The sequence below is a fragment of the Gallinula chloropus genome, assembly GCF_964237585.1.
Source record: "Gallinula chloropus genome assembly, chromosome: 5".
Lineage (NCBI taxonomy): Eukaryota > Metazoa > Chordata > Aves > Gruiformes > Rallidae > Gallinula > Gallinula chloropus.
The window spans coordinates 48,029,488-48,101,576 of NC_140090.1; positions in this window are offsets into that span (position 1 = coordinate 48,029,488).

Below are 72,089 nucleotides of genomic sequence, written 5' to 3' on the forward strand. Positions count from 1 at the left end.
CCATGCATATTGAGAAGGGATATGTGGTAGGGTGGCAGTCAGTCACAGATTGAGAGTTTCCACATTCAGGAGCCAGGAAGGGCAGGACACTGGTAGGCTGAGGGGTGAGAGGGAGAAGTCACCTTGTGTATCTTGGTCTTCAAACCAGAGGCCCAGTGGCACGTGCCTATGCAGGGCACCACGCAATTATCTCGGCCAAGAGGAGGCAGCTCCCTCTTGCCCAGAACTCAGGTATCTCGGTGCCTTCACAAATTGCCGACCCAGTTCTTGAACAAGTGTTTGTTGTTGCCCCTAAGCCCATTTTTGCTCCTTTGAACTCCTTCAGCTCTCAGTAACTGGCTGTGGGTGAGCTGTTGGTAGCTCTGGGGTCTCCTGTGTCATCCCACTTTTCAGGCCACACCTGTTATCTCATTCATTTATATCTACTCCGCATCCTTGGCCCCTGTTTTCACGGACTCAGCAATATCCTATGCCCTCATTTCTCTGCACTGCATCGTTAAGCTGGCACCATTAACAGATCATTCTGCACAGAATAACTACGTGCTGTTACTATCCATATCAAAATTATGGTTGCACCACATGATTATACAAAGCTAAGCAAAAAATAAAAACCACCTAGTCATTTAAAAGTTGCTGTTGCAGCTAAGCAAGCTAAAATAATGCTCCAGACAGACTAGGAAAAATCCAAGGAAAGCAACTCTGAGTCTCCAGTCTTTACAGAGTTGTCCTGTGGCTGGCACTACCACTGGCAGTTCCCTATTCATTGGGGTAAGGGGCTGCACACTCCTTCACTCCAGTACTCGGTTGCCTCTGGGCATCTCCATCAGGAACCACGCCCAAGGCTGTGTACCTATAAAAAAGAGGAAGAAGTTCAGAGCGGTGAGGAATGTGGGGTTTCTCAAGCTTTGCAACAGGAGAGCTTCCCAGGGTTTGTATTTCATATGCATCAGGGACTTTCAGAATGGTTTTGGTAACAAAAGATCTCATTTTTGTCCCTCCAGTAAAACCTCACAAACCAGGAGAAACTGTTACAAGGTACCTGCTACCTCTGGAGTGAACTGGAAAAATAAAATGTTACCTCCTTCAGCTCCTTCCCCCTATTTTTCTAACTCCATCCTTGCTATCCTTCCTCCCAGCACTAGGACTATGATGGACACTTCTCTTGCTAGGACAGGGCAGATGTCTGTTGCAGTAGTACTGGTGTGTACGCTTACACCGCACACCCACTAAAAGAAGAATTTGCAGCCTCTGTTTCTTTTAGAGGATAGTGCTGGTCCATGACACGGGCCTGTGAGGTTTTCTCAGGCGGAGGTATACTGGGCAGCTCAATGTCAGTGGAAAGCTGCCTCTAAGAAAGTTCCATGTCCTGCTCCTACCCTTAGGGCAGAACACAAGTATCTAATTACATTTATTTACTACATCCTACTAACCTCAACTAGATCAGAAACTAGCTCTTAAACAAGTTGCATAGCTGCAGAAAACATGAACCATGTGCAAACATTCTGTCAGTCCAGAATGAATCACAATTTATTTTCAAATTCTTTGTTTTGGAAAATATATTAATTTTACCTCAGCAGAAAAGGACTTCTTCATAAATGTGGTGCTTTGACACTCTCCATGGATGGAGAGAATATGATTCTCTCCTATGGATTTGTGTTGAAGATCTCCCTTGAAATTTAAGGTAGCTGGAGACAGCTTTGATTACAAATAGCTAGCAGCTGGGAAATTATGGATTGTGTTCCAGTGTAATAAAAGGGACAAAAATAAGGTTGCTTACTTTTTTCTAGAATGAAGAACAATGTTATGGTATTGGCTGGCTCTTTTTACATAGATAATGATATTAATTCTCACACTTACTTGTACCACAGAGGTTTTCTTGGTGTCGTGGTTTCGCCCTGGCTGGAGGCCAGATGTCCACCAAAGTCAGTCTATTACTCCCCTTAGTTGGACAGGGGAGAAAATCTATATATTAAGAGGCACAGGAGTCAAAATTTTGGTTTAATTTAAAACTCACTAGTCTCTAATACAGGGATTGAGAACTAAGATCACTGTATTTACATGAGCAATAAAGCTACTGAAAGACTTATGATTAAGGAGGGCTTTTTTTTGTTTGGTTTGTGTTTTTAACTGTGCAATGGTACTACAGAATTCAAGATATGCAGTACTTGACTTTAACCTGATTGTATTTCAGAAAGCTCCATAATGCAGCTATTCACATGAAATATGGGAACAGTATTAAATATTCCATTAGTGGGGTTTTGCTTTCAGGTCTACCAAGATTAGTGATTGAGGAACCTCTGTTCTCTCAAGAACTGCAGAGGCAAGAAGTGAAAAAAGCTGAATAAGGAAAAAAATCTGAACCAGTAACCTGTCTGCTTAACCTGGTGGTGGTACTATCAGTGTGTCACCTGTGGCTGTTATCCAGAGTTCATTGTAATATGGAAATTAGGAATTAAATGGGACACAAGTGCAATTAACACTCCTAATTACATCTAATTTGTAGGGTTTTATGACAGTCTTGAGAAATGTTAGAGATAGGAAATGCCACCTGGAGCTAGAAGGAATATACTGTCTGAAGACTGCCATGGAAATGTGAAATAAAGACGATGGAGCAGGGGAGAGGAAATTGGTTCTTGCCCAGGAAAGGTCAGGAGAGTGGTCTGGGAGGAGCCTTTTTCTTCATCTGCTTTCTTTCTAACTTGATTTAATTAAATCTATAACTATATATGTTATGGGAATAAATGTGGCTTAATCTTGTCAGGGAATGAAAGTGATCCCAGTGCGATTTAGGAAACGGTGGGCACTCTGGTTTTGAGGAGGCGTTGACTCGGTTAAAGCAGTGTGTAAAGGCGTAAAACTGCATTGTGCCGAGCCTGTGGTTTTCAGGGGTTAGGCTGGGATTGAAGCAAGAAACTTCAGATTTGCTCACCTGAATTTAACCCTTTCTTTCTTCTACAGACTATAGACCATGTTAAAAATGCTGTTATACAGGTGTCACTCTGTAGCCAGAGGCATAGGGATAAGTTATAGGATGCAGCTGTATCAGTATGGAGCTGCTTGATGCTTGTGGAGTTTATTTTGCTCACTAGATGTGAGAAGTTATCTCAAGACACTGAGTTTCTGTATATGTGAAGTCTGTACCAATGTGGTGGGCAGGAGGTGGGATTGCCTGTTGGGTTATATGCAAAGCAGTACAGCTTGGCATTTGTTGTGAAGGCACAGAGAGTGACTTTGTGTCTGCAGAATACTGTGCTTACTCTAAAAATACTCATCTAGGCTGCTTTAGAATCTGCATGTGTACACAAATAGCTTCATCTATTACTGCAACACTGTCTGGTACCCTCTGGGGTGAGATACAGAAGCAACTACTCACTGATTCATCGTTCAGCAGAAATCCATTGTGCTGTGACACCAATTGGGACACATCCCTACCAGCAGAGGCAGGACTTGCAGTTAACCTCTTCTCTGAGACCATGGCAGTGGCAAGGTCAGATGCTTAAATGCTCTGCTAACCTCAGTCTGATGTGCTTTCATCTCTAAACAGAGTTAACACAGAGCAAACAGTTGCACCTAAAGCATTTTTTCCAGAATTCTACATAAGGGGTTAAGAAATGCCTTCAAAAACCTTTTGAAGAGCTGTATGGTAATGGAAGTAGCCCCCTACATATAGAGAGAACTGTGGGAGTAGAAAGAATTGGAAACATTTATTTTCAAAATGGATCTATATTTTTAAAAAGCATAATAAGTTCTTTGTTTTAGGGAATCAAATATTTAGGTTGACTTGAAATATATGATAGTTATAAAAACATAAATATTCTGCTTTGATTGAACTTGAACTGATTTTTATTGTTCCTGTGACTACCCTCAAAACACCAGTTTTGCCCAGCACTGATTTTACATCTGTCCATCTGCTTGATTTCTTTAAGCTGTGAGCCAAATTGAGGCCAACACATGTATCATAAATAGCAATGCATTTAATTCTCCTAGTTATTTTCCTTTATTTTTATGGTTTGTAGCCCTCTGCAAGAACTCTGTTTTCTATATATTTCAGAGAAAATATTATAAATCTGTCATGGACCATTTGCAGAAAACAAATCTTTCTAAAGTAATAACACAAAAGGAGATATATCTAAAAGAGGCGATGTCGCAGCAATAATTAATGGCCAAAGCCTGCTAACAACTATGAGGAATATTTTTTCATTTAAATTGTGGATGAGAGTATAATCAAGTACATCAGATCTCAATAAACAAGCCGCCAGTTAAAAGCCTCATAAACAATGCATGAATGAGAAAAAGATTGTTGTGGAGCAAACAATTAACCAGAGACTTTGCTGAAAAGTAGTTCATGACACAGGCACAATAATCATGACTTCTAATGACAACAAAATCAGGAAGACAATGCTGTCTTCTCAGGAAAATAAGTCATACTGGCAGGAAAACATTTAGAATACGTATTTTATTACCTTAATGCAGAATTGTTGGCATAGAACTGTACCGAGTCTCTAACCTTGCAAGGATATTTACCTTCTGTTACGATAGCCAAGAAAACAATACCAAAAATCTCAAACCAAAATACTCATTTGCGAGAACTGTGAAGGCTGAGATACCTAGTGAGTACCTTTGTCCTGCCCCCTTTTCTGTTTATGACCAGTTGGGTTTCTTACATATCCCCTTAGTTTGTACTTTATAAAATGTGGCTTTTTTCCTTTTTCTTTTTTCCTTTTTATTTTTTTAAATGATTCCATTGTGTGGAGACAGCTTTAATATTTTTAAACAATTAACAAGTAACAGCTTCCAATGGTGTTCAAGCTTGGCATGCTGTATAGAAATTTCATGCATATTCTTCAAAAGGAGATGCTAAGCAATATTGAAATAAACCAACCCACACCAAAACAAAAAAAACATAAATTTCTTGTAGATTTTTCTGAAGGAAACCCCATAGTTGTCCTGGCACCTAGAGACATGCACCTGAGGCGTCTTGTGTCTCAGGTGTAGGGTTAGGATGCCAGTCACCCGAATGCATACTCAGGCTTACTGCCTGATGCTGAAAGGCTTCAATGTAGATTTTTCTGAAGGAAACCCCATAGTTGTCCTGGCACCTAGAGACATGCACCTGAGGCGTCTTGTGTCTCAGGTGTAGGGTTAGGATGCCAGTCACCCGAATGCATACTCAGGCTTACTGCCTGATGCTGAAAGGCTTCAATGTGGTCAGCGTGGGGCTTCTTCAACCCTGAGCTGAGACTGAGAAATGTTGGTGATGTTCCTTGGTGTGTGATCTGCAAGAGCAGAAGCCCCCAGGGCTGCTGTGGAGGCTGACACAGAGCAGAGCCTGAGCATCCATAGTTTACTTGGGCTCCATGTCCATTGAAAGGGTAATGGGAAACTTGGAAATTCACCTTAGGTTTTATCCATGGATGAAGGCTGCAGCTTGCTTATCTTCTGCTGTGCAACTGTGATTGGGAAACAGGGAGTAAAACCAATTTCCAGGGCTTTTTTGCAGCATCCTGATCCTTGGCATTTTCTTCTATGCTATTAAGCAACCTGATAGGAAACCTGATGAGTTGCTCATGGAAATATAGTAAGTCAGGATCCATCCTCACTGAGGTGTTTTGGGAGGGGAAAAAAAAAGCCCAGAAAAGCCCGGAAATTGCCACAAAATGTGGTAAAAGATCTTTCTGAAGAAATTGAGTTTATTAGAGGATGTTCTGCTTTTCTCCACCTTTGGTGTGAAAAATCTTCCTCTTTTTCGAAAAGGAGATCACTGGTTACTGCTGACTGTTAATACACAGCATCTGAAGGTGGGGGATTCTTCCACTTCAAGCTTGTCTAGGTCTTGCTTTCTGCTCTCCAAATGCAGCCCCTCGCCTGTTTGTCTTCAGGCTCCCTTTACAAGGCACAGAACAGAGGGCTCAAAATAAAGCTGTACTTTGAACTCTGTCCTTCTGGTTCTTGAGAAACTCTCTTTAATTCTAGATCTTTATTTAAAATAAATATCCTGAGAAGATTTCAGTTTAAGATCTCAGAAGAAATCATAATACCTACTAAACCCAGGGTCTGGTGATGGTGGAGACCCAGGGACAGGCTTTTTGACATGTAAAGAAAAATGTTCTGCAACTGCTCTCACTTGTTTTCATGTGTTCCAGAGGGTAAAGTTAATGTATCAACCCAGTAAAATGTTCAACGCTAGTATCAAACCCATAAGGATGATTAACACTATCAAGCTATATATGTAACGTGGTTTCATGTGTTTGTTCCCAGCCTCTGAGAAGAGAGCTGAAACAGATCTTTTTTTTCTTATTCCATGATTTGAAATGGTACTAAGGAGTTAGGGCTTTGTGCCAAAATTTGCTGACTTTGAAATGGGGCTTCCTTTGGCAATCTGTGTGGCCACGTGCCATGACATACAGAAGGGCTGGTTAATTTGTTCATAACTGTTAGATGACCTTTCGTTTTGATGTGCAGCTGCCTTTCTCAATCTTGCTTTTACAGATCAAGTTATAAATTCGTGTATGTATTAAAAAATGATACTTCTAAATACTTCCACAAATTGCCTAATACTGGGTGGTTCTCAGAGCTGAAACGTGGGATAGGGATGTGTGCCCATGAGGATGTTGACCAGCTTGTTCTCTAAGGTCTTTGTGTGCCATGCCACTTACAGACGTCCCAGAATTTAATTTAATTTTTTTTCCCTTAACTACTACTTTCTAAATGCCACCTGGGAGTTGAAGAGTTCCCAACAAGCAATCCTGCTAAACTTTGAACAAAATTCTGGCCTGAGTGTAACTCTTCTGCTTTCCCTTGATATGCAGGAACTTTGCCGGTTTCTTTTCAGCTGGCAATTGTAGTTTTTCACAGACATCTTCTCCCACGTTTGTGCTTGATCTCCAGGATGAAAAGTAAAATGTAGAAAGGTTTTATTATTATTATTATTTTTTCAAACTAAACTGTATGGATATAACACTGACTACAAGGAGGAAACTGATCAAATGATTGCACAGAGACCACTCCAGCTCAGAGAATATTGTTGCAAAATGTGGTAAATAATTACCTAAATAAAAAAGAGCACGTATTTAGGCCTTTTCTAGACCTTGTTGCTCTCAAGAACCTATGTATATTTAGAGTACAGGAAATGTTCTTGCTCTTCACTGTACTGTTTTCCCAGCCTCTTGCAATTTAAGGGCAGGGGTTCTCCAAATCTGTACCCCTCAGTGGATGAGCATCACGGAAAAAAATGGTCGTGTTGGGGCCATGCTCTTCCCTTTGGTGTGTGCACTTGTTTTTCTCAGCAGTGCTTTCTACAGCAATAGGATATCAACTGTCTGTATTGCCAGAGCCACCTTATTAAAGATGAAAACTAGAGTTGCTTACAAATTGTACTAGAGAAGTAAAAAAGCAATGTTGTTAGGTCTGCTAATCAAAAAAGTCTTATCTAATTAAACAAAGTCTGGGGCTTTTCAGACTTAAGCACTGATGAAAACAGTTTTAGGTGCCTGCCTATCTATTACTGAAAAATCTCCATTATAGTTCATGTCTTAAATGATCAGCATTTTTAACGTGAATAGGCTCACTGCTTCTCTCATTCCTTAAAAGCCCCAATCGTGTTCCATTCTGGCTAGTTAAGGGACTGTCGGGTGTGTTGAACACAGCAGCAGTCTGTTTCTTGTGCTTCCCTATTGATTGCTCAGCTAGTACAGCATGTCCTGGTCACAGGAGGTAGCGGTGCCAAGCAGATGACACTTGTTATCTCTTTCTCTTCTCCCTCCACCTTTCCTGGTGCCTTTGGTGATACGCATTTTGTAGCCCAGTACAATGTTCAAACACTTATCCATTTTTAAAACTTAGGGTTTTTTCTCCACAGAAGGATGACTAAAAAATCCCTGAATTCGTACTAAGTTTCTGTGGCTCCAGCAATCTGATCTATTTAAAAAACAATAACGCCCCACCACTGTTATTTCAGCCTTCCATTTAAGCAAAGCCACGTTCATCCCTCGGCAGTCCTTGCTAGAACAGGGAGCTGGCCCTCTGCAGTTCTCCGTGTGGGCAGGGGAGAAGGATTGAGTTTAAGGGGAGTGGATAGCAGGTTCATTGCACATGAGTTTGTCATAACTTTTTTGTGATTGCATCCGTCTTCTGACTTGAACGCTACATGGGTTCTGGTTTATTGTGTTTTCCCCCGTCCCGATATGGCTAGGAGGAGAAATGCTGCAAGGCAACTATTCGGATCACATTAGGGGATAAAGTCTTGTCAAGTTAGATACCATCAGGGCTAGCTCAGCCATCAAGATTGCCATTTCCTATTTTGGTTCACAGTGATTTTTACTGTCAGCAGAGGAGTGCTTAAACACTGGATCATTTCACTCTCTTTCTGTGTGTTTCTTGATTCTGTGACAGTGATCTCTACGCTGTGGTCACTGCAGACACCAAAGAGGTTAATCCTTTGCTTAGGCATCTTTAGATAGGTAAGTTCTATTTTCCAGAGTTGTAGCTCAGTTACTTAAGCGGTAAAGCCTTAATTTTTGGGGTTTTTTTAGAAGATGATTCATGTGATGAACTAAGTGTTCCATAAATCTCAGCACCCAACCTCGTTAAATCTAGCTTCTTTCTTGTTTGAAGATTTTTTGGATTGCAGCTTCTCAGCACTGTAGAAATATACTGAGAGCACTGGCAGCCTCTCGGTGATGTGGGAACTGAGCATGCCAGAAGATGCACTTTGTGTCTGCAGTACTACACACACTACAGAAAATCTACCGTTATGTTGCTGTTTTTAATATAAACAAGCCAGAAGGAGTCTTATAAGGGCTTGCCACACACATTTACCACTATCCTTTGTGTCACCTGACTAAGATGTAGATAGATGAGCAAGATCACTGCAGGGATCCAGATTCTGTAAGAAAGTACGAGTATGCGGCCCCATCCAGTCTCTGAAGAAAGCTTTCACAAATTGATGCTTTTGTACAAAGTGTTTTGTTCACCAATACTGTAAAGAATCAACAGAAATTGCAGAACATTTGCTCTTTGGGCAAGGAGACATGTTTATTTTGTTAATAATAGCTGCCTGGAGAGTCAGTAACTGCTCGCCTTGGATAGTGTGCCTCTAAGTGAGGTGGAATTGGTTTTCATGAGCCACTGCGACTTCCAGTAACCATTTCCAGATATGTCTGTGATCTAATTTAGGACAGTGTGCATAGGACATGAAATAATGGAGATAACCCATACTAGGGCTGGCACTATGCTGCCATTAGTTTTCCTGTATTATGGGCATGCAGTATGTTAGACTGGGCTGTCTCCCTGTGGCATGGCACAGTTTAAAGCAACTCTACCAGGAGGTTGTGGTTGGGGGCTAAGAGGTACAAAGGTCAGTGCTGCCAAAACCTCTGCACTCTCCTTCCCTGTGGTTCGTGAGGAAGAACACTAGGGCTGTGTGGTGGGTGTGATGCTGGTGCTTCCTCGTGTCTGAGTGTGCCCAGTGAGAGGAGCCCCATTTTACTCCAGAAACGAGTCACCCCTGTGGAAAGTGTCTGAGAGGTCTTGCTGCGTGCCACACAGTGGCGGCTGAGCAGGGAATATTGTATGGGAATGTTCTGCAGCTCTTTTGCAAACTAATGGTGAGATGTACAAAGAAGGAGAAAACAAGTCTGTGACCTTGGTGCCCAGGTGAGAGAATATCATTAAGCAATGCTGCTAATGTGTTGTGTTTCACAGCTACCAGGTCAGCACGCAGAGTGATAAAGGCTAAAGAATTTCAGCAGTCTCCCAAGATAGTGTGAGATTGGAGATAGATCCAGTTCGAAACTAACGTTGAGCTTCTGCACGTTCTTCATGAATGACAGTAAATACTGGAAATAGAGAAACACCATGGAGGAACTCTTCTACTTCTAGTAGAGGGATTTTCTTTATTTTGATTCATCTGGAGGTAGAAATGATAATGAAAACACTTCCACATTATGATGAATAGATGCTAATGTGTCAGTGAGATGTCTATTAACCAAAGCATGGAAGAATAGCAGTGGAAGGGGCTTGGGGTGTCCAGCAATAGCTTCCAGCTAAGCGATCCCCATTGTATATTTGGCAGGTCAGTGTTTAGGGGCTCGTTCCCTGTTATTTTCTTCTGCTTGCACAATTTCGGTCATTGTTTGCAAAAGTAGAAAGCTTGGTCATTGGTGTGTTCTGTGGTAGCTATATCAGGAAACTGTTCTGGGTGGTCCTGCATATAGGAACTTATTTTCTGGAACAGAAGCACATTATTGTAGTTAGTCTAATGTTAAACTAACTAGTTCTTCTCAGTTCATGGTCTTCTACCTTTTTTGCCACAGATCTAGCCCTTTCCTAGACAGGGAATCTCATGCTGCTTCAGGCTTGCCTGGCTAAGCAGCATTCCCTGCCCAATAGCTTGGACATTTCGCATTTTAAAGATGTATAAACTGTTGCAGTTTTGCGAGGCTGTGCTGCTGAGATGGGTTTTGTAAGCAGCAGTTACAGTTTTCTGCCAGCCTCAAAGTGTAACCTTCAGGCAATTCAAGGCCACAGTTGTGGCTGAGAGATATAGCACCTCTGTGAATCACATATAGGATAAAAAAAAACCCCGAAGCAGCTGCATTTTTCCACCGGAGAAGGGAGTGAGAAGGTGGAATGAGTTGTGCAGACACCAAGGCTGGGAGGGGTGGGGGAAGGAGGTGCCCCAGGTCCCGGAGAGAAAGATGTCCCTGCAGCCCGTGGAGAAACCCGTGGTAGAGCGGGTGTCTCCCTGCAGCCCATGGAAAAGGCTGAGACCCCACCTGTAGCCTCAGGAGAGGCTCCATTCTGGAAGGAGCAGGTGGAGACATAGAGAAGACACTGTGACCCTATGTCGGAACATGCCCCTGACAGCACTTGCAGCCATGAGGAGAATCAGAGACACAGAGATGAGAGAGAGAGAGAGAGTTGTGCCGGAACAGGTTTGCTGGGGGGAGGCTTGGAATCCTGTGGAGGACTGGGACTGAGAGACACTGTGATTTATTACTGCCCGCCGTAGCAGTGATCCACGGTGGAGCAGTTGATGAAGAGATAAAGCTCTGTGGGAAAGGACTCATGTTGGAGAAGTTCATGGAGGACTGTCTCCTGTGGGTGAGACCCTACGGTGCAGCAGGGGGAGGGTGTGGAATGAATGCCCCCCCTCACCTTCCTCCCCCACCGGCCAAGAAGGAAACCAACTTGCAAGGGACTGACCGAAGCCCCCATCTCCCAGTCCCTGCCCCCCTGTGCTGTGATCAGGGAGAAGAAGGGAGTGAAATTATGACTAGAGAGAAGTCTGCTAAGAAGAGGTTGGGGGGGGGGGGGGGGTAGGTAGAGGTGTTTTAAGATCTGGAAAAGGAAAACAGCTCATGAAGAAGTAACCAAGAACCCAGTCCCTGCCCCCCTGTACTGCGAGTGGGGGGAAGAAGGGAGCAAGAACATGGCTAAAGGGAAGTCTGCTTAGAATGGAGGGGTGGGGGGAAGGTGCTACTGAGAACCCCATTTTCCTCAGTCCCTGCCCCACCTGTGTTGTGAATGTGGGGGGGAGGAAGGGAACAAAATTCTGACTAAAGTCTGAGAATCATTCTAGTAACATAAACCTCAGTTATGATTCAACCCTTTTCTTTCCAAGGTGCGTTGCTGTAGCTAATGACTCCCTTTCCTGCCCCTTAAATGTTTCTAGTAGTCGTTTGATCCTTTTGAAGTCTCATATTTTTAATTCAGTCCTTCTGAAGCTTGTTACAAGCAGCTAGCAATCCTGGCCAAGACCTTTTAAATAAACGAGTTAGAAAACCATTTACTGTGCTCCTAGCAATGTTGAATTACTGTTTAAATAGAGCAAATTAGATCCAAGACTTAATCTCTCATCAGTATCCTCTCATGTGACATTTTCAGCTCAGGATTGGTTTAGTCATTGCAATTTTAATAACACTTGTGTTCATCGAGTAGAGCTCCTGTTTCTTTTAGAGAAGATTTCAGAGTCTTGGGTTGCATTCATCAATTGTTCTGTTTATATAGGAACTTGGTGTTCTTGGGTAGCTCTGAGCCCTGAGGAAGGTTGGTTTGGCCACAAGATCAGCTCTGCTGAGAGATGAAATGCTTTGTTGACACAACAAAATAAATGAGCCTCTAAATAAAAGTGTGTTGAGTTTTTCTTACCTGAAGAAGTAGGAAGCGTAAAACAAAGCATGAGAATAATTTAGAAGTGTTTTTCCATCAAATCCACTTCAGATTTCTTCCAACCTTTAAATAGTCACTTTCCACCTTATGCTCACTGGCTTTATTTCTGAAATAGAAGACAGACATGACTGTTGTGCCTTTGATTAAATCTTTGTCATACTCTTTCCCTCCTTGCTGGAGCCAAGGGATCCAAGAGAGAAGGCAAGTCATATGACCATCCTGTTATTTTTTTGGAAATGCTCCTATGTTCTAGGAGCGCTGCAGATCAGGGAAGGCTGGAAAACATAGAGGTAAAAAAACTGTTGGGTGTTCACCCTGATGCATCCTGTGTTATGAGTGTTACCAGATCTTTCCCTGCATTTTGGTGAGAATTTCAGGCAATGCTTCAAATGCCAGAAATAATCTCCACATAGGGGAGATGAGAGTACTCCACCTTAAAGGAAGCTTGAATGAAAAGCGTCGATTTCAGTAAATCAAGGAGATAGTGAAGCTCTAGGCAGAACTGAAGGCAGCTCCTTAGCTCCTTTCTTCCATCACAGTACTTCGAACAACTGTGCAGGAGAAATGGAATTCCAGCAGGATGGACAGACACTTCATCTTAAACACATCTGCTGTTATGAAACACCCCTCAAAGTCCTGCATAAAATCTGCTGTGCAAGAAGGAAAGACATATTTGGCTATTTGTGCCCTGCATGGGAAGCCAAAGAGGAAATGACTGATGTCATTGCACAAGCAGGGTGCACACAAGAGGCACAATTCCTGGTTGGTTCCCAGTGAACTGTGCGACAGACACAAATAAAATCCCTTCGTTGGGTCTGCCAGTTGTTAATTCTGTGTCCCAGAGAACAAATACATTTTTGGGATCATATACAAGGTAAACTAACCAAACACCTGAGGACTTTGCATACATTGGGGAGCACGTGTCGCTCAGCCACTCTCCTGGGGAGAAAAGAATCAAACAGCCCCAAACAGCCATAGCAATCAAATTACATAGCAGGAAGGATGGTAGAAAGTGGGGGGGCAGATGTGCAGGGGAAATAATGGGAATGTTTCTTGCCTATATTTAGCTAAGAACCTTTATCCTACTGATAGGAAAATGCATTTGGCTTGATCAAAATGGTTTCCTGTGGTTTCTGCCCCTCTTCTACTCCACTTCTAGTTGTGAGTTTGTGCCAGTTTTGTGTTGTGTTTTTATGTCGCCCTGACAGCTACTAGCTGTCACAGAAATAATCTGCTTCTGAAATAGATTCCAGTCTCTGAAAGGGGCAAAATTATCCAGGCAGCAGATTTACTTGAACCAAGTAAGCTGTCACTGAAAGACTAAGCAGAAGCTAGTGAGAACTGGCAGGAAGGGCAAACATCTCTTAAGCAGTAGCAAAAAGGAGTGTTCCTATCTTTTCCTTTGGTGTCTAGATTTCCTGTTTCTCCTTCTTCGCGGTCCCCTTCTGCTGTCTGTATGGTGCAGCATGGTCCTTCACTGGGACTGCAGCAAGTGCACATGAAGTTTGTTTGCTGTACTCTGTCCTGCTGGGCAGCTGCCAGGAGGAGTAACTGTCTTCCTTTGCTGATCCCCAAAAAAAGGAGTGATGCTTTCTGCTTGGGCAAGCAGCGCAGTGTGATACTCTAGCTATGGTATCAGACTACAATCCAGTCCTCTTTAAGTACTAATTATTCCCTGCAAAGCTGTTTGTTTTTATTTTCTCCTTTCAGTAGGAACAAAAGAGCTGAGATCCACAGACACAGGATCCAGAAATTGTGTGTTAAGGTAATGGCATAAACTGCAGCTTGCTGGTGTCTTGCTAGATGATCTCATGGAGAGCTAGTGGATGTTCAACCAAGGATTCAGCTGGGCCTTTTGGTGGTCCCACATAGGCGAGATCAGTCATTTCCCCTGGGAACAGGTTGATCCTTTAAGTTACTAACCACCATGGTATGAATTTTACCTGTCTGAAACCAGGTGTTTGCAAATTACCGTGTTGGACTCAGGATGGAAAAAAAATAATGGGGTCGGAGAACTTCACAGTCACCTTACAAACAATTTGTTAACCAAAAAACCCTCTCAAGGTGAAATTTACTTGCTAATTATTCACAGATCTCTGGCGTAATGATTCCTCTGTGGAAAAAGTGTGGCTAAATGAATTTCTCATGTGAGGCTTTTTTGTCTTGATGTATCTTCTAATGGGTTTGCCCCCAAGTTCTTGCACTCAAGGACTGATGAAAAGCAATAATGCTGGGCACTGAAATTTATAAACCAATTTACACTGTGGAAGGAATAGCAGATTTTCATTGAGATAATCTTCAATTATCTGAGATCTTTTGTTTGTTATTTCTTGTAACTGAGCTGGTTTGTCACTTCTCTTAAGTAATTGGACAAAAGAAAAAAATCGAGCACACTGTTGCTCAAATTAGCGTCAGTTGTGAGATTAGCAAGTGATTTATTGCCCCCACAAATGCACACTGCCTCTGCTTTGCTATCACATATGCCAGTACAGGCTCTAAATCTGAACCCTTTCCAGTGTTGAGGAAAGAGGGGAGAACAGTGTTTTCAGGCTTGGTACACTTAGAAATGCCCGACTGTCTCTACATAGGTAGAAACTCGATCCCCTTAGCACAACGACCCTAAATATGCCAGCACTGGGAAACATCTTAGCAGTCATTACACTTGACTTTAAAGGAACTTATTTTGGGATCGCCGTGGCTGCCAGCCTGAGCTGTGATGTGGAGGTTGCTAAGGTTACGGGGAGGCCTTCACTGATGTGCAGTGACATTCAGATAGGAGGAAGCAACAAATTGAGTAAAGAAAACAATTTTTGAAATTGGATTTTCAAATATATTTGGATGATTATTTGCTCACCTTTCTTCCCTGACACATAAGAGCTCCACATCAGCAATTTAGTAAATTATTTCCAAGGACAGAGTAGATAGACTCCGTACAGGTCTTTATCCATTCCTTCCTTGCCTTCTCTCTCCCCTTTCCCCCCTCGCCTCATTGTTTATGAAGGATATTTTACTGGGCAAAACATGGTAGAGTGCAGGTAATGCATTGCTGTATTTTAATCCATTTTAGAGGAAACATAGTTTGTATAATGATTTTTTTTTTTACCTTCTGCTCCTTGAGTCACGAGGATGCAGAGCATGAGGTGCAGATGGAGGAACGTGTCCCCACCTCCCCTCTCCACTTTACCCAGCCCCAGCACGTTCCTTCTTTTCCTCCCAAGTCCTGCTGGGACAGTGGGGAGCTATGGCTCACCTCCACTCCCCTCTCATGTGGGCTAGGAAGCAGCCTGCCAGAGTTCAGCAAATTCCCTATTTTCACTTCTCTCTGGAAAGGAGGGACAGCTGAGCTTGCTTGAGGGGACTGAAGTGTTTTGTACAGCTGGGATGAAAAGTCTCAGCGCTTCTTTGCATTGAAGAAAATAGCAACACTGCTATTCCCAGATCCTTATTCCCAGAACTCCCTAATTCCTGCTAATTTTGAAGGAGGCAGACACTTGCAACGTCCTTTTACACACCCTGCTCAGTGTGCCTAGCCTGGCTCACAAATGCTAACGGTAAGATCTTTTTTAGTTGTGGAAATATCAAAGACAACAGGTAGCAGACAAAATGAAAAATCAACTGGCAAAGGCCTCTGTATAAACAATGTCTTGGGGTGTTGGGAAACATTTTCACTTGTTGGCCTCATTTTCACTTCATGTCATCAACTTTCTGTTTCTGTACTGCTTATAGTAAACACTTGACTTTTCTTTCTTTTAAAATATGATTGTTATGAAAAATAATAGGGTGTATCGGTGCTTGTGGTCTAATGCATGGGAGCCTAAAATGTAAGTGCAGAGACTGTTCTCAGTAAATAAATAAAACTGTGGTGTGAATAGTATAGCTGTAGTCAGGCTTTGTATCCACCGCTCAGAGAAATGATGAAAAGTATGAAAACTTGAAATGTTAAATAAAACATGTGAATACACAGGAGTGTTTAAGAAAGAAAAAGGTAAAGCATGAAAGGAGAATACCTGTGAATCAAATAACTTTTCTGAATGAGTATTCTGAAAAGCATACATTGCTGCTGTATTTAGAGATTGTCTTAAAAATCATCTTTAAAAGCACTGTTCCAACTCAGAATTGGGTCTGGTTTAGGTCTCTGAATAAACCTCACTGCTAGGATTCTGGATTATTCTCCTAGATACATAATTTATTAGGATATTTCACATTTGAAAAGAAACCTCAGAATAAGCTTTCTCTTGCCCTTCAGGTATTGCTAATGCTACTCATCAAGAAGCCGTGGCTTTAAAATCATGCAGATGATGTAATATTTCTCTCTCTTGGGTTTTTGGGTTTTTTTTTTCTTTCCTTTTCTTTCCTTTTCAATCAGTGCTTCAGCTTTATGCTCTGGTGCTCCCGGGAACAACTGACAGCCCGTGCTGCCTCCATGTCCCAGGGCAGGCTGTGGGCTTCGGCCTTGCCTGCTCCCCCTCTCTGCTACTGGGTAATGTGTTCTCCAGTGCCAGACCAAGGCAGCCCCTGCAGTGAAGTGTTCCAGGTGTGTCTTAGCTCTGGCACCTTTTCCGTCTCGTCCCCACAGCTGGTCTCTGGTCCCTCAGCCAGCAGAGGATGGGTGGCAGACTGAGGCACGAGGCTTTGCTGGGTGTGCTGCAGGTATTCTGCTCCATCTTTGTTCCTCTGGCTTTAAATATACAATGTTATAAATAAATATATGCGTTTTTATTCTTTGACCCTCACAGCTAACTCTGTTCAATTTGTTGCCTTCATGTTTGCTCCTCTCTTTCCTGGTTTTGGTTTCAGGGCTTTTTCAGGAGGGTTTGCAGTGATTTCAGGGCACACAGCACAGCATGGAAAGCGGTTGCCTTGATCTCTGGGGAAGAATGTAAGAGTATTGTGAGCCTGTCGGTCAAAAATGCTCTTTTATCCTCCAGCAGCTAGTGTTCCTTGGGCTTGCTGAGGCTGAGGTGGTTTCTTGTGATTTCATATTACTTGTGGATTTATTTTCTATGAACTTGTCCAGGTGTGGGGAGCTTTTTCCCTCAGTGGTTAATGCTGGTTTGCTACCCTGGGTTCAAGATTCCTTGTCTACTTCATTCCTTGTGAGCGCCAAGAGAGAGGAAATGTCAAGACTAAATATTGTGATCCTCCTGATTATCCAACTGGAGCCGAAAGCTGAACTGGGATGGGTGATGGGGCCTAAAAATGAAGCCAGGGGTACCTCCTGGTTTGGAGGTACATTGGAATTGGAAGCGAGGAATTGTTAGTCCCTTTGCTGAACTGTGTGTGGGGTTAGGTAGGGATCTCCGATGAGCATGTAGCAAAGTTATTTAGCCAAAGGGAGACATTTTACCTTTTAGTTGCTTATATATTGCATTGCCAGTATAAATTTTGAGGTGTTCCTATTCCCGGTAACATGTTGTTTGCAGTCTCAGGGAGAGGGTAGCCAGAGAAGCTCAGCTTTCTGAGGCAGCCAGGTTGATGGGCAGACACATTTCTGGGAATGGGTTTCAGCTGGCCCTGTTTTGGTCAGGTGTATTGCCTACCCTTTTTGCTGCAGCAGGAGCTCAGCAGGGCGAATAAGCTTAGTAACTTTAAAAAATGGCACTGTGCAGTTAGAAGCAGTTCTTTTCCTCCATTAAATATTCTGAAATGTTATGTTTACCTTTAAAATATCTATATCAGAAGAGATCCACCAGGATTTTTGTTTGTGTGGTATGTTTGTTGCCGTGAGATGCTGTGGAAAGCTTTGCACGCCTGCAGGTAAGCAAGCTGTGGTTTGAGTTTTTCTTCCGAGCTCTCTGTGCTTGGGGGAATGGTTTTCATCTCTCTCACTGTACCAGTTTCACACAATTGTAATTTCTCTGACTTCAGTAGATTTCCTTGTGATGGGCTCGTGTCAAGTCAGATTTGGGTCTCATAGGTTTTGCAAAACCAAGGTGAAATATAAAGCAAGGAAAAAAAAGGTTTTCCAACAACATTTATAGTTTCTCATTTCCAGCTTAGGAGTTAATACGCCATGAAACCTTGTATTTTTCAGGTTTTTTTAGTAAGTACTCTGACTCTTCTGTTTCTGCAGAGGAAAACAAGGTGAAAATTACACAGAAATGAAGAATAACAAGAAAATATATAGTTTCCACACTCCTTTTGGGAGCTTTAGGGAGATGTCACTTTTTCAGCAGTTCATGATGTGTGACTGTGTCCAGGTCCTGGTCTCAGCTGTGCTACTGCAGTTGGCTTCAACACCTGAAGTGAGTTATAGAAGTGTAAAACATTATTATTAAGTTGGTGACAAGTCGCATTCACAAGGAATCTTACATACTGGAAGCATTCTCAAGCTTGCACATGCTTTTTGACATGAAGGTCTTTATAACAGCAGTGCCGGGTAACATCAGTCCGGGATTTCAGATATGCTGATAATATCAGTATTTCTATAAACAATTCTGACAACAAAAGTAATATTTTGGATGGTAACTGCTTTTAGGCATAGACTAGCTTTTCGGAATGCCTTAGGGCTTGGTAGATGCTGCTGAAAGCCAGGCTAGCACTGAAGTAATCGGGGATTTGCTGTTTTTCTCTCAGGGATGTGCATAGCAGCTCTGTTCAGATTACAAATAAAAGCTTTTTTTTCATCACACCATTATTCCAACACACGATTTGTTCCCCCAGAACTGAACTGTGCTCTTTCTGCTGCCTCTGATATTAGCATTGACGCAGACTGCAATAAAATCAATGGCAAGTTTAGCTCAGCTGAAATTATTTGATGTCTTATGACAACTGGCTGTTGCCACAGCGTCTATCCAGTGTACATCCTAGAGACAGCTGTGCCTGGTTGGCATTCCTGTGGCTTTTCCCCTTTCTACCAGAGCATGGAGCAAGGGTCCTCTATTCTGCAGACCCAAACCTGGGGCTGCTTGTTGTGTAAAGCTGTAAGGAGAGGTGGCATTGCATGCAGAAGGGTCACCCATTTCTAAGGTGATTTATGTAGAGCCTGCAAACAGACAACAGTATGAGAGCAGGCTGGTCTGAAACCAGTAAAGTGTCTAATGTAACTCTGAGAGGTGCCATCTCTGCATTCATTCCTGTTCTTCTCATCTTCCAAAATGTTCCCGCTCCTGCTGTGAAGGAGTGCTCCTCCCTGAGACAATTTCTGCTTTTAACAATTGTCATGCCATTAGCCAGTTGGGTCTTGGCTGTGATCTTTGGCACAGTGTTTGTCAGGAGCAAAATCAATGCCCTGCCTGCCTTTTCAGGGCACCCATCATCAAAAGTTTAATTGTTTGTCTCTCCAGCTCTCAGCTTGAGCTGTCAGGATTGGCAGTCAGAAAAATCATCCTCTTTTAGGTAATTGGAGGAAATGCTATGAGAAGGTCAGTAACGTGAGCAAAGAGGAATCTCTGATGTCATTTTAAACTTACTTCCTGATAATGAAAATCCAGATATCACAGTTCTGAGCCAGAGAACCTCCTGCCTCCAGGGTAATGGGAATCCCTTTGAAACAGAAATTGAACACTGGCATATTTATATTGCCTCTAACATGCTGCACCTTTCAGTAGCAGTCCTTATAATATGGTATTTCCTGATAAGTTACAAGGATTTGCCTCTCTCTGACAGATAGAATATGTTGGTTTGAGGCTGCAGTAATGCAGTGGAGCTTCTGGTTGTGTTAGAATATGGATCTGGGAGCTAAAGTCTGCCTGCAACAGCTAATGTTAGTATATATGCCACAGTGCAGATGTTCTACCAGGGAGATATTTCACTCTTGTTAGGACACTTGTGGGTGGCAATGTGTAATATCTTGAATTAAAATCATAGCATTAACATATGAAGGGTAATAGTAATTGAATTATTATTAATATCATAATGTTCATATACTAAGAATCATAGTTGGTTTTATTATTAGGCTTGAAATCCTGATAGGAATATATTTAAGTGTATTGGTACTGTCACTGCCTCCAAATGTTTCCAGTCTAAGTCAGCAAGCAATGTGCAGAGGACCAGAGAAGGAGCTGTGCCAGTGGGTGAAGGGGATACAGTGAAGTCCTCAGCTGCATGAGAGGGGAGGGTGAGAGCTGGGAAGTGTCTGTGGACACTGTGTCTCTGGAGAGGAGATTGGAGATAGGCAGGGAAGCAGAAAGCAGAGCACTGCAGGATTTCAAAGAGGATGCTGAAACAGCAAGGAGAGGGGTGAGTTAAACTGTGCAGTCTCTAGGCCAGAGAGGCTTTGCTGGTTTGTTACGAATAGCATGCATAGAGCTTTATTGGCCATTATACTGCTCTCATAGCACCCTTCAGACCTTTGAGTTATGTGACATAAATTCCATGACTCAAAAAGGCAACTACATGTTTCCTAGGACCTGCTACTTAGCTTTGTCAGTTGAGTTGTGATCCCTGCTGACAAAGCTCCACTGGCTTCTTCCCCCCGGCTGCCAGAGAGGCCCAAAACATTGTATGCAGAAGTTGGTCTGTTTCTTGAGCAGGTAGACCTCTGCAGAGATAACACTTAAATGTTTAGTTTGAAGAGCAAAATCAAAGATTAACCTCTGGGGTTAATACTGAACTTGGAAAAAAGAGATTGTGTTTTCTATCAACAGGAAGGCTTTATACAGTGCAAACTGTTCTTTAGCAAAGCATCTTCTGTGATGGTCTAAATTATGCACTGTGAGTGACGATCATCTTGCACTCAACATACAGATCATTCAACCATGAGATTGGAATCATGTTAGTCATAATTAAAAGTATGTACCGGCTTTTGTGCATGAATATACTCTTCTGGCCTGTGATTAAACTTTGCAGTACTAGGACATGAATTTTGAGTCATTCCAGCAATCATTTATAAGTAAAATCTCGCCTCTAGAAGGTGTATACCCAGTTACTCATTACCTTGTGTAATGAACCAAGTCCATAACCTTCTTGGTGGTGTATCAAAATAATAAAATGTGATTGAAGGTTCTTATTTTTGCTATCGTTCATTTTCTGTGACTGGGTGAAATTTGCAGAAGCATTGAGACAGCCATCCTTCTACCTTCAGTCCTCTTTGAAATTTTAAGAAAGGAACTTTTCTGCCTACTGTGAGATATTTACAGGGTGGGAAGAATTAGTCTCAAACCAGTGTTACAATGAGGGTGGTCAAGCATTGGAACAGGCCCCCGGAGATGCTGAGGAGTCTTCATCATTGGACAGTCTTGATACAGCTTTCAAGCGAGAGGTTGGACTAGATGACCTATGTTTTCCTGTGATATTTTGGTTTGTTTGGTTTGTTTTGGTGACTTCACAATAACTTAAAGAAAAGACAAGCCTGACCAGAATGGAAGTCAGAAATTGGTAAGATTGAAAGAACAATAGCAAGATGACTAGGGTCATTCAGTACTTTGCAGCATTTCTGAATTTTACAGGGCATGAGAAATATACGGAGTTAAGAAACTCTATAATAAAGGGTGCAATCTGCAGAGTGACCTGGCAAAACCCAAAAGGCTTAGTTAGTTTTCTCCTCATCACGTCTACCTGTGATCCTCTAATGGCCTTCAAGGGATTGAAAATGTGTGATACTACAGTATTTAAATAGAAATGAAAAAAATTCCAAAGAAATAATGTCACAGAGTATCTTAGAAATGACTTACAGAAGATGGAATATGGCTCAGTGAATTGTGATTTGCTGTATGTTAGAAGCTCTAGCTGGTCCACAGACCCGGTCTGTGACCTTAAGAGTTTCTGCATCATTCAGTACCAGAAAATAAAGAAATGGGCTTCCACCCTCATTCCATGCCTTGCTTTTGGGTTTTTTGGGTTTGGGGGTTTTGGGGGTTTTGTTGTTGTTGTTGTTTTGTTGGCAGTGAAAGCATTCTATGAGCAGCCTTTGCTCCAACTCTCACCATCACAGTAGCACAGTCTAAGGAAAGCTGAGCCAGAGGGCAAAGTAATCACTTTCAGGAAAGCACTAAGTAAAATGTTACATTTCAGGACATACACCCTGCATTATTTACATCCATCTCTCCAAAAATGATACAATGCGTGGCACAACTAAAAATCTTTCTAAAAATCAGAATGTAATTGCCACTTTAAATTGATACTAGATCATATTAGTGAGGAACTGGCGACATACACAGATGTATCAAATGTATATCATCTTGCAAACATATATAACATCCCAGATGTTTTTCAGCCCTTCTCAGAAAAATACAGTGCTGTACTGGGTTTTGGTTTACGATCATTTCTCTTGAGTCCCTGCTGTATGTGAAATGCTTCTCCTGAGACAGTACCAAATAGAGTTTTGTTTATAATAAATTCCAACAGAAATCTTGGGGCTGTGTAGGATCTCACAAGGAACGATCCTGGACACAGAGAAATTTTTCCCTCTCTGGGCATGGTGAAGAGATGCTGGCACAGAGCCCGCTGGCTGCTGCCTAGGTTTTGTTGCATTCTTTTGCCACGTATCTGCATCTTCTCTTTGACTGGTGCTTGGGCTGAAAATCTGGCCTCATTGTTGAAATCTGGAAGTGGGGACGTCCTAACAAACAGTGCCTGGCTAAGTGTCTATAAACCATTGTGCTCAGTATCCTTTTTACCTTGCTTAATCCCATCTAGGTTATATTAAAAAAAAAATCACCCACAGTTTTGTGGCTGCTAGTAATCCATCTGCTCCATATTTCACTGGCCTCTTCTCTCTGCTCCCAAGCAGCTGATTCCCTGCTGCTACTAACTCTGCCTGGCTCAGTCACTACCAGCTAGCTGGCTGCCATATTTTAGCACAGTTCTTTGATAAAGGTTCAGTTGCATCTGTGCACTCACCTACAGAGGTGAGGCAGGAGCCTGGGAGGAATGCAAAGAGACTGAGCAGCTGGGGTCAGGTTAGGAAATCCGGCCAGGGATGTCAAGGAAGAAAAGCTTCTATAGGTACATCAGTGATAGAAGGAGGTTAGGGGAAACGTGGGACCTCTCCAGAAGGAAATGGGAGACCCTGTCCCAGGCTGCATTCCAAGTGGCATGACCAGCAGGTTGAGGGAGGGCATTCTGCCACTCTGCCCTGCCATGTGAGACCCCCTCCTACAGTAATGCATCCAGATCTGGGGTTTCCAACATAAGAAGGACATGGAGCTGTTGGACTAAGTCCAGAGGAGGCCATGGTGATGGTCTGAGAGCTGAGCACCTCTGAGCTGGAGACAAGCTGGGAGAGTTGGCTGTTTCAGATTGGAGAAGAGAAGGGTATGGGGAGACCTCCAAGCCCCTTCTAGTCCCTTGAGGAGAAACTAGGAAAGCTGGAGAGGGGCTGGTGATAAAGACAGGGAGGGACAGGCTGAGGGGGAATGGCCTTGAGCTGTAGGAGGGCAGCTATATTAGAGCTGGGAGGCAGAAATCCTTCCTGAGGAGGGTGGGGAGGCCCAGAGAAGCTGTGCCTGCCTCTGGATCCCTAGCAGGGGTCAAGGTCAGGCTGGATGGGGCTGAGGGGTGGTGTGTCCCTGTCCATGGCAGGGGTGACACTGAGGTGGGGTTTTGAGGGCCGTTCTAACCCAAACCAGTTTGGTGTTTTATGATGACTATAAATCTCATTTATAAGACCTTTTTATTTTCAATTCAGTGTATTTTTGTGCAGTGTATGCTGCATTGTTCTGGGTGTGCAGTCTGACACTTCCTCTCTACCTCATCTCTCAATGCTGTTGTATTGCTGCGTTTGGAGCACAGCAATTGGAGGTGAACCTGTGCGCATAGCATCCTGTTACAAGGGCCACCAGTTTGATAAAAGTTACAGATGGTCAATAGTGCACAGGCCTTCATCAATTATCTTTTAAAAGAAGCTATAATTAACTTCCCTGAAGAAAAGCTTATCTCCACTAGCAATCTGGCAGCCTAAATACCAGCTTCATAGCAAAGTTTCATCTCTTAAAAACCTAGGAAGGAATGGAAAGGTTACTTGTAAACTTACAGGGATGGCACTTTAATGTTTGGGCAGCAATTTTTATTGCTTTTGTTTGGTGTTTTTCCAAGTCATTTATAATTCCTAAATTTCTTGATGGTTACAAAAATACAGTAAAAGTTACTTAAAGATTCAACCCGTTTGCTTTTTAGACTTGTAAAAATTCCAGGCTTTATTATGCTGCTGGTATTTTGTTGGCTGGGGTTTTTTTTTTTTGTAAGATGAGAACTCTTTGCTGATTATGTTTGATTTGAAAGTCAATGATATAGTAACACACAGAATTCCAAAATCCCCAGAGAAGACACGTTTGGTTGTTCTTGCACAACAATAGATTTTTCTATATGGTTTTATACAATACCAGATAAACCATGGAGAAGAGGGGAGGGTGTGAGCAGGGGAGAAGGCTAAATGTTTTTTGTTTATAGATAGTTACTATTTTTGCTGGTTTTATGCAATTACAGTAGCTCCCCTCATCCAGAGAGAGATGTTCACCAGCAGAGCAAAACCAGAAATACTCAGTAAAGCATCGAACTAATCATGAGGCTAAAAGAGAAGTCAAAATATATGCTGGGCTATTGTTGGTGCTAGTTTGTGGAGTGAAATCTTTGCCATATGACCTCAGCTTTTAACAAGTGTAACCTCTGATACTGTTGGGATTGCACTCCTTAGTCACCCAAGGTTGGACTCCTTTGTGCTTTATGTGCAGACCTGTTTATATCTGTACTTGTTGAGTGTCAAGTTGCCGGATCACCACCCATTCAGGCAGGTTTGGGGTTGATTTTTTTCAAGTGTCTTTTATACTGATAAATACTAAAATGTAAACAACTAGCATATCACATCATAAATTCCACCTTAGATTCCAACACAATTAGTTCATTGGAATTACTAATGCCTACACTCTGAATTACATGATAAAGCAGAATTAATTTGTCATTACACTATAGCATCCTGGTCAGAATTGCCTCTTTTACAGAGAAATTCAAGATAACTATCTCTGTAATTAAACATGCTCCTGCTTGCTTAGTAACTATAAAAACCACTGCTTTCCCGGTGTAATTGCTTAGCAGTATTTAAGAATCCTCTATGCTGTCACCTGGTGTGGATCTTTGGGAGAGTTATAGTAGGAAGAAAGAGAAACGGAAAAGCAAGTTGCTGTTTAAGCATTATAAATCCAAGTCTATAATACTAAAGTACATGGCTTTCATTCTTAAAACTAGTTCCTAGAAAATGTGAATGCCTGACATGCGGTGCTCCAAGGAAGACCTAACAGTAGGAAGAGTTGCTTTAATGGGCTTTCTTCTCTCATTTTTCTCCTTCCTGTGATCACCAAATCTTGTTCTGCATTTTCTCTTTGTGCAGAGTGTTCTACAGTAACCTTTCATCAGCGCGGCAGGGAGGAGGTAATTTGGTTGTGGCAAAAGTTTCTTTTGCAATAAAAGGTATTGCTACAAATTGAAACACTAAAAAGCTGTATTTGTAAATCTTTGCAGGTCTGTCAGAAATTTGTGTTCTTCCTTTTGCTCAGGCCTCCCCAGTAAGACCAGGTGTTCAGCGATAGTTACAGGCACACACAGAGACACCAGTTTATGTTTCACAACAGTGTAGACCATGATATGATTATCTTGGAAGCCAGATTGATTACCTTTTGATTGATGTACCAACCTGTGCAACAGTAAACAAAGAGGTGGATATTTTATCTGTGGCTGTACCTCCTCATCCACCAAATCCAGCATTATCTGCCAGGACTCATGCTCCAGTCTTGTGGAGGAGCTGGAGAGACACTGAAATGCCCTAGAAATGGAAATGGAGAATGACCGGGTTGTGGCATTTGCTTTGCTACCTCAGTGAGGAGGGCACATGATTACCTTAGACATTTCTTGTGTCATGTAAAATGCAGGGTCTGTTACTGCAATATGTCCTTGTGCGGGCACACAACTGGCCTTTGCCACTGTGCAAGTGTGTAGTTGTCAGAGCCTGGGTCTGGGGTGGAGAAAAGATGGTCCCTCTGATCTGTGTCAGGAATCCAGCTTTTGGGTGTCACATCAAATGTGAATTTCTTCTTTGCAAGTGCCAGGAGAGGTCACTGCTATCAATACGTATTGTTTCATTTTGTAGAGGTGTAGAAAATCACGTTTCTTTCCAGGATGGTTATGATAGTTTGCTAATGTGACCTTTTTTGTGTTCAGTTTTCAAGTACAGATTTTATTGCATCATCTGGTCTTGATTCCTCAGTGGAAGCAAAGATGCTGCTGTTTGTCGCATGTGGGTTGTCATATTGAAGATTGCTTTGTGCTACAATATGTTTAATTGTACACTACACTGAAGTGTTTATCTGTCTTTACATAGTCATTTTAGGCAGTAAATACTCCTTTAGATCTGATAAATACTGCTACTTCTGCGTAATTTATGTCTCCCTGCAGGATTCTCCATCTCTGCCTTCAGTGACTGAATAGTGAAGCTTTGCTGATAATTTCTTTTGTCATTTTTGCTCTGGTTCATTCAATTTTGAGTCACAATAGTCTCTATTAATATACTTGTAGATCATTTTCTCAGCAAGCTGATTCCTTTTTTGTTCCTTTTCTGATGTAAAATATCTTATGTTTCCCCATAAATAAGACTCTTATCCCTTGATATTTTGTTAACCACTTTGAGGTAGGCTTTCAAAGTTTTTTTTGTTTGTTTTTTAATATTTTCTTGTATTGAAGGTCTAATCCAACTCCCGGTGATGCTTTAACATGTTTTTTCTTTGACTGTAATGGTTGTATAAACCCTGTCTTCAGCAATCATACCGCTAGAATGCGTGATATTTTCATAGAGTCCTAAAAGAAGAGGGTTGTTCATTTGCTATAGATGTTTAAGGCATAAAAACAAGGGGAAGAATGAAAAACTTATGAAGGGACAAAAACCAAATGCCATGCATTTCTCAAAAACAAGAGAAAGAGGAAATCTGCCAGGGACAGTGGAGAGTTAGGAGATGATTGCCATCTAAAAAGGAGTCTGAGGACAGTTTCTGTTCCAGAACCTCTCCTTATGGAGAAGTCCTCAGGGAAAACAACATAGAAATAAATATTGAGCCCTCTCAGGGAGAGGTCACCAGGAGATGGAGTACCCAGTGGCCTCTGGTGGGACACATGCTGTTAAACTTGTCCCCATGAGATCCACAGAGGAGCAGGGAGGTGGCGGGTTTCACTGGTTGGTGATACTGAGTTTTTCAGCAAAGGTGAGGGCTGGCTGTGAAATGCTGCATAAAAAAAAAAATAAATCCAGTGCTGAGCTCCCAAGTGACAAAAAAGACAGGTGAAATATCAGTACATATAGATATATAGAAATAGAGCTACACACAGAATACAGATAGATAAATGCAACATGAGGTACGTGGGAGGTGTGTGTGGGGGAAATCCTAAACTCCTGTTCTGGCATGAGCATTGTAACTTGAGAGCAAGGTTTGGGGCTAAGAAAGATCAGCTGAGTTCTCCCTGCTCCTCAAGGAAACAACTCGCCCTGCTAGGGTTTAGAAAGAGGAAGGAAAATAAACCAGAAAACATCTTTATGGTACTGTATGATGGTGCTTCTGCGTCTTGAATATTGCATGTAGCTCTGGTCCCATCTTCATAAAGGTATAATAGAATTGGAAAAGGCTCATAAAGAAGCAGCATGGATGATCAAATGTACTGAATAGACTCCATAAAAGGAACAAATGGGACTCTCTTACCCAAAGAGGGAAAAAAAAAAAAAAAAAGTGCCTGAAGAGATCAAGGAAACTGGGAGGTGAGTATATCTTCCTGGACAGAATCTAGCAGGAATCAAATCAAACTCAGGGGTTCTGGGTCAAAAGAGAGAGGAGGTGGTTCTCTGCTAAGGTAGTAGTAAAACTGAGTAATACAAGAGGTTGTAGAATCCAGAAGTTTCCAAATGTAAAAAAACCCCTACCTGGATATATTAAGGGAAGCAATTCCCTCAAACACGAAATGGGCTGTGTCTGGTTTGAAGTCCCTTCAGTCCCACTGGAGGCTGGAGGAGTGCCTCAGGGAAGTGCTGATTGATGAGCCTGTGGTTGTCCTATTTCTACATTCTTATGTAGGCAGCTGCTATCAGACCTTGTAGTGACAGGCTGTTGGGATGGAGTGACTTTGATCTATCCTAGTGTAGGATAAAAACTGGCCTGGAGGGATGTGTGTGTGTGTGCGCGCGCGTGCCTTCGCTGTTGGGGCAGGGAGCATGCACCAGAGTCCTTGTGTCACTCTTAAACCTGAACTCCAACGTACCTTTACAGGTACCAAACTGTCTTTCACCTTTCTGATGCTGATCATGTCTTTGTTGCTGCTTTAGAAGGGCTACTGAAGTACAAATGGGCAGCAGATGTTGTCCCTGGTGAAAAGTGCACTGGAAATGCAACTTGGAAACACCGAAGAAGATTGTGGCTTAGATCTTAATGATTACTGGAATACCTGTCTCAAGAGTGGATGCAATTGTTGCTCTGTGGCAATTAGGATGGTTCCACGTGCATCCATTTTTCTGTATATAATAGAGGAAGTAACTTCATATTTGTACAAATGTTTTTTTTCTTTGGATGCACTCTTACCTTACTGTCTATGGATGAGGTTCCTGATGGGCTGGAGTGTTTGCTGATGGCTGCAGAACAGTTATGTCCCACATAGTTCAGTTCTGCTGAATCCAAAATGGTACAGTGTAGTTCTGCCTGAATGGAACGGCATTAAGAAAAGTTTTGCTCTTTCTGAAGTATCAGTAATTTATATCTGGAGATACTGAAAGCCTTGATTTCACTTCTTTTGGTGGAGGACTTTGTGATGATAGACTCGACTATCACCTGGTGAAAATAAATCTTACACCACTAAAATCTTTGGAGCTGCATTGATGAACACCAGCAGAGGATCTAAGTCAACATTTACAATCTAGGTGTTGGTGAAGTGTATTGATACTTCAGCTGAGCTCAGCTGTGAGGGGAAAACTGGAGAGTATGTAACTCAGTCATTTTTTTTCATATATTCTCTGGTGGCTTTCCATCAGCTCACTTGAAGGTTAAATGAAGAGTTAATTGAAATGGTAGCATCTGCCTTCATAAAACAATCTGATGTCCGGACAGCCAGCTCCGCTCTCCTGTGAGCTCAGAGGCTTTTCCTATTGATAGCAGATCTTAGCTGCTGGGAGGTGGGTTGGCTTCTTGGAGGAGCCCAAAGGACAGAAATGAAGGATCCATGATCTACCCATTAAGTGATGAAAGTGATGAAAGTTCCTGGAACCTAGTTCCTGCACCTAGTTTGGTGCACAGATTATTACACTATGAATTTCAGAATGAGATTTCAGACAGACTGTGTGTTTTATTCTTGAAGTGTCACATGGTGCTACCAAAGGCTGGAGATTATTGAGTCATAGAATGGTTTGGGTTGGAAGGGATCTTTAAAGGTCATCTAGTCCAACCTCCTGCCATGGGAAGGGACATTTTCAGTTTAGCTGTGCACAGCTTCACTGGGAGGCTCTGAAAGCCGGACCTGCAATATCTTCTGGGGAAGAACTCTGTCTCTCCTTGGCTCAGTGGCCCCATCACAGACACCTGATCGACCCTAAAGTGAGGAGTTGGCCTCTTAAAGGAAAAGTCAGGCAATCAGCTGTGAATTACAGCTTGGAAGATGCTCTTTGTAAAACAATTTGGCATTTATAAATCATCTGGATTGCAGAAGGTAGAGTTCTTCAGCAAGGATATGATTTTAGCAAAGTCCTTCTCAATCGAGCAGCTTGCCAAGTAAATAGATTTTGTTTTTCACTATGGGGCCTCTGTTAGGCTCTGTCCCAGCAAGTTTATGGATTATCTGTTGGAATTCTCATGCGGTCCCTGAAAAAGGGGCTGTACAGCTTGCTCCACAGGGGATCCTTGAGAAAAGTGACAAGAGCTTCTTCTGCTGTATGCAGAATGTGTCTATCTTTTTGAGGTGCAGGGACCACCTTCAGCATCTGATGGCCGCTGATGCACTACCCAAGCAGATATGCAAATGAACATAAAGATTAACCCTTTCTTTTGTCTTAAAATTGTATCAGGAGGCAGGGAACCTGAGTCACATGCTGAGATGATTGCTCTGCAATCTCCAAGTTTTCCAGGGGCATTGTTAATATCCTGATGGCTTTACTGTGACAGTCCCAACACTTGTTAGCATTTATGCATTGAAAATCATAACTGCACTGCTGTAGCACAAGCTTGCCCTTAATTTAGTTTTCTGTGCATTAATTTAATTTATAATTTATTTTATAATGAGAACGAGTACATAGATTTTTATTCTCCAGGTTGTAAGCAATTACATTTCAGAGTATGTCTAAGCAATAGTTTGCTTAAGGAACAACTAAGCGAGATGCAAAGATACCACCCCTTCTCTCCCTCAGACTCTCTTCTTTTCTGCTACAGAATTTCAGCAGCGGCTGTATTTCACCAGCACGTGTCAAAGCCTAAGTTTTCAATACGAATATATTAGGTGCAAGCCTGTGCAACCCCTCGTTCTCAGCTTGGAGAAGAGATGACTTCAGTGTACAACACTTATCACTAGCATCACGAGACAGTGGCTGTCACAGTGTTGGAAGCACCAGAGTTTCTATGAAGTCAACCCTTGGGGGCATACTTTGTCAGGGTTTTTTTATAACTGTTCTATGGGGAAAGCTGGAGTTCTCCCAGAAAGAAAGAAATAAAGCAAAGAAGTAATAGGGTGCGGGGAGAGAGCTAATTATTATTTCTGTTAAATTTGGTCTTTAGATTTTCATAAAAAAGCCTCACATCCCAAACCTCTTGTATGCAGTTTTCTCATTGCAGCAATTTATAATAATTTGGTGAAAGGAGGAACGTATCAGAATCTCAAGCCATGATAAAGATTTTTCAAACAAGTTAAAAAAAAAACTTTTTTGGAACGATGTCTGTTTCCAAATAGTAAACTGTCATCTTCGTTAGGTCCTTAGCATGGGCAGCGTGTGAAGCAGGGAGTCACCCAGGCTGTCACTGGGCTCTCAGTGCATTAGCCAGGGACTCTGCTTCTTGTCCCTACCCAAACAGACTCAACATACCCACATTTGTTCACTGTGGGTATTTATTCTGATCTGTGCAGGAAAAACAGGTGTTTGTATCTGCAGACTCTGAAGCTTGGGCAGATGTGGCAACACATGACAACATCTACTTGTCTTTTCTTTCCTGAGGTTTTTTTGTTGTTTCAGGGCTTTCAGAAAACCCAAACCACCTTACCTGAAGCCTCAGGGCTTGTGGCTCTTTCCCTCCCCGAGTGCCAAAGGAGAGGGTAAATGCAGTTGCCTCCATTTACCCGCATGGTTTTGGCAAAGCTTTTATGTCTTTGTTATATGCTCATGCACACACAAACTACAGCCTCCCCTTATCTTCTCTGGAGAGCTTCCTCAGTCACTCTAGTGTCTGTGCAATGTGCTGTGCATCAAATAGGAGCTTCAGCACTGAAGAAGAAGAAGGTATCATGGTTTTGTCACAAACTCTATCAGCTCTGTCAGCTAACGGAAACCTGGGTATCCTACCTGTTAATGTCATCCCCGTGCTTCAGTGTCTTTTTAGTCTGTTCAGAATTGGTTTTAATATAAAATATTTATCCTGTATTCAAGGATTCAGTTGTCGGTAGCTGTCACTGTACGCGTAAAGAGTATTCTGATGTCAGCAAGGTGTCCAGTCTGCAGTTATGGTGGTATCCTATAAACCTAATATGTACTGCATTGTACACCACTTAGATGTCATCCGGGTCCACCTAAAACATGTTTAGAAAGAATAACCTTTATATTCAAAGAGATTGGTTGATGTCAAGACACGTGTTCGGTAGTCTCTGGTATCAGAAGGGCAGCTGCGCTTCACCTCCACGTTTGTGTCTTCCTGAGCAGGGTGGCAGCACATGTCACAGAGTGCTCTGTCTGGACTACTCGCATCTGCACAGAGGTCTTCCATGCTTATTTTTTCATTTCACATCTATTCACATTATCATTTCTTCCTAGCTTGCCTCCCCACTGGCTCAGCTAGCAGACTGAATACACAAGGCTTTTTTTTCCCTTAATTAAGACTTTCTTTTTCAGTTTAAAAAGGGGCTACTCAAATTCATTCTTCTTTTGTGAAAATCCTTGGAGAAATGTTGTAGTCTCAGCATGAGAAAACCTGAGTTCTACCCCCAGATCTCATGCTGGCTGTGAGAGATCTTAATTCTCTTCCCTTTTCTCCACATTTAATGGCTTAAACAATTGGGCTCCCAAGGAGAAATGTCCCTGACCTTTCTCTTCTCGTGATACGCTGCAGAAGTGAGGTGGCACCCTAGTCTCATATTGCCATGGTCCCTGCTTTCAGTTTCAAAAAGCTTTCACCACAAGAAAGTTAAAAAAATTGTATTGATTTGTTTCACCATGTTTTTTAATAGGAAATGGAGCTGTTCTTTGTCCAAAGGGCAATTGCGTCACCAAAAATAAGTCACTTTGAGTAAAGTACAGATCTCTCATTCATTCCTTTCTACATTAGACTAACTCTTGAATTCTTTATAAACATACAACAGTGGGCTTAGCATGTCATCAGTGAAGGACATGAAAGCCATTACAGTGTGTTGCAATAGCTTCCAGTTTCATGTTTGGTCCTCTGCCTGGTTTAGTGATCTAATAGGTTGGCATGTTCCTACTTCCAAGTGAAGTGTTGTTTGTGGAAATCTAATGTGTAGGCAGGTGCTTTAGCAAGAATGCCCTTGGAAAATGCAGACAAGAGTACCAGACCATTGATAATACATCTTCTGTAGATACTGTAACCGAAGTAGCCTCCTTTTATCCAGCCCTCTGTTAGCGGAGACTCTTGTGCTGATATTGAAACTGCTGTTATGGCACATGGACAGTGTACCCACTCAAGTGCAGATACTCAGGAGTGTAGACAGAGCCTAGAAATTCTTTCCCCCTTCTATTTATTGTGTGGAAGGTTGGCACTGATGACACCAGGAGTTGCAACTTTAGTCTCTACACTCCAAAGCTGCAATGGAAGCCCCTACAAATTGCTCGGGGAAAATAAAAACAGCAGGAGGGAGAATGCTGTGAACTGACATCCAAATGTTATAATACACTTTGCTCCTTCTGTTAGGCACGGCTGTGATCAGAAAGTGGTTGATGCTATCATCTTAACAGGTGATGGAGCAGCGGTTTGGAGTACTTTGGAGCCTAGAAAGTTAAGACTTTATTGAAAAGATAAAATTTATATGATACTTGAAAGGGAAGGGCATAGTCTGACTTATGGAATAAAAGAAAAAAAGGTAACAGAGTTCTCCTTTCCTATTAAGTAATTATCATTTCTTTTCTGCAATATAACACCTCTATTAAAACTGTGATGGTGAAAGAAAAGGAGAGCAAGGAAAAATGAAGTTAAAAATTATCTAAATTACCACATAGATTCTGAACTCTGTTTACTCCATTGGTGAAAAGGATGACCCACAACATGATCTGATTCTTTGACATGCTACCAGGGACTAGTACCTCAAACTAGAAGTGGAGATCTTTGGTCTCTGTGTATGGAATACAAAAAGATAGATTAAGAAAACCAAACTTACTGGACCTGCATGGGTTTTTTCCTGGCTTTTGAAAGATGTTTAAGTTGTTATAAGAAGCTCCCCATTGCTGGTTTAAGCGAAGGTCTGTGTAGCTTCTTACCCTCATCTTAACAATGGCAAAGAGGAGTGTAAGAACAGGGAAGCCATGTAGTGATGATTCCTTAAAATCCTGGATTATCTCCTGACAATTTGTGCTTTGGGCATTTCTAACCCAAAGATTCAACCTAACTCAATGGGTTTTCCTTCCTTTAATTTGTAGGGTGTCTTTCTGTAGCACTGTCAGTTTTTTTGACAACCACAGAGTAGAGTTAGCAGCTTCACTATGCAGAGTATAAAGAAATATATCTCATGCTTTGAACTGGTGATTTTAAAATGTACTTTTATTGTTTAGTGTCTCATTGAAAAGACACTGAACATGTTCTCAGGTAATTAAAAACTTGCTAGCATGTAACCTGTTGGTCAGCTTTTTTTCCAGACTGAAAAATTTGTCTATTCAGTTATTCCTCATACAAAATCTATTCTGTGCCTTTCATCAGCCTGGTTGCTTGCCCCTCAACCTTTGCAAATCCACAGTACCCTTTTTCAGATAGCTGGCTCAGAATTGCAAACAGCATTCAGTATGTGAGTGCGCACTGCATATTGATATGAGAAATCATAATGTTTTCTGTGTTCTTCTCTGTTCCTTGCTGAATAACTTGGAGCACTCAATTTCCTTTTATGACCTTTACAGAGCTGCGTGCTCAGGTTCTCATAGAGCAGCATATTCTAACCCCAGTATCTCAGCTGGCTGAGAACCTACCATTGTGTATATAAATTTGGGATTACATTTCATTGTCTGCATGACATTACATTTATCTACAATGAATTTTGTCTGCTACTTCTTCCCACAGTCACTCAATATTGCAGGGCTATGATGTGTCTATTAATCAGTCTTATCCTACTTGCTGATACGCTAGTGTTATCAGTAGCCTGTGTCACTCACTTTACTATTCACCCTCTCCTTCAAATATGTTCAAACACTTAGGACTGTGTTGCACGGTGTGTGGTGACATTCCCACCTCCCAGGTTCTTACCTGACAGTTTTTATGTAGGGGAAAACTCTTACTTTGTGAGTTTTGGGGTAAAAACATTGTGTTTGTCATGTTTTGTCACTGTGTGGGGTAATTTTTATTAAGGGAAGGTCTTAAGAGTTCCATTCCTTTACCCCAGTGTCATATCATTCCCCTTTAAGCATCCCATTAGTTGCACCTTAAGCATTCCCTTTCTTTCAACCAATTCCCTGCTTACAGAAAGCACTTTTGCCTTGCAGTCTAACAGGCTGAACCCTGTAATTTATTACCTGCCATAGTCTTGGTAGGCAAACAGAGTGTGCAGGTAAAACATGGGGCCCAGCACCATGGAAGGGACCTGCCTAATGCTGGCATTTTGCAGGAGTTACAGATTACTCTCGTCTGCTTTTCTACCATCCGTCTTACTACAGTTGTAAAACACTTGCCCTTGTGATAAAGGTCACTAGATTACAGAATTCACAAATTAAGATAAACGGGACATGAGCTGTCAAACTAGGGGAGGTGTTTGAGATGTATATCAGGTATCTGTCTTTAATTTGACTTTTCCCTGTTTTCATGGAATCCTGGAATTGGTAATGTTGCTTTTAACTGTCACATTACAGACCTTCAGATAACATAATCATTCAGTGTAGTACACAACTTTCTCATGGCAGTTTCTGGTACAGATTTCTAGAAGTGGACTGCATACTGCAAAATTGGGCAGCAAAGAACATGTTCTGATAACAGCTCCATTGTGAGTCCCTGCGTGTACATTTGTATGTAGCAAAGGTTGATTCTAGGCTGGGGATTATATTGAAATGTTCGTCACTGGAATTGAGCCTGCAGGTTAGTAAGTGAGGACTACATACAAACCTTCAACCCATGCAATAAAACATAATCTTCTCTTATCACCAGTGGCTACTGTTACCACAGCTGGAGTTCATGGTCTGTTTGCCCTTGGAAGAACTCCGCATTAAAGAACGAGATAGAGGAGGGAATCGATGACCAGGTCTTCCTCTGCAGCAGGGCTTTCTGAAGAGGTGACAGTAGCAGATAACACCATATTCTCGTGATCTCTGGTGGAGGACTTGCAAGGGGTTTTTCAGCAACGCAGTTTTGCAGCTCTCTGAAAGTTGTACTGTTCATAGCTCTCAATTTTAGGAGAAATGAAGGCAGTGATGGAAAAGTCACATTACAGTTTATCACATGAACTTTTAAGCTGCCCCAACGGAAATGGATTGTTTCAACAGCCCTTGCTGGAGTAGACTGGGGAGGATGTAACAGGGACAAAGCTGTAAAATGGAAACTTTTTCAAAAATCACATACATTGAGCATATGCAATTTCACAGGAAATAAAACCAAGGTGCAGGAACATGCACACATGGGACCTGTGTGTGCTTCAGGAGCTGAGGATCGGCAGCTGGAGTGGCAGGAGAATTACCTACCCAGCCTCTGGGTCTCTGAAGTGAACGCTATGCACTGGGTTTTGGAGCTGAGTTACTCAAAGCAAAGGATTGGTACATTTCTCCTCTCACCTGGTCTGTAAACCAACAAACGCACAGCAGTGATGGAATTCAGGCAGTGACTGTGAAGTAGTGGGTCATTAGTTATGCAGAAAAAGAACACTTAATTTCAGGACATCTGTCTGTGTTGAAGATATATATATGTATATATATACATATATGTATATATATGTATATGGTGTTATTGCCCCATGTGCTATGGCAGTATCAACTCCTGTGCAAATTGCTGGCTTTTTTGAAGTTTTTCTGAGCAGGGAGTTGATACTGCATGTTTATTTCCAGATAAACTTCAAGTGGTATGGAATGACTAGAAAGATATGTTGTAGAGGTTGATTTTTTTTTTTCTTGTGGCATTTTCAAGGGAGAAGGGAAATTGTCAGAAAAAAAATTATTCCTTTACAATGAATATTTGAGATAAGAATGCGTCAACCATGCCAAGAATTTACCACTAAGAATTTCTACACTCTTTGCTTTTCAAACAGAATTATGTAACAGTTCTTGCAGTCAATCACAGGTGGAACTCCATAAATCTTGTTTATCAGGGAAGTTTTCTTGTCTAGCTGTGATGTTTACCAAATTTCTAAGTAGCTTTCCCACCCTATGATTTCTTTGCTCTGAATCACTCCCACAAATGTTTTCATAAGCAAGTACCTTGCCCTCTGCTTAACTTTTAACATTGTTTTTTAAAGATTTCATGGATTATAAGTTACATTGAAACTCTGTATGCTTCCTGGCAAGAGATGTTGATTTGAATAATAGCACTAATACTAGATAATTCTGTAGCTTTCCTTCAAAATGTAAGACAGAGGTTTCAAAAAGATTCTTATAAAAACTGGAATTGAAAACCTAGAAAAGTCAGTGCTGGGGAAGTGAGAGAGATGGAAAACTGCCAAATAACCTGCAGTTTTCATTATTGTCCACTTTTAGTATTTTACTACAGGTCTTAACACTATTTAGAGCTTTCTCTCAGTGCTCCACTACCTGGAATCCTGTGATTATCAGGAAAGTAGATTTTCATTAAAAAGTATTTCAAAACCTCATTGATTGAAAAATGAAATCAAATCATAGGAAAAATATTTTAATAGCAGGCATAAAAAGATTGAGAAGCTAAAAGGCAAATAATGTATTGCTTTTCAAAATATGACTTGATAGGCATTGCTTAATGCTTACTTTTCAGAATATTTCAGACTTGTTTTGACTGAAAATTTTTGCTTAAAATGATAGTTTTCTTTGAGACAGTCTCAATGTTTTCTTTAATTGAAGGTTTACATTAACAGCTCTATAAATAACTGAATTCCTAAGTGCTTAGATTATTTTATGAAGTTAGAGAAAATTTTGCCAGTGAAAAAGAATATTCAGGACTTACTCTATGAATGATATCCTGTCAGGTGAAAGGCATAAGCATATAAGAAGGACTTGTAAGCTTACTGAAACATGCCCAAAGTACATTGACAGGATGTGAGGAGTTCAGTTGCCAGCTCTCTGTTAACTTATTACAGGAAGGATATTGATGGTCTGTCTCCAAAATCCTCTCTCTGATGCTTTTCCCATTTTGCTGCAGTTTTAAAAGGAGGATGTAACAGAAAATCCCCCAATAAAAATGGGATGAGTCCCAAGATTTTCTAGAATGTTCAGTGAAGCTTCCTCCAAACCTTCGTGGGTAAGGGTCAGAAGGGCCAGTGATACAAGCAGTCACATATCTGTCAGTAAATAATGTGTGTTCCTTGGGTGGATATCAAATATGAAGGAGGGTCTATATGCATCTCTTGTACATGAACTAGCCCATGGGAGAAAGGATGCCAGTGAGGTTATTCACAGTTTCTGGTTCCAGTCCAGGGAAGCAGGTCTTCCTAAACTCCATTTATTTCCAATGAAAAGAGGGCAGTTTAAGGAAGAAGCTAAATCAATCATTCCCTGTAGCAATTGCAACTCTCTCACATCTCAAGAGGGACATTAGCTTCTCCTGGCTCAAACTCCACAGCTGCGCAGACATTTTTATCTGAGTGCTGAAGAGAGAGAGGTTTGTTCAGGTGAAAGTGCTTATCCTCAGTGATAGCATCTGGTTACCTGAGTTGCGGTTCTGACTTGGACACTTTAAAAATTATGCAAGATGAAGAGTTAATCTTTCTTCCCATCGTCTTCTATCGTCCTTTTCACGGTTCCTCGGGGAGATCATTCTTACTGGCTTTATGAAGGTTTTTCCAAAGGTGCAAGCTAAGCGAAGGCATTGGCGTAGATCGGCAGAAAATATTTTGTTGTAAATCATCCTGAGTCATCCCAAGTTACCCAGCTATATTGACATCAGGAAAGTTTTAAGTCCTGCTAGCTCAAAACATAAGCAGCAGAAGTGTGACTGTTTAATCAGTGGCCTCAAAGCTGTCGTGGGCCTGAAGGAGCTGGCCCTTGCCTTAAAGGAGTGAGCTGGCAAAGCTTATTATCTCCATCATTTTCTGCAGTGGGTGTTTCCAAATGCCAGACCCCTTTTGATTTCTATTTTGCTCATTCCTCTGTTGATTGATCAAATGCTGATTCCAATCCATGTTATTACCTCATTAGTTGGTTATGACTTCAGTTAAAACCTTGATTTGATGAACAGCATTCAATTTTAGTCAGTCTAATGTAACAATAACTTGATTTAGTTTCTTTTAATGTGTTTATTACTTTTCATTGAAATTCAAAAGTACATGCAAAATCTTATTTTCTCTCAGAATCACAAGCAGTGGCTATTCTGAGAAGGTCAGAGGGAACGCAAGTGAGACACCTGGAAGCTCCTGGCTCCTAATTTCTCCCTGTGTCACAGAGACCAGCTCATCTGTAAGCCACTCTGAATCAGCAAATCAACATGTCGTGTGGATGAAGTGCACAGAGGTGGGATATTTGTGTCCAAACCTGAAATATAAATACATAGTAGCAGATTCTGTATATACAGATACATCACGTGTGAGAATAAATGATCATAATCCAAATACTGGGGAGGAAAGACAGACAATCTTTGGCAAATCTGATCCTTAATTCAACAGTTTCCTAATACCTCTGAGGAGCTGGAATGAGTGAGTTAATTTTCCTCTGAACCTCCCTATGCTCTTGCTTCCCAGTGTGCCAATTGCATCAATTATCCCTGCAGCACAGGCAAAATAAACAGACCAGTACATATCAAGATAGGCTGCAGACATAAAGGAGATACAAAGTCGCAGCTAATATCCATGAAGTAGATTTCCAATTTAAGAAGCAGGAATTTTCCGCTAACATGGACGAGGTCAGAAGTTAACTCTGTAACTCTAGCTGCTCAACCTTCCACATTTCCATCTGCTCAGAAAGCTCCTAGACGAATTTTCTAGAAAGGAGCGAGTGCTCTGTAGTATTCTAAGCTCTCCTTGAGTGGTATACAGCATTATGTAGTGCATGGCAGTAGGAATGCTTGGCAAGTTCGCACTTCAGCAGTGCTGTTTTTTCACAGTTGGAACCATGGACTGATACATGGAACTTTACAAAAAACATCTCATCTCTTCTACGCATTTAGATGTACAGAGCATATATACATATATATATATATATATACAGAAACATCCAGGTTATTTCAGTTTGTCCAGGGAGTACGAATTGGCCTTAGTGTTTTTAATTGAGATAAAAGAGTTGTTTTATCTAGTTTCAGAAACTGCCTCTCTCTTTCTCAGTTTCACTACACCCTGCCCCTGGCACAGGATCCCAGTGGGAGGAAAGACGAAAGCCTTCTCAGAATAAATCTCTCCTATTTACCTATATTGTTGGGTTTATGCTTGAGTCTACAATCCGATGACACTGGTGCTCATGGAACTGAGGGATTATGGAGGAGAGGGAGGAACAGGCTGAGATTCGGGGGGGGGGGAAGGCTGATGAGGATTATGGAGTGAAAGGATGCACATCTGAGGAGAGATGCAGTGGAAAGCAGCATGAGCAGAGGCTAGAAGCAGCAGCAGGAGGCACACAGACATGTTCTTCACGTGTGCCTTTGAGGGGTCTATGAAGGTGAGGAATACATCCAACTGCTGCAAGGGGAGGTTGGAGTGAAGGCACCTTTGTAGAAGTTCAAAGAGGCTGAGAGAAGAATGATGCTACCATTTCATTTCTCACTATGCTGATGGTAAAGCTGAAAATGCTGGCTGTCCCTGGAGCATAACAACCGTCTCATGTAGATTTATCCTGATGGATGAGAACAGAGACACATCCAGCTCTGAGCAGGCAAGTGGCTGTGCAGCGCCTTTGTTTTGAGCCAGGGCTGTCAGTGAGGCAGTAACTGAGATAAAATGCATTAAGCTATTAATCAATCTGCAAAAAAAGCAGGTAATCCTGGAGTTGCTGTGTGCTACTGAGAAAGCAGGGTATGTAAAAGGTAATGTGGGGAGAAAAATGACGGCATCTTCCCATGACAGGATAGGCTATGTTCATGCAGTGCTGAAAATTTGGAAGATAGTGAGAGCATTACATGAAAACTCATTACTAAACACACAGCTTTCTTCAAGCGAACGCACATGGTGCTTTGCAGCAAATGTAGCGCCTAAAACTTTAATGGCGTAATGATGTTTCGGTGTTAAATATGGCATTTCCCTTTGTCTTTACTGGCTCGGTGTCTCTGATAGATGAGGAAATGCAAGACAGCAGAAAAGAGGAAGTAATATCTACTTTGGTACCAATTGCAAACATTTCCCCTGCTTTTTATTCTCAGTATCTCTCTACAGCAAACATATATTTTGCATTTCAGTGAGTTTTTTCAGCATCAATGCTGTATGCTTTAGATCCCATATAAACTTTTTGGTTGATTAATGATAGTCAGAATCTTTACAGTGGATAAGGTCTTTATCCTGTCATTCTGTACTGTTACGCTGCGTTGGATACAGCTCAGAAGACACATACCTTTCCAAATGGTTGGGATACCATGTAATAATTTGAGATATGTATATTTTACACTTCTGTTTACAAGGAAATAAAGAATCTTGGAAATGCAGAGGGAACTAAAAAAAACAAGAGGTGGAAATACTTGGAACACTTGAAAAGACACAGATTTATTGATAATAGAAATACAAATATATGAACACTAATAAATCACAGAATCATAGGGGTTGGAAGGGAGCTCGAAAGACCATTGGGTCCAACCCCTGTGCCAAAGCAGCTCCCTAGCTCATATCACACAGATAGGCATCCAGACGGGTCTTGAATATCTCCAGAGATGGAGACTCCACCACCTCCCTGGGCAGCCTGTCCCAGGGCTCTGCCACCCTCACTGTGAAGGGTGTTGGTGCGGAACTTCCTGTGCTCCAACTTGCAGCCACTGCCCCTTGTCCTGTCTCCATAGACCACTGAAAAGGGGCTGGCCATTTCCCCCTGCATCCCATACTACAGATATTTATAGACATTAATAAGGTCCTCCTTTAGTCTTCTCTAGGCTGAACAGTCCCAGCCTTTCATCATAGGGGAGATGCTCCTGGCCCTTAATCAACTTCATAGCCCTCCTCTGGACTCTTTCCAGGAGATCCCTGTCCTTTTTATACCAGGGAGCCCAGAACTGGACACAATACTCCAGGTGGGGCCTGACTAGGGCAGAGTAGAGGGGGAGGATCACCTCCTTTGACCTGCTGGCCACACTCCTCCTGATGCACCCCAGGATCCCATTGGCTGTCTTTGCCACCAGGGCACACTGCTGGCTCATGGCCAACCTGTCATCAACCCCCAGGTCCTTCTCTGCAGAGCTCCTCTCCAGCAGGTCATCCCCCAGCCTGTACTGATACAAGCAGTTACTCCTTCCCAGGTGCAAGACTCTACACTTCCTTATGTTGAACCTCATTTGCTTTCTCCCTGCACAGCTTTCCAGCCTGTCCAGGTCTCGCTGGATGGCAACGCAGTGTTCCTGCGTGTCAGCCACTCCTCCCAGCTCTGTATTATCGGCGTACTTGCTGAGGGTGGATGCCATTCCCTCATCAAAGTCATCAATGAAGATATTAAACAGGACTGGACCCAACACTGAGCCCTGGGGAACACTGCTAGTCACAGGTATCCAGCCAGACTCTGCTCCACTGATCACCACTCTCTGAGCTCGGTCCGACAGCCAATTCTCAACCCACCTCACTGTCCACTCATCTATCACATGCTCTCTCGGCTTTATTATCAGGATGTCATGGGAGACAGTATCGAAAGCCTTGCTGAAGTCAAGGTAGAGGCATCCAGTGCTCTCCCTCCATCTGCCCAGCCTGTCATGAGATCATAGAAGGCTATGAGATTGGTCGAACACGATCTCCCCTTGGTGAATCCATGCTGACTACTCCTCATGACCTTCTTCTTTTCCAACTGCTTGGAGATGGCATCCAGAACAAGCTGTTCCATCACCTTTCCAGGGACAGAAGTGAGGCTGACTTGCCTATAGTTGCTGGGATCCTCCTTCTTGCCCTTTTTAAAGACAGGAGTGACACTGGCTATCCTCCAGTCTCCAGGCACTTCTCCTGTTTCCCAAGACCTGTCGAAGATGATAGAGAGCAGCTCTGCAATCACTTCCGCCAGCTCCCTCAGCACACGTGGAGGCATCCCATCTGGGCCCAGGGATTTATGTGCGTTAATCCCTTTGAAACACTCCTGGACCACCCCCACCTCAACCAGAGGGAAGCTCTTCATTTCCCAAACTCTATTACTTTCTTCCAGTCTCTGAGAGTCCCCAGCGGTGTTTGAAGTGAAGACCGAGGCAAAGAAGGCATTCAGTATCTCCACCTTCTCAGCATCCCCCAGTAATGCAGTAGATATTTCCAATTTTGTACCATTGATCATTATCTCTGAAAAATACTGTAAAACTTGAAGACTGGACGGACTGATGAAAGGCAGGACCTCTATCAGTTTTCAACAGGAGTTAAAAGAGCCCCAAACACTAGTCACTAAACAAACTCAGGAATAAAATTAAGCCTGAGAGTTGCTCTTGTAAAGGTAGTTGCAGTTGCTAGTGTTCCTAAAAAGTTTTTATGTTACAAGAAAAATGTCTTGAATGTTTCAAAGGTAAACTCAGAATAAATTAGAGCATTGGTTATAAAGAACAAATCCTGGAATAACCATACATATTCTTATTAATGGAATTATCAAAATGCTTTTGAAAGAATAACTTTATGAACTCATAGTGAATCAAAATGGATTCATTAGCTGCTTTTAAAAATTTAAATCACCATAAACCTACAGTAATAAAAACAGCTACAAGGACATGAACTTGCTGACTTTATAATGCTTGAAATGCTGTGTGACACCAGGATGAAATTAAACAGAATGTTCGGCATAGGACAGTGTTGTACATCTATTTGATTTTTCTATGCTTCAGATAAGGGGGGAAAGGCATAAAAAGGCCCAACTGGGTCTGAGAATTTCTCCACTACCATTGAGTCATACTTAGAGACAGCAGGATAGGGAAGCCTCATTCATGTTCAGGCTAACCTGTCTGATTTCGTGTGGTATGCATAAGTTATTTTGATTTCATGATGTGTAAGGATTCATTTTTGTGCGTGGCTTGGTTTGTTTAAAGAAATTTTTAAAAAACAGCAGCCCTAAATATAATCACCATAGGTCCTTGAATTTGCTCTATTTGCTCTTGGCTGGCGTTCTTGTGCTGTGAGACATCAACATAACTTGGTTTGTAGACTTTGATGCCAGTGTATAATTCATTGTCACACAACTGGAGGTTTTCTTTGTGTATCCTTGTAATGTTTCCATGGCCAGCCTCTAAATTACAAGCCATGCTTTAACTGGCCATAGAAAAGTATGCCAGCCTATTATTATGAGTGTCAAAATACTCATGAAATGCATGCAGCACAATATTCAGCGTGGCCTTGTGCAGTGCCTCTGTAATAACGAGCCTTAGCTGAGATTCATCAGGAGTGGAAAGAAGTGTTAGTAGTTATGACAAAGAATGATGGAAATTGAGAAGGATTAAAGCACTACCGTAGAGAAAAGTAAAGTCTGTTTGCTTGGATTTAGAATTCACAGCATTATTTATATATAAAAGACCCACTTTTAAATCTACTGCTGTGAGACTGAATTACACGAAAAAGTATTTTCAAGAGGGTTTTTTCCTCCCCGCCCCCCCCCTTTTTTTAGTAATACTTAAATTTCAACAGCAAACCATGTATATCTCTCTTTGTTTTGGTACAACAAACACCTCTGCTGAGCTATTAAATGTCTCATTTCCCATTCCACTTTTTTCCTCTCCACTGTCCGGTCCAACTTGAACTTGGACATAAAGGGAGTGTCAATTTTCATCACTGTGGTGGTCAGTCATTTTCTTTGGTATCTTCGCCCTTGATCAGTTGTGAATCTGTGCCCTCTCATAAAGAAAACTGATATACTGGATTTTGGTGTTCCACAGTAGCTCTTTAACTGCAGCAGAAACAAAGAGCTCATTTTCCTTGCAATCAGCTATTTTTTTGTTAATTTGGAGATGTTTGTAAAAAGCAGCTAATCAATACATCTTCTGTACCAAGTAACAGAGTTGAAAATGACAACCAGTGCTGTATGGAATATTTGATTTTCTTTTAATTACTCATTTATTTCCTATGTTGTGGAAAACAGACTTTACAGGCTTGCTTCCTTGTTTTAATTCCTTGTGGATGTCAATACAAATGAAGGCTTGGTTTTGCAAATACCCCCCCGTTTGCATTAATGTGGTTGCTCAAGTTCCTAGTAGTTTGGAAAAGCAGATCTTCATGGGAGAATAGGCAATTTATTTTTACCTCAGCGAAAGCATGCTAGGCATCGTTGTCTATGAAAAGCACAGCCGTGATTAAGTATTAATTATACTGCTGGAAGTAACTGCAGGTGATAAGATGCTTGAAGTATTGGCTCTTCAGCAAAAACAATGTTTTATATATGACATATTCATTACAAAAAAAATTCTTCTAGAACAAGCTCTTCAGAAAGAGACTGTGCCAAAAGAAGGTTTCTTTACTTTGATATTTCTTAAGGAAACAGCTTTTGGGTTTTTTGGGGGTTTATTGTTTTGTTTTCTCTCCCCTTCATATTGTGGCACACTCTTTTAGGAAGTGGTATTTTTATAATTCGGGAATCATGTTGGATCAACTGTTCAATCATGACGTGTAACCATAGCTGTACTCTGATCACTGTCTTGTAAAACCTCTCTGTTCCCAGTGGTTACTGTGTGGAAAAGCCTGCAGGATGTCAGAATCCCACACAGCTGGGAGAACCTAGCATGAAGCCACGCAGGATGCGATGAGGAGGAATCCCCTTTTTTTTCGGTTCTGAGCACTCCTGAACTGTTCTTTAGCGGGGTTATAACACACGATGCAGAACACCACAAAGCCTCACGGACACCCTGTGCTGTGCAGGCTCTCATGCTCCAAGCAGGGGATGGAGCCTGCCTCCCACTCTGAATCCACCCACACGTGGCTCGGTGTGTGGAGCTCCCGCACGCGAAGCACCTGGTGCTCGTGGGCACTACTACGAGATGTCTCTACCGCGCAGCTGGGCTGGAATGGGCGGCCGTTGGGCGCGTGCCCCCTCAGGTGGAGTTCCTGGCTGCAGCTCTGGAAACACCTGCGCCAAGTGAGGAGGTCCTTGGATGCTCTGTGCTTGGATGCTCTGTCCTTGGATGCTCTGTCCTTGCCCTCCAAAGGAACGTTCTACAGATGTGGTCAAACGACAGTCTGATGTTGTTTGTTTCTGTATTGACCTTATGAAAGAGAGCATGGTTTAAGGCAGTTTGTTTTGCTCAGAGCATACCTGCTGTTGATACTCTGTGATACCGTCCTCTATGCTCACTTCTTGGCAGTGGTTGGACCAGCCTATCAATTGTAAGAAAGTTAAATGCAAAACAAAGGTAATGCCAAGCCTGCTTCTTCGTTGGGAGCTAATTGTAAGGGCCTTCCTTGTTAGGACCCCAGAGAAAACAAGGTAAGTGTCAGAGAGATTTCAGAGAGAGAAAAGGCACATTTCTCACAATGACTAAGGAGATAAAACTGCTACAGATTCAGGCTAAATTTAATCCATTATTAGGATGCAAAGTATTTGTCAGGGAGGTAACCAAGAAAGAAATTTCTAAGAGATTGGGTAGGTTTGTAGTTGAAAATCCTCAGTTTAATATTTTGCTTGACTTGCTAATGCAATGCTTTAGTTGAACCAGATGTTAGAAGCTTACCTGTTCACGGGGGAGTGTTGTGACTTGTACTGAAATGGGTTCTTGTTCTGTGACCCACACGTGGTATCCTGGAACACTTCTGGTGACTTGTGTGTGAGCAAAATTTCATTTGAAATGCAGAATATTAAGCCAACAGGTTTGAAAACAGTGTTCTAAGAAGGGGAATTCATTCACCTGCTACCTCCATGTAGCCGTAGAAGTTGCTCAGAGTGTTATTAGTTTAGCGTTGTGCAACTCCCACTTACATGAATAGCTGTTTAAAAGGAAAAAGGAGACCTTTTTTTTTTTTTTCCTTCCTTAAAACACCTAACAGTATGTTTAATGTTGGCATTTGTGAGGGTTTTAATGAGCTCAAACCATGCAGTGTTCTTCAATTAACTTTGATTATACTCGCATATAATTTATTTTGGACAATAACTAGAAAATTAGTTTTCACTCAGGAAACAATAGGAGCTTGCCACATCTTGATCTCCTATACACCTGTGTAATTTTAATGAAGACCGAGTTGAATTTTATTAGGAATGAGACCGGTGCACTTGAGAACAGAATCTCTATCTTTTCTACCCCAAACTGGCAGTAAGAATGACAGTAATGGAACTAAACAATAATGATGGAAAATAACTAATTTCATTATTGTAGGGTGTTGCAGTGTTTTTAAGAGTGAACATGCAGATGCTAACAGCACTAGAAATCTTTGGAGGCAGTTGGCATTAAAACACTGTGCAGGAAGTAACATGGGTTGTAGGAGTACAGGATGAATTTTCATTAATTTTGCTTGCCATGAGTTCCTGTGGGCGGCAGGGCTGAGATCTCTGCACCCATTTTGCTTTGCATCCTTTTCCCCTTGAAGTTTTGGAGAATTCTGATAACTTGATTAACAAAGTGCATCTTCCACATGTTTTAAACATATCTGAATAATATTGCATAGTAGAGAGCATTAGTTTCCGTGCTGTTGAGGAAGAGGAAGGACAGCTAGAATGGCAAATGAAATAAGGAGGAATGGTATTTTCTCAGGGTTTTGATACTCAGTGCAGCATTTCTCTCATCAAGTTGATTCAGCATCAACACACTTCATACAGAGATATAAATAACAAAAGTCTGTAAAACATGCATGGGTTTCAGCAATTGTTTGCAGTCACTGTTTTACTGCAGCTACTACTACTTCCGCTCTCTCTTTTTAGTGAAATTATAATGTATTTTTAATTCCATAGTGCTGACATCAGGGAACCTGTTGTTACTACCTGCTGCTGCTTCTTGATTTCATGTTGATAACTGACGTTGTGGTTATGCTAGATCAAGCCCTCAAATTACTGGCTGTAGAGGAAGCAGAGGGGAGACAGGCAGAATGGAGCTGCTGGATAACTCATTATGCAAAGGGCTTGTCTAAATAATGCAGAGGGGATGCTTTAAGAGACAAAATGCTCAAATGCTGGGGAAGATGCACTCCACTATCAGCCCAGTATAGAAACATTGTTCCTATTCTGAATTTCCCTTCTAAGATATTTTTCTTCCTTCTTTTTTCTTTTCCTACCATTGCTTTTGTTAGGAAAAAGTCTAGAATATAAGGGGCTCAACTTCCCATCAGTGTCAGAATAAACCTCTCACAGTATCTGAATGCTTTCTACCTGAAAAGCAACATATTCATATATTTATATATATTTATATATTATTATAAATATATATTATATATATTTATATATAAATATTCATATATTTATATATATGAATATTTTAATATATTTTATATTATTCTATAATAGTAAAGATGGTTATTCCCTGAGTACTCATCCTCAGGAACTGGCTGACAGGGAGGGGAAAAATAACAACGTTCCCATGGTTCAGGAGGAAATGATTAGCGACCTACTTGGCCAGTTAGATACCCACAAGTCAATGGGGCCAGATGGGATTCACCCCAGGGTGCTGAGAGAGCTGTCAGATGTGCTAGCCAAACCCCTTTCCATCACCTATCAGCAATCCTGGCAGACTGGGGAAGTTCCACTCAACTGGAGGCTGGCAGATGTGACACCCATATATAAGAATGGCCAGAAGGAGGATCCGGGGAACTACAGGCCTGTTAGTCTGACCTCAGTCCCGGGGAAGATCATGGTGAGGGTCATCTTGGGAGCTATCATGCAGCACATGTGTGATGGCCAGGGGATCAGGCCTAGTCAACATGGGTTTATGTCAAACTAATCTGATCACCTTCTATGACAATGCGACCCGCTTAATGGACAAGGGGAAGGCTGTGGATGTGGTCTACCTGGACTTCAGTAAAGCCTTTGACACAGTTTCTCACAGCATTCTGACTGAGAAACTGTCCGCCACTGGCCTGGACAGGTGGACCCTCAGCTGTGTTAAAAACTGGCTGGATGGATGGGCCCAAAGGGTGTGAAGTACTGTGTCCCTCAACGAATGCCTGTACCAGTGGACTTATGTCTCAACATTGATGAAATATTGCATTAAGACATTTGTAAAGGGTTAAGGAAGACTTGCTAACAGGATGGTTTGAAGTGCCATAGTGGTGACCTCCCATAAACAATGCCTCGCTTGAACAACTCTGCCTCACTGATAAAGAAGAAACACCAATTGGGACGTAAGTTTGAGTCTAACACCATATTTTAAGTAAATTACACACTCAAGGACTATGTGCTCTGTGGAAATATGTGGAATTCTTTGACAAGTGCCAGTACCCCCCTCCTCCTTATCTGTTCGATGAATTCCTTGCTTGTCTCTAATTGGTCATGAATTCAGGCAAAGCATTTCATTGTAACTAGTTCAAGCTCCCCCTTGTCCTTGCAGGTATACAAAACCTGCTGAAACCAAACTTGGAGTTTGGATCAGAGTCAAGGGGTAACTGAGTCTGCGCAAAACAGAAGTTTACTTGTGGTGACGAAGAAGAGCCATCTGACTTCATCCCCACGACCTTCAACAACCACCACCAAACAGCAGTGCGCAGCCACAATTGGGAGGAGTTTATGGAAATCACTCCTTGGAACTCATTTTAATACGAAGCGGGATAGGTTATGAATATGTACAGGTGTATGAGGTAACCTAATGAATAAGTAACATTGAACTGTATATAACCAAGAAGAACTGCCACGTTAGTGTGCATGTCCGCAGTGGAGCAATGCCCCATGCACCCAGCGCTGAACCATGAGAATAAGAATGAGCAACTAATGGAACTCCCCACCTGACGTGAAGTTGATTCGGACTGATGGGATGCCTCAGCTCCGTGGTGGTAGATATTGCAATCTCTCTCTCTCTCTCTCTCTCTCTCTCTCTCTCTCTCTCTCATTCTCTTTCTCAGTCTTCTCTATTCCCCGCCCCCCTCCCCCCCACCCCCCCGCCCCTTCCTTCTCCTGCACGCTTGTTGCAGGCTAAATAAAGTAACTTAAACCTTGACTCCATTTTGAGTCTTAATTCTGTTCCCGAGAATTGTGAAGACCTCCTCATGGTAAAGCACCTAACTGGACATCACTCAGGGGTTAAGCCCAGCCGCCCCCAGCCACCCAGAGCAATCTGAGGTCGGTTGGAACACAAGGGGGTTTAACCTCTGCCAAAGCAGTTTATCTGGGTGCGGATCGCGACAAAGGTTGGTGGTAAATGGAATAAAATCCAGCTGGAGGCCGGTCACAAGTGGCGTCCCCCAGGGCTCAGAAGTCCCGGTGCAAATCTTTTTTGCAGATGACAGTAAAGAGGGAGGAAGTGTTGATTTGCCTGGGGGTAGGGAGGCTCTTCAGAGGGATCTGAACAGACTGGACATATGGGCTGAGACCAATGGGATGAAGTTTAACATGGCCAAGTGTAGAGTGCTGCACATAGGACGTAACAACCCCATGCAGCTCTACAGGCTTGGGGGAGACTGGCTGGAGAGCTGTCAGGCAGAGAAGGACCTGGGGGTGTTGGTTGACTGCAGGCTGAATATCAGCCAGCAGTGTGCCCGGGCAGTCAAGAAGGCCACTAGCATCTTGGCCTGTATCAAAAACCATTGTGACCAGTAGGTCTAGGGAAGTAATTGTGCCCATGTACTGAGCATTGGTGAGGCCACACCTCGAGTACTGTGTGCAGTTCTGGGCTCCCCACCATAAGAAGGACATTGAGGTCCTTGAGGAAGTGCAGAGAAGGGCAGCCAGGCTGGTGAAGGGGCTGGAGGGCAAATCCTGTGAGGAACGGTTGAGGGAGCTGGGTCTGTTTAGCTTGGAGAAGAGGAGGCTGAGGGGAGACCTTATCACCACCTCCTGAAGGGAGGTTGTAGAGCAGTGGGTGATGATCTCTTCAGCCAGGTGATAGGAGATAGGGGAAATGGCTTGAAGCTGTGCCAGGGCAGGTTTAGATTGGATATTAGAAAAAAAAAATTTACTTAAAGAGTTGTCAGGGCCTGGAACAGGCTGCCCAGGGAGGTAGTTGAGTCACCTTCCCTGAATGTGTTCAATAAAAGGGTTGATGAGGTACTTAGGGATATGGTTTAGATTAGGATAGGAATGGTTGGACTCGTTGATCTTCAAAGGTCTTTTCCAACCTTGTGATTCTGTGACATTAGTGAAATTGATGTTGTAGTATGTTTGGTGCTTTTCCTTCAAGGACAAAACAGTATTTAGACAAACTATGTTTTTTTGGGGGGGAGGGAAGAGACAAGGCAAATTGGAGAAGTCTCAGTTCTGAAAGGCTGTTTTGATACTGTTATGTTGGGAATAAACCTGTCTCAGGTTCGAGGTTATCTCTTGGTTGTGGGTGGGCTTTTCCTAAAATCATACCTTAATCATTTATTGAGTCCCAGAACATGGTATGTCACCAACCTTAAACTTTGGGTGTTAGAACAGTTCTGTAGAAGAACTTCTGTACAGTGGGCAGGCTGCATATTGTCTGTAGACTAACTTCACCTGAAGTACTGCAAAGTGCAGTGAAAGTTCTGGTTAGCATCAGGTGCAGAGGTGCAATGCTTATTTCAGTCCACTGACTCAAAAAAAACCCAGTCATAGTAATAAAGGACTTGAGGTGGAGCATTAGAAAGTGCTGTGGTACAGAGCTGTGCCACATATTAGCCTTAATTTCATGGGGTCGTGAGCTTTGGTGTATGCTGTCTTGAGTCCTTATTAAGTTAAAATACATAAAAATTTGTGGTGATATTCTTTCTAAGGAAAGGTACTTTCAGGATATCCTATCAGCTACATTTGCAGAGAAGCACTTATACTTTCTTATTGCTGTGGTACAAAGAGACATTTCCAGTATGTAGTGATTCCTTTCACAACCATATTCCAAAAATAATTTCCTTTGGATGCTACACTGCTTTTCTTTAACAACAGTCTGTAAATACTAGTTTGAAGATCTTTTGGGATTTTGCAGCAACAAATATGGATGCCTCAGGAATGTGCTTGTGGGGCATCAGATAAGTTACCAGAAAAAGCATGTGATTCTACAGGATGTAAGATTTGTTTTCATCACTCCAGTACTATTTGGGGGAGAATACAATGGAGGATCATTGAGGAGGTTTCTGAATTAGTATGTCATGGGTCTGGTAGCAAACTTTGGTAGCATACCACAAAGCACCCGGATAGCAGTGGGTTATATCTGGTGCTCACTTACTTCCCTGGCATGTTGCTACATTTAAAGGCTACGTGTTCTTTGTGGACACTTGATTTCAGTTGTCAGAAATTGTGCAGACTTAAAGAAAAAAAAAGATCATGTGTCTGGTGTCAGCCTGGAAATATCTCCCACTCCTAACTTTGAGGAAAATAGTGATTGTTACAGCACTTTAGACAGCTGCTTATGTTATTTTTGCTTACTCTAACATGTACTTTCTCACTCCTGATCAATACAAGCACAAATGCCTTCTCTGGGAAAGGGACTTGAAGCGTTTCTCATGTGCTGGAATGTCTCACTAGAATGAATTGAGGAAGAGTGTAATGACAAATATGAGATTAGCATTTTCCCTTCTTGAAAAAGAAACATACAATTTTCCATTCCTATTGCAAGCACTTGTTTCTGTTTTAATTACATGAATGATCATACATCTCAGGAACAGCTCCAAACAGATTCTGCATTTATCAGTGATGTGAATATGGGTTGCTCCCATCTATCCTCCACTCCTTCCACCTGCCTCTAAGTTATCTAGTGTAGTCAGCTTTTTGAAACAGTGCTGTTATGTCAGATGGCTTGTTAGATCCCTCCTTCATTTGGCTAGAGCAAAGGATTCTTGCCTGCTTGGCTTTCCCCCTTTGGTTTTTTTTCATGTTTCTTGCAAAACATGGGGACAGAACCCGGGTCAATAGAAGAGTTCCTGAAGGTGTCTGAAGATGTTCTCTCTCTTACTCTGCATACCAACATGCTTCTTGAATTTATGAACCTGAGCCTATTGTAGGGAAGGTGTCACAAGTGCTGAATTAATTGTAATTGGAAGAAAATCTGATAGAGTAACCTGTATGTGGTCTCCCCTTTACCTAGGGAGTCCTCTCTGGGGAAAGAATTGATTGGGTATTCTGTGGGCAAACACAAATAGGCAAATGCAGAAACAAAATTAAGTATTAAAGAGGTTTATTAAATAATTCCTGGGTTTGTACTAATGCAATCTGATGTGGTTACAAATAGTGAACATATTTCAATATTACCCTTGTAATATTGTATATAGCTGTGCTTCTGATTGTCAAGCAGTTGTATGATAAAAGGTGATATCGTGTCTGCTTTTTTGTAAGATTGGTTAAGATTACTGCCAGAACCTTTTCTCTGAATTCCCTTACTCCAGGTTTATATATCATGATTTTGGTGTCAAATCTTCCTGTAGGATAGGAATACGTCAATATTCTTTGTGGGATACAGCCAAGGGGAAAGTGTAGGGCTGCGTGACTGAATGCAGCCTTTGAGACACGAAGCTGTGGACTTCATGTTAACGTATCTGTTCTGTATCTTTCAAATCTGTGTGGAAACTGGTAGTCATCTATTCAAAGAATGTACTGCTCTGTATTAGCACAGGATTTCTTGATGTAAACCAGAATGTCTCTTGTTCTGTACAGGGCAAACCCCTACTTTAGAAAACGTATTTATAGTTACCAACAAGGTTATTTGCCAATTTCACCAGTTTCTTCAATGCACAATATTAAGCTCAGTCATAATCCTCTGTTTCGTGCTCTCACAGTGTCTCACAGACTCTTCTTCATAGTGTACAACTGGACTTCTAGGGCAGGGCTGTCTTCTATCTCTGAATAGAGATCAGAGTTAATCCCCTCTTGGAGTCTACCTCTCCCTGTCCGCCTTCAACTTTAAATGTCATTCTGAATTTTCTCAACTCCACAGCTTTTGGAATTATTTTTTTTTATGCTTGTAATTAAGCTTCAGTTAAGAGCAGATGGCATGGCTGTTAAAAATTTTTAAAAAACTTTTTTTATGGAAAAATGTCTTCTCCAATGCATTGAAGGTTCAACAGTATTTCAGAATTTCAAGTTTTGCTCAGCCTGTTTCTGCACAGCATTTTCTGTTCAAAAAATTTATGTGGAGTTATCTTACCCACCAAAGCAAATGTATGGAGAATGCCTGTGTGTCTAGTGTGGCTCTTGGTTTTTCACTAGGAAAAAATTGAGGCAGAGTGGTGAGGAACTCATGCATGCCCTACATATTAAATGTAACTCATCGGCTTTGACTGTGGTTTCTTCAGACCTGGCTTGCTCCAGGTCTTTTTTCAACACAGATTTGTTTGACATCTCTGTTCGTTTTAATCTCCTTTTCAGCAAGCAAGCTGCACAGGCTTTGAAGAGCTGTACTACTCTCCTTTAGGGTTGTTTTGCCATTCCAGTCAAAGAGTACACATGGGGTAACTGTAGCATCCTCTCTTGCAGAATAGTTTCTCCTTAAGAAGCACTAACCAATTTTTTAACCCATCCTTTATGGAAAAAACTATGGTCATGTACATGTGGTCTTTGAAACTGTTTGGTGTGATCAAATGGTACTCTTTATGACAGTAGGAACAATAACCCTTTCCAGTGGGATTGTATAGAAATTAACATTTATGATTGTACCCTAGCTACTGCTGTGCAGTTTCCTTGGACATCTCAAATGATGCGTAGCAAAAGGAAGGACAGTTTAGATGCCTGGTCTAGCCGGCATTGAGATTGAATTTACCAGTGGGTAATCACAATGCCACAGGTTTGTGGGGTCAGCTTTGTGAGTCTGACGCTCATCTGCTTGTGGATGAGATTAGATGCCCATTTCTGGAGCTCCATCTGCTTTCAGATCTGTGGGAGGTAGACCCAGTGGTGGTGAGGAACCACTTTCAAAGTGTTATTGGGGGTCCTGCCATGTCTTCTGAGTGTTTCTCATGTCTCAGGGCTGAGCACCTGTGATGAAAATAGTTGAGACTGAAGGTCTGCTTTTCAGATAGTGTGCTTCAGCTGAGTGGGCAGTATGGTACAACCCGACAGGGTAGTGTAGTCGCAGGATGAGAGAGTAACACATCTCACATGCTAGTGCAAGCTCTGGACACCAATGGGGTGAAGGAATCAGGGAGTTTAAGAAAAGCTCTAACAAGGATAAACAGCTAATGTTACAGCAGGTGTGAGGTAAGAGGAGAAATTGGGGGGACTAATGATATGGTACACAGTCTAAGGAAAGAAGGCTTGTTCCTGTTGTTTCTCCTGGAAAAACCTAATTATGAACCACAAACTTACTCTAAAATGTAGTGAGCCAAATTCCATGCAAATGCCATATACTTTTTTTCTGGGGGGTAACACAAATCCTGCTGCATTTTGCAAAGATCATTTCTGATGAACTCAGGGTGAAATTGTGTATATGTCTATAACACTATGGACTTCAGAATGTGCCTTGCTGGTGTGGGAAAAAAGTGAAGACTATGGCTCCAGTGAAATAATAGCTGTGTTTGAAGAGCTGAAAGATTTGGGGGAAATTGATGTTAACTTGTAAAGAAAGTTGATAAGGAAATTAGAAAAGTTTTGAACATCAGGCCCTACAATGCTGTATTTAGAATTAAGTTATAATTAAGATTGGAATTTAGAAATGTGGGTATAGTATGCATTTTCTTTCCTATCTAGGTATCTTTCTTCACTTTTACTATTTGAGTTGCTTAGAAATATACAAAGATTGCAAAATATACAGTTTAAAGAGGTGAACTTCTTGGAGAAGATTTGTCCATAAAGTCTCAAAAGGGACGGAACAAAATGAAATCTCTCAAAAAGAATAGAATGAGTATTCAGTCAAAACACATGCAGCTGGTAAGGAGTGTTGTAATGACAGTTCCTCAAGTCTAGCAAACCGGAAGGTTTATTCTTTCTTCTTTCCACCTCTGCAAGAGGTTTTCTGTTTCCCTTCTCTGAGTCTTCTAGTCTCAATTCTTCATTTCAATCCAAGAGGCTCTTTGTAAAAGCCTTAATTTCATTTTATATGCCAGATAATTTCTGTAACATTAAGGCAACCATTTTCAAATAATGTAGAGCACAGGCTGTCTTATATGAGTGGCCTTCACTGTGTTTTGAGAATTTAAAGTTTTGTAGACTTGTAACAGTTAGCAGAACTAGGCTGTAAGTACACTCACAAATAGAGATGTGATAAAGGAAATAAATTGTTTTACTGCAATAATATTGTGTACTGTTTACAGACTGTTTCTGATGAAGAAAAAAGTGAAAATTACAGCCTCCAGGTTTACCTGCTCCTCTTGAAAAGATGCATACAGTTGTGTTTCACTCTGCTGCACATAGTTTTTTGTTCGGTTAATAAACTGAAGTGCATTCAAAACTCTGGTTCAAAAAACAAGCAAGGAAAAAACAACCCAATGAAACCAAAATGTTCATGAACACTTGCCAGGAAACCATTTATAGTCTTGTTTTTCTTTCTATTGTGATTTCTGCTAATATTTTGATTATTGCAGTGCCTGGATACTAGTCTTCTGAATGTAAATTTTATGCGTTAATTAGCCACCATTAAATATTTCTCCCAAAACACACAAATTAAGCATTTCAATGTGCTTTTCTAATTACATTAAAAAAATCAAGCTGTAAAAATGCCGGGAGTCAGTTCTGTACATACACACACATGGGGCTCTCAATAATGTCAGTTAAACCCAGAGGAGGGAGAGAAAATTAGACCTGGGATAAACGTTATTAAAATGTGCGTAGGTGTTTAAACTTGTATCTGTATTTATTAGTGGAGAAATGCCTAAAGAATAGGGTCTTGTCTAGATCCAAGCTGGAAAAATAGTTTCCACAATTCACCTTGTGTGGGCTTCATCCTACTTCCAGTTAAGCATCTTCACTGGAGTATGAATTAGTGGCTTTCATTTCCTGTTATTGTTGGTGGAGAGAAAAAGATACTAGCTGATTTTTAAATTTTTTTTTCTTAATAACTATAAGCTAAAATATTTTCCAGGAACCAAACTCTACAACTACTTCCTTCTCTACCTTGGCTATGAAGCGAGCCTTTACAGTGAACTTTGCTGAAGAAAGCCTCATGTTTCTTCCAATGTCCGTGGTCTCTTGGAGCCTGACTAAAGTGTCTTACCCTTGTTTCTGACTCTGAGGGCAGCAGAGTTTGGACTTGCAGGTAGTTTCCTCTTGAGTAGACGTTGTTGGACCTTCAGGGAAACTAATGGAGCAGCTGTGGCCTTGTGCAATGGGGACTATATCTGCTACTTGGGTGTCTCATTGCTACAGTAAAAAAGATAACAGATTGCAAAGCCACTGATTTATCATTAATGGCATGGCTTTCTTAGTTTTTGCATGAATTGGGTATGTTTGTGAAATTATATGGAGTCAAGTTGGCCTATGTGTTTGTGTATTGCTGCACTTGAATCAAATTTGCTTCAGTTCTAGAGTGCAATGTGGAAGTCTCAGGTCTGTATGCATTAGTATTTTCCAGGTGTGGGTATCCTTTTGTAACAGTAACCCCTACTCCCAACACCACAGGTACTGAAGAAGTAACAGTATAATATTGCTTGATCACACTTGCAACTTTGGGCAGGTGAAACTGCTCATTAGCTAGTCAAATGCATCATTGTGACTGGATTTGCCAGAATGTTGTTCAATCTCTCCCTGTTAAATTTGTAGTCAGGTAGGTTAAGTGCCGAACGTGCATTTCAGTAGGGGGAAGAAATAATTAATTATGTTCAGAAGCTGCAGTGCAGACCCTCAGAGTCAGGGGTGCTTGATCTCCCTCTTCAGTGAGATTTGAGAACCTGAAGTCATTGATGGGTTTGTGTTGGGGTTGTAATCTTCTGAATGCAATGGGACAGTGTGTTTTCTGTAATATCTCTTCCAGTGGGGCTTCTGAATCCTCACTAGATTCTTTGTAATAACAAGTAATAAAGCTTATTAGATAGGATTAGGTTTGCAAATCCAAAATCAGGGATGCTTTCTAGCAGAGTAAAACTTGCTGCAGACACTAATCTAAGTGGGCTAACTAAAGTCCCAGAAGGAGCCTGTAAAGGGATTAAGACCTGGAACAAGAATTTTGGTTATTGGAAGAAAAAAAAAAAATTCTCACCAAAGTATTCAGAATTTATCAAGCAAGAAAATTACCTGCTCAGGCAGAAGCTAATGAAAAACAGATTTTTACAAAGAGGCCAGAACTCCATCTTCCTCAGGCTTGTGTGGGTGAGGACACAAGTTCACAGAAGATGACAGATAAAGCTCTTCAGTGAACAGATGCAGTATACATCCCAGCAACTTAAAAGAGTATGCAGAGTGCAAAGGACTCTGAAAAATACCTTACAACATTGTTTTTATCAGAACTTCCAAAAGTATAGGCAACAAAAATTAGTCTAGTGTCTGTAAAAAGCTGGAAGGAAGAGACTATCAGTTGGATGCTTTGGGGTATTTTTTGTTGTTATTGTTGTTGTTGTTATTGTTATTTAGTTGGACACTGCTGCCATCTATGAGGCTTATGCAGCAATGGCAGTATTAGCATGGAGAAATGTGGGTAGAAGATAAATATATGGAACTTCAGGCTGATGAGTTTAATTTTAGGGAAGGTAGGGAAAATTTCAGCAGAAAAGAGGACAGTGGTTGAAAATCTGAGTTCAAGAAAGGTCTCTCAAGTGACGACTAGGACTAACAGTTGGGTGTGTTGAGTGGCTGTTTGATCAGTCAAGTACGAGAACTAGCAAAATGGAATATTAATTCATATTAGTGGGAGGGAAAGGAAAGGAACATTTTGCTTACATATATGCTGGGGAGGGTGGAAAGATGTAACATAAATCACTTTTTGATGTGTACCAGGGAAGAAATCCTGAAGGTCATTGCCGAGGACAGAAATTTTTACATCAATAAATTTAGCGAATAGTCTTAGGAAAGTAAAACAAACATTAGCTTGTTTTCAGTATCTAGACACAAACCTGTGTTCAGTAGGTGAGTTGAAGTGTTAACAGTGTCTGTTAGGCTCTGTTCAGTACTGTATATGCCTGCAAATCATGTCAGATAATTTATGATAGAAATCTAGCAAATGCTAATGTCTGATCAAATTAGGCTTTGATTTGAGGACAAGGGCAGTAAGAAAATGATATATGACTCCAGTTTTTCCCTGGAAGAACTACTGTTACTGAGCAAGAGGGTGAGTGAAAGAAAAGGTGAACAACTGAAACAGGAATTGCAAGAGAGGTTGCCATGGTAGAATAGATTGCAGGTAGTTTTGGGTGAATAAGCTTATTCAGTAGTCAAGAAGATGGCTAAGAATTACTTGGCTTGGTAAATTGACTAGCATTTGTCTAGTATAGGTTTCAGTCCTGCTGTGTGAAGATAATCTGTAAATGTGGAATGTCATAATAGAATTTTATAAGAACCCAAGAATCTTCATTCAAGAAACCTCAGTTGTGAGGGGAAAAAAAAAATCCAACAACTGCCCAAAGCACAGTTTGGCAGGTGCTGGGATATGTTCAGGGAAATTATTACCTGCGTTTCATATATCACTGAGTATCCAATATTGGCCTCTGCCAGAGGCAGGATTAGCAGGAACCTTTCATCTAGCTCTGCTCTACATTTGTCCCAGCAGAGTATCAGTGTAGCTTGGAATAATGTGGCAATCGCATAACAGTAATATTTGTGTCTTAGTGCAGAATGTTCTAAAGGAACAGAGGTTTAATCCAGTTTTGCTAGCTAGTTCAGTTGATGTACTGGATCTAAATATTTTTAATGCTGTCTTATGAGTTATGGGTGATGGCTATGGCTCATCTAAAAGAGGATGTGAAGAACAATATCTGGAAATCCATATACATAACTGTCCTTTTGAATGGTACCAGAATGCTGTCTAGTTCTAATGATATAAAACTTGACACCCTGCCAGTAGTATTCGAAGACTGGAAGAGGCTGGTCTGTGCAAGGGAGGGCCTGGGGCTGGTCAGCTCTGCCCAGTGTTTGCGCCAGGGTTGAGGTAGAAGGTAGTAGGCAGTTCTAATAATTAGCTTCAGTGAAGAAAGTTTCTGAATTGCTCCATTACATTTTGCTCTGCAGGGTCTGAAAAGCTTCACAAGACAGTTTTACTGTTTAATCAACTAACGCTGTGTCTCAAAAATCTGACAGTATAATTTTTAGTCCTTTTCTATCCTGGAAAAGCACATTAGAATGATTTATGATAAACAGTGTTATTTCAGGAAGTTATAGTCATGACCTTTAGTTAAAGAAAATGTTAAGAAAAAGAAAATAACATCATGTAAGAACTATGACTTCCGCCCTTGTCCCCAGTCCTTGTGCTTGTTTTGAACTGTATTTTAATCAGGCTCGGAAAATAGAGAATAAAGGAGGGTTAAAATGTACTGTCATAGAACAGTGTGACTTCACACATTTACTAAATGGAACTAGCACAAAATCTGGATAGTCCCAGTTTCATGTTAAAAGTACCTGGATATAAATAGCATCTAACTCTTGTGTTGGTCCTTGATAGAGGTACAAATACTGTTGGTGCAATAAACTGCTGCTGCCCTCTCCATTTTTTACCTTTCTAAAATAATTGGTAATATAAATGATGGAATTAGCAACCTGTTCAATTGCTGCCTTTCAAATTTATTGAATTATTCAGTTGTGGTTTGTTAGTGTTTCATGCTGATTCATTAAATAGTAGCGGCCACATTTTGTATTGTTTCCCTGTAACTCCTTTAATCTAACTGCAGGTAGATAGAGAACTGACGTTTATTTGCTATGACTAAATTAAATTATCTGTAGCTCCATTGTTTCTTTTATTAACAAAGAACTAAAATAATATTATGGAAATACTTGACAGAGTGAAATTTACTGTTGGCAAAATTTCCCATGATCTTCAACTATGATAGTTATTTATGAAGCAAAGCAACCCATCAAATCATTTTTTTCCTCCAGTTTAAAGTGCAGTTAAGTAGAGCAGTAAATATTAAATCCATTGATGTATGCTTTACATTTTACATGTTTAAAGTGAACCATGCACAATTAGGTTTGTTTGAATTAAAGTCTAAGAATTATAGCACTTCCTTAAATGCAGTACTATTAGGAAAAAAAAAAAAAGAGGCAACCTAATGTTTTCTCATTCTTTCTGTGTAGTTAATTTAATGCCCAATAAAATTATATGTTTTTCTAATTTTTACAAATAGCAATTTATGACTTAGGTCCTATGCTTGCTCACTGGGTTGAGGCAAGCACTGAAATAGATCCTGGAAGTAAAATATGAGGCTCTCTGTAATTTTAAAATGCTTTGAAACACCAATGATTTGTTTATTTTCTAAGCAATTACTTCAGTTTGCTGAGACAGCTTTCTATAAATGAACTGAATAAAGCAACTCACTGTGATTTGTTGAATGCTGATTTTTATGATAGTGAGATAAGACATTTGGAAGAGCTGAAAGAATTCAGAGAATTCTAATTTTCACTTTGTGTTTCCAAGCCTCTGTCATGGAGCTCTGCCTCAAGTGTCAGAATTGCCTGGTTTTATAGTGAAAGAAAAACTCAGAAATCTGAATTACAAGGCCAAATTTGTTACGTAGTGTGTGATCTCCAAATAGGGTTAAACAAAAAAACCCCAAAAAACCACTACAACTGAACTGGCAATTGCTTATTGAGACAAATGGCAGGTCTTTGGAAAGCAAACCTACTATGAATTGTGTGCGTTTCAGCTCTTGGGTCAAGGTCTGCAGTAACGTAACGTTGAAGTAATCTGCATTGAGATGCTGAAGATGCAAGTAGGTGTAATGGCTATGCTAGTGGGTATATGGAGAGAGGGAAGGCAGTCTCTGTACAGTGAAGAAGTACGCAGTGTGATTGATCTTTGTATGCTTAATCTGTTGTAAATCTGCCTCTGTTGATTGCAAAACATTTAAGCCAGGCAGGAGTTACTTCAGGAAAACATTGTGAACCCAGCTTGTTCATGAAGGTTGTGTTTTGCCATGTTGGAAAGGATTGAGGACCCTTTGGGCTCAACAGAGAAAAGGCAGGCCAGGTCGTGCTAGCAAGATTGTTGACAGATACATCCTGCTCTATGTCATTGAATTCAGAAAACAAACCACTGCCTAGGTAATGGCTTTGCCTCATAAGTAACTTATAATGAGCATTATGCAAAAGAACCAAGCGTGTAGTAGATAGCCAGATCGACATGTATAAAGGCATAGTTGCAGATATAAATAACTCAAATCAATATGGATGTCTCTTTCGATACATAATACACGTGTTTTGAAGAACATTGTAGATGAGATAATACAGTGCTGCTTTGAACATACTGCAGATTGGGGAAATATAGATAGAAAAAATTACTTTTTTTTCCTCTAAACTTGTGGATGGATTACCAATTCTGCTTCCTCCATAGTTATTTAATATTTCTGTGTGAAATTGGAAAGGCCAGAAGGACTGGAAAGGCCAGAAGGACTGCTATGAGATCAAGGAGTATCCACACAATGTACACCAATTTCAGGAACACTTTTAAGCGGAGTAATTTGCTGCTTATTCCAGTCCTTCTAAGTGCTGTTTTTAAATCCTTTTGCCTACTGTTTTATCAGCAACCACCCTTTTTCTGAGAATCGATTTAATGAGTATTTGGCAAAACTGTAATGAGTTGCTCTTTTGCACACCCCTTTCCAGTTTCAGCTCGATGAGAAACTTGCCTACTAATCATTGGTCAAGAGAATAAGATTTACTGTTCATAAAAAAATTTACTTGCTGCACAGTTCTGTTTGCATCTCTCCCACATGTTCCTGAGGTTCTTCCTGCAGAAACAAAAAGACTTCTTTTTTTTTTTTTTCTGTTAACATAAACGGAGAAAATAGCTTGCCATAAATATAAAGGGCATTAAAAGCTCTTCATTTATACTTCTGCAGCAAAAGAGAGATTAAACCATTTAATCTTTTGTCAATTAAAAATGAATGTTAAATTAATTAGGAACATTTCTCAAATGATTTACTGTGAAATTGAAATAATGATCTGTATTAAAGTATTACTTTTAAAATTTATGTTTCTCTGATTACCTAATATTAATGTATTTTTAATAGACTGCATTCTTAAAAAAAAAAGGCAAGTAAGCACCTCATTTCTGGAAGAACTGAAACATTATTTTAAGAAGCATTCCCTTTTTTTTTATAATTCCACTGGCTTCATCAGCCCTATGCACTAGAAGGAAATCTGTCACTGTGTTCCCAGCAGTGACTGTACATGATGTATCCCGCCCCACCCCACCACCTCACCTACACTACCCACCTCCGCCCAAAAAAAAATTTTCTGGACTTGAACAACAGAATGGAATAAATGCTTGTGAATTTAGATCTAACATCATTATCGTAGTATTTACCAAGTGCCTCACTTCCGGTATGTAAATGAGAGAATCTTAAGGTATTTTGGCATTTTAAGTCCTATCCTGAATAGGAATGAACTACATACATTTTGTCTTTGCTTATGTTGATGATGCTGCTAGCTTTGGAGCTTTCTTTCCCAAGCGGCACAACTCTTTCTCATCTTTTCTTTTGACTTCAGTTGAATTATTGAAATTGCTGAATTTTTTGAAGGGCTGTTGATGGTTGTCTCAGTGGGACTTCTGTTGATTTTGACAAGAGCAAGACTGTACTGAAAGATTTGGGATTGTATCTTGTCTGTTCTGTTGTATGGAAGCACATGCATAACATTGGTTCCCTGTTTGCTGAATAGCATAACTTGTGTTATGCACAAGGCTGAAATCTGAAAATGAATTACTTGAAACTCCTGCACAACTTCATATTTCTCTGCTGAATAATAATCTCCAGATCTGTGTGGTGCATTCTGCGTTATTTGCCCTTGTTTCAGTTACTGGTTTTTGGTTAGTTCTCTATCTACTGGGTTCTGGTCGGTTCTGAATTTGTATTTAACAGGAAATGGCAACTGTAATATTCATTTCACAAGCCTTCTAGGAGAATGCATGCTCTAGGGAAGTCTGTGAAATGGACAGGTAATTTCACTAAATCTAATACCGTGAGTGTTTTGGTATCCATTAAGGTCAACCTGATATGGAAATAATATGTTAGCTTGAAAAAAATCTGGTCGGAATCTTTTATTAAGAACATGAATGATAAAAATGTTATGAGAAGCATAATAATTGGGAACTTCTGCACACATCTCAAAATGAGAAATATATCCATTTAATATATCGTGACCTTTAAAAAGTGCTAAATACTACTTGAAGCAGTACTACTGTTCTACTGCACCTCTTATTCAACCCTTTCTTTATTCGTGGAAGAGTGCCTTGCGAGAGGACACTCCAAAGGTCACTTTATACTGTGTGTCTCTTGGAGTGGCCCATAGTGGGTGTTTGGGGAAACAGGCTGAGAGAGGTCAGGGGAAGATTGTAGGCTGTGCTCAGCTTCTGACAGTACTTCAGCTGCATGTGATTAATAGCTGGGACCAGATGTCTCAAGTGGATAGTTCATTGTGAACCCAATTGTGTTTCTGGCCTCCTCAACATCCTGTAACAAAGACTTTTATGATTTTAATGGTGTGGTATGAAAAAGTAGTTTAGTTTTGCTCCCAGTAATTACACTGTGTGTTTTATAGCTCTTATATATTGAGAAATTGTGAATAATCATATCCTGTTCACCTTTTGTCCACTACTGTGATTTTATTGACCTTTATAATATTCCTCATTGTCTTCCTTTCTGCGGCTGGATCACAACTTATGTAGCTGCTCTTAGATTGTTATCTATAGTCATCCATATTGGTCTTCTCTGTCTTTTCTCATACTTTCTGCATATTTTTTTTATGTTAAGAAGACTAGTAAGCAGCAATACTGACTTCACATCTCTTACTGAAGTGCCAAAAGGGATGGGTTTTTCAAGGTTTTCTCACTGGAACTGGGTCAATTTTGTTCAGGCAAACTGCAAGCTGGCTGCAAAAGAGCTTTCCATTTTACCCAAACAACTTCTGAATTTAGATCAATATTACTGAATGGCTTCAGATAGCGAAAAAAAAGTCTTTCCTAGATTAAACTAAATCCAATTTAATTTTAAGTGTTTGTTTTTCCTTTGATTGTGAACCAAACTGAGATGGAAAAGGGAAAAAATTAGAGTTATAGAGTCACCTAGTATTGAGAAAAAATAGGTTTATGTGAATTATTCTGGGGGAGGGCCTCTCACTTGGGAATATCCCGGGATAGAATTGCAAAACTGTTCATTAAATACAAATAGGGCCTAGTTTTATGCTTTGGAAAAAATGTCTGAAGTACTACATACTATTGTGGTATTTGGGAGCAAAAAGCAGAGGAAGTTGATTTTCAGTTCTTCATAGAGTTTGGAGATTTTCTGACCCGAACTGATTTTATTTTATTGAAGAAAATAGGTATTTTTTTCTTGTTTTCACCTTCATTCTGAATAATGCTACTATCTGTTTGGGCAGGCCATTTTCAGTTAGTAAGACCCAATGAATGTGAAAAACATCCTATAAAAACAATCAATATAGTTAGTTGTTCCACTTCATCGAACCAATTTGGATTAATGATAAGATTTTCTAGGATGTGATAACAGCTGCACTTGGGATGTCATTCATTGTGTGAATGATACAGGCAGTGTTAGGCCATACAGGCAATAACCTGAAGAATACCACTCATCCATGAGCAACATTGCTATTCATGACTGTTTTGAGTGTATTGGAATAGTGCCTGTATTTTCCACAGTAATTGAACACAATACTGCAAGAACAAAATCCTAATGGTCAATGTTACTTTCTCTTAGGACAATTCCACTGAGATTAATCCTTTAAAGTTCCACTTCATTCTTGGTCAACTTTTTTTAGCTCAATCCCTTAAGCAATTTAAGGATCAACTTTTTTAGGAGGTAATCCTGTTTGACTTCTGATAATATTGAGGCACAAAGTGCAGTGCAGTAAATGCTTATAGGAACATGGCATGGAAAAATTACATTTGATATCTGTGATTATGTGCAATATGTTCTTAGAGTATGGTCTTTAAAATGTGAAGTCTTTAATGTTGAACAATTCTAGTAAAAACAGTTTGCAGTTCTGAAATTAGATTTTCTAGAAAATAACCACATAAAAGCTTATTTCAAAATCACCCTTTCACCCAAAAAAGGGAAGGAAAAAGTACAGTTTCTCCCCTCCTATATTTTAAATCAAATGGTAAGTCACAAAGAACTTAATTAGCAGTGGTACATGGTGAGACATGGACCACAGGCTCAATTTCTATAATTTTCAGACAGCATTAGACATATAATATAGTAGTGGAACCTAGGGAGTATTTAAAGGAACAGCATTAAAATATGCAGAAATAATCCAATGTGATGTGTCAGTCAACCTTAATTCTTTTGTAATTTCAGGAGGATTTCATGTTTGTTTTGAAAATGGTCTCCAGAAATGCAGCAGTGAGCTGCAAAGCTGTATTCCTGTGCCAAACCTTCCCGAGGAGCTTCTAAGTTGAAACATTTCCCAAATCTTTAATTTGTTCTGTAATAACTGTGACAACCGCTCCTGATTTATCAGATACTGTGGCATTGCTTTTAGCTTCTCATAACTAGGACACAGCCCCTTCGTTCCTCTACGTCTTATGTTCTTCCTTAACTATCATCCTATGCCTCCATCTTTCCATCATTTTCCTATGTATATATGTCTGTTTTACTCTCCTCCTCCTGGGATCCCAGGAGCTACACTTGGTCTTTATGATGATAGAGATATTAGAGATACACTACTTCCTTATTTTCTCCAGGCACGTTCTTGAATATAGAGTTCACAGACACCAAGCCTGGTTTATATTGGAGAGGTGTCCACCTCTGCTTCTGCGCAGATAGAGTGTGGGACTTACCTATTTTTTGTTAGAAGCTGCTGAAAACAATGTTGGCATTCTCTCATGGCCATCAGCTGGTTCAGGTTTATTCTTTTACATACCACAGTTTCAGAATTGTCTCTAGATGAGATCTTCCTGATGTTGCCAATATATGGGAATTACCTGCTGTTGAAAATATAGTACTTGCAATCTCTTTGTGGGCTGTTATAAAACTAGCTAGCTTCCTTCATGGGTGTAGTACAGGATGCACATATAACTTAGCCTAAAACAAAAGCATAAATTGAAGCTTTCTGCAGTAGTTCTCCACCAGAGTTAAGAATATTTACAAAGGTAACATCATGCTATTTGTTTGAGCTGGATCTGAAAACAAAATGAGCTGTTTTCTCCTTTTCTTGCACCCCTGAGGCCCAGTGATCTTTCTCTGAACTTTATAATTTTTTAAAATAATTTTTAACTCAATCCCTGTATTACCAACAGAAATAAGTTATATAAAGAAAAATAAATGATAAAATTAAAATAATAATTAAAACCAAAAAAGTAAAATATTAATTTGGTCAGATTGCTCAATGCTGCTTTGTGTTCTGGAAACAATACAAGGCGATTGTCAGGCAGGCACAGCCACTTGTACAGTTTGTGGGCAAGAGCATGGCCACAGAAATTGTTGAAGAAGTTAGGTTTGACTTGTTGGTTGTGTTGGTCAGGCTTCTGCACTCTCAGTATATACGTAAGCTTTTTTTGTGCTAAAGCAGTTCAGACTTAAATGCTGCACTGGGTATGCTATGCTTGTGGTTCAGGTGGAACAGATTCCTCCGGCCACCACGTAGACTCAACAGGACCTTTTAAAGTCTCCCTATTTAGGTTAAAAACACGTTGAGATTGTGGTAATCTCATATTGCAATAAATTTACTAACATCGGCTGTAATCTTTCATTCTAATGACATGTAATCAATTTTTGCTCCAACAGAAGTGCAGAATTATCAAGGTGTAAATGTCTGTTATTTATAAACAGCTCAGTACCATAACAAACTTACATGTTTTCTTATTATATGTTATTTAACACAGTTTTCCTCTTCAGTGACTGCTGATCCCTCAAAATTTACTCATCCTGCTGTCTTCTGGCTGGTGATTTTGGAAAGATGAGGAATTATATTCCCCTTCTTTAGTTTTCTCTAATCTTACATTTTTCCTCTCTTCTCTCTCCATTCTGATGATTCACAATTCTCGAGATAATTTTTGTGGGTATTTCTTTAGGCTACTGACCATATCAGGAGTTATATCCTAACATAGACTCTGATCTTGGTAGCAATATTTGAAATTGTAGAAATTCATAGTTCCTGGCCTGGCCCAGTCCTGGTTGCTAATAATTTGGGGCCCAGGGACACTCAGAGCCAGGGACAGCAGTTTTTTTACCTTAGTCTTCTATGGGGTTTTATTGCATAACTTTGACCAGTGGATTTTTAGAGGTACACTTGTCCTACCATCCTGAGGAAAGGAGATCCACTTGGTGTGACGTGAGAAAATACCTCCTTTATTTTGTTCTGAAACACTAGATGGGTACTCACCCCTTCCTGCTTGTATTGGAAGACGCTGATCAGTCCTTCCCTCATCTTTTCCATACTACTTGTAATTTCCTAAATGCAATTAGAGATAACTGTAGATTTTGAATTTTTAGTTTGAATATTGTTGAATTTACCTCATTTCCAAAAGTTTCTTAATGAACTATTCTATAACTTTTCTATTATGTGATATCTCAGTATTACATATACTTCAAAGAAAAGCAACTGTGCATCTCTAAGTATGAAGCATGGTCCTGTTTTGTGATGTTTCAGAAGTAAGCATTTGGTATTTTCATACAATTCTGTAAGAAAACGTAAAGAGCAAAGTGAAATACTGGACTATAATTCATGAGTTGCAGATGTGCATTCCTCTTTACTTAGATGAACATTACTGTATGAATTTTTTACTTAATATTGACTTACTTGCTTTATAATGGATATAATCTTTATCTAAAGTTAAGATACAATGGAAAATATCTTTTAGACAACAGTTTTAGCTTCTTTAGTTGCTAACATGTATTAACTATTTTCTATTAAGTAAATACTCCTTTTGAAGTGAGCTCGGTAGCATGTTCTCACTTCAAAATTTGCATTCTCTTTCCTAGTTATTACACTCAGGGGTGATGTTTGTGCATTCTCGGTTTTGAAGTAGTTTCTAGGTAACTACACTGACCCAATTAGCAGCTTTTTGTCATACATTCAAAAGGGTTCAAGCAAGAGGCAAAGTGATGACTGCAAGCTGATTAGTTCACCTTGGTGTTTCCAAAATCTTTGTTTTGTTTACTTTTTCATTCCTTATTCAGTAAAGAAGAAAGAGGCAAGATAAAAGTGTAATTTCTTTTAATGGGTACCTACCTAATAGGGATTTGCATCTCATCTCCTTCGTATATGTTACTTAAAGCTCTTTTCTCACTTCTTTTTACAGGTTTCTGAAGTGTCTTTAACCTTGCTTTCATGTTCTCATGTAAATTTTCTGTGTGTTCCCCAGCAATTTTGGTGGGGAAAAAAAAAGGGACTTTATGGCTGTACACAGTTGTAAAAACTTTACAATCCCAATTGAGTGCCAAGTGAGCTGAACAATATTTTGCCCCTAAAGAATAAGATTACAAGGTCAATTTCTCTGAATTTAATTCAGTATTGCCATTTTCAAAGGTATTAATTACATTACAGTAATGTATGCTGGTATCGGGACTCAGAGGAAATAGCACCAAGCATCATGATGTGACCAGTTGTTTACATTCACAAGTGTTTCTCTGCACCTTTGCTGGATGGTTACATGATGGCAGCAAAGAAGGTGCATTTCAAGTGGTACAAGAGTTGTCTGAGCAGGTCATAGGGCCTAAGGTCTGCTTTGGGAAGGAGTTTTTTGCAGGACAAAGGGAACTGACTATCTGTTGGGAAATACTGTGATCTTGGAATAGGAAAGGCCTGTGTAAGGACTTCGAGGGGCAAGGAAAGAAGAAAGATCTCTTGAAGTTAACATTGAATTGGTCTGATGTGTAGAGAGATCAGAACCTGTGGGGGATGATGTTGCTCATGCCCCTTCAGTGTTGCAGCATTTATCGAAGCCCCCAGCAGCAACAGTCTTACAAAGTCAGTAGCAGAGTGAAAAAAGGTCTACATATAGGTCACTATGGAGGGGATCACTATAGGAACTACATGCTTTATGTAAATATATGTTTGAGTGGAATATTTTGATGTACCCACTTGGATGGTCTTTACAATTGTCCAATCACTGCTTTCTTGCATTTTTAAAAGTGGGGTATATCTTAGAATCTTCCTTCATAAAAATCAACTTGCTCTTTGGTGTATTTCTGATTCCCATAAACGGTAGTGAGGAATGGTGCAGAGCAAAGCTGTAACACAGACTCTGTTTCCTCAAGTTTTTTGAAAAAACCCAGCCCTTTAACTTTTGTTCAAATTACCCATCCCTACCAGTTCTGTGTGTAATCTGTCATTGCATATCAAAACAGTAATCTGCATGTGCTCCACGGAATAAACAAGCATGTGTTTATTGAGAGAGTTTAATATTGAATTTAGGACCCTCTCTGTGGTTTAGCTCAGTTCCTATATCATCGTGTTTCTGTAATGTTTTGTAATTGATTTCATAACTTATAAATTGCATTATGCCATGTATAAGGACTGCTACTTTGTTTCTTCATCAAATGAACTATAGATGTTCCAGAAGTTGTAGAAACTTCTATTCCAGTATCAAATGTTTAAAACTCAGACTTCAGAAAGTCATTAATGACTTTGAACAATTAATTTTTAGATATTTTTTCCTGTCAATTACCCAACCCATGGAAAAATGATTGTGTAAAAGATAGTTATGATTTTTGAGAAATAGAATTACTTGAAATTCTGAGATTTAAAAACTGGCTGTTATAATAATGATCAGAAAATCGTGATGGCTGGGAGCCATGTGAGTTGTGAAACCTTAGATAAGAATGAAAGTGACTCCTGACAGATAAGCGGATAAACAGGCCTGCACTCAGCTCCAGAGAGATGCTGAGAATAGCTGTCAGTGCAGTCAAACCAAATATCATTCAAAAGCAGCATGGAATTGAAAGTTGAGAGCAGCCCCAAGTTTTGCTGCTTCGAGATTCAAGCAGTAGCTGTCAGCATCTGTTGCTCTTTAGTGTCTGCACATGGAAGTAATAAGTTGGTTGGCAGCCTGTGAATGTACAGGTATGCAAAATTAGCTGTAATGATGGTAGTGCCTCCCTTTCTTCAATGGGTGTGCCTCTAGTAGTTACCTGCTTGATTTGGGGAAGGGCAAAGTACTTTTGGCATGGCTGTAGATGCTAGCGTGTGTTTATGGCCTTATTTCCCCGTTAAGAAAAATATCTACATTTTCATTTTTTACATTTAGGTATCTTCTGCTTGCATCTATTTCTTGATTTGGTCTTCAAAATTTCTTTTGAAAGTGCCAACTTAATCTGCAGTACCATTGCTGTAGTGTGTACCTGTTCCAAGTCTTACTAGAGATTCCTAAATAAAACTCAGTGTTGGAACTTATGAGATTCCATATTGATGCCTTAACTTTGTAGTAATTCTTTAGCTAGTCTTACAAAAAACATTAAAATGATCAAACCCAATTTGCATAAAACATCTAATCAGTGCACAGCATCTTGCTTCATGTTAAAGTCGCTCAGTTTCCTTCACCAACTATTTTTATAGTAAATGCTGTATTAAGGTGAATGTATTTACCTTTAACTCTTGCTTTTACTGCTTTTTAATGCTTTCTTCCTTACTTTTTCCATTTCCCATTTTATTAGGAAAAAAATCTCCACCTTATCTTGCCTCCATCATCCGATACTCAAAGTGCAATTCTTTCAGTGTCTGAAAAACCTAATAAAATTTTCTGAATTTGGAATGCAGTTCCACTTGCTTAAAGGAACACTGAATAACAGTCAGCAAATACAATATGGTGAGTAAAGACGTTATGTGACATTGTAGGTTGATTTATGTCCTGATGCTGAGGTAGTTTACATATGTTCTGTCTAATCTCGGAAGGACAATTTTTACACAAGCCTGATAATATATTTGGTAAAAGGTTTATCTCTGTTAATGTTTCTCAAAAAAAAAAAAAACCAACAACAAAACAGTTTTAAAGGCAAAGCACCACTGTTAAGTTAACAGTATTCCCTTTTTTCACTGAGTAGCTGTGTGCTCTTAGCATCTCTTCTCCTGTATTTTGAATAGGCTATATGTAGCTTTAAAAATGAAAGGTTTGGAAGGTAAACGTCAGTAGGAAAAAGCACAGCTGCTTTTTTTTTTTAAGAAAGAGAGTTGATAAAAGTGGAAATCAGTATTTGTTTTTCTTATTACAGAATCTGAGATGTATAGTTGTTCTAAGTACCATGAAGTGGTAGTTAACCATGTAGTTAATATGCTTTAGAACTTGCAGCTAAAGTTCTATGCAGAAAACACTTGTAGTTCATCAACAAAGTACATTTTGCTG